At 36.8% G+C, this 72089-nt stretch overlaps 2 protein-coding genes across 5 annotated transcripts; one reads left to right on the top strand and one right to left on the bottom strand.

The window, feature by feature from the left end:
- Nucleotides 1–22061: 22061 nt before the first annotated feature.
- NEIL3 (nei like DNA glycosylase 3) lies at nucleotides 22062–44235 on the top strand. 3 transcript variants are annotated; one of them, XM_077782902.2, is made up of 10 exons: nucleotides 22062–22218; nucleotides 25421–25536; nucleotides 27514–27648; nucleotides 28901–29114; nucleotides 30890–30964; nucleotides 33803–33969; nucleotides 36977–37146; nucleotides 39352–39754; nucleotides 41604–41778; nucleotides 42552–44235. In XM_077782902.2, exons 1-10 carry the CDS (start codon nucleotides 22123–22125, stop codon nucleotides 42726–42728), a joined length of 1728 nt encoding a protein of 575 aa, XP_077639028.1. In that variant the 5' UTR covers nucleotides 22062–22122; the 3' UTR covers nucleotides 42729–44235. The 3 variants fall into 3 exon arrangements, with proteins under 3 accessions (XP_077639028.1, XP_085434946.1, XP_085434948.1); XM_085578820.1 differs by having other exon boundaries at nucleotides 22114–22240; XM_085578822.1 differs by having other exon boundaries at nucleotides 22201–22251.
- A 10812-nt stretch (nucleotides 44236–55047) lies between these two features.
- Nucleotides 55048–71608, bottom strand: AGA (aspartylglucosaminidase). 2 transcript variants are annotated; one of them, XM_021549178.3, is made up of 9 exons: nucleotides 71439–71608; nucleotides 69450–69603; nucleotides 68193–68305; nucleotides 65516–65628; nucleotides 64641–64755; nucleotides 62871–62946; nucleotides 62044–62151; nucleotides 60028–60161; nucleotides 55048–59202 (listed from the first exon to the last, which is right to left on the bottom strand). In XM_021549178.3, the coding sequence occupies exons 1-9, from the start codon at nucleotides 71581–71583 to the stop codon at nucleotides 59102–59104; spliced, it is 1059 nt and encodes a 352-aa protein (XP_021404853.1). In that variant the 5' UTR covers nucleotides 71584–71608; the 3' UTR covers nucleotides 55048–59101. The 2 variants fall into 2 exon arrangements, with proteins under 2 accessions (XP_021404853.1, XP_085434953.1); XM_085578827.1 differs by lacking the exon at nucleotides 71439–71608 and adding an exon at nucleotides 70277–71380.
- Between the last annotated feature and the right edge of the window lie 481 nt (nucleotides 71609–72089).

Here is a 72089-nt window from a genome sequence, read left to right as displayed (position 1 = left end):
ACTACATTAGTTGTTAGGAAGGTACAAGACTGGGATTTCAGATGAAGCACAAGAACACTTCTGCTCGAAAGTAAGTTAAACCACACTAATAAGAAACATCTCAGGAAACTTATTATTGCTACAGTCAGATAAAAGTAGAATTTACCATTCTCAGCTGTTTTCCCTACCTCTCTGTTGAAAGCTTCTGCTCCCACATCAGGAACAACTCCTGAAGTATCACAGATGGTTCACTATCTCACCCAGTGTCATGGTTTGACACTGGCACAATGCCAGTGCCCCCCATGAAAATGCAGTCTCTCAATTGAATGCTGTGAAATGCAATTGAGAACAGAGCAAAGCAGGCCCAAGCTTAATAACAGGAAAAAAACTTTATTAAGTTACTACTGTAAAAGAAAAAAGAAAGGAAAAAAACACACACAAAGATCAAAATGAAAACCTTTCAAAACATTCCTCTTCCCACCACCCAACTCCAACAAATCACAGCAAGACACAATCTGGACCCCAATCAGGTTTCCACCCTCCAGACTCAGTCCATCGATACTCAGTCCATCGAGGGAACAGTCTCTCCTGTGCCACAGACCCCCCAAGAAAACACAGCTCCACATCCTGTGTTTCCATGTCACACATGGCACCGCCCGGAGAAAAGTTTGCCATGGTGACCCTTCTCCTTTCCATGCACAGTGCTCTCACCACCAATGCATGGACGGACAGACTGCTTTTAGGATTTTTCCTTTCAAGGATGCCCTGCCAAGAGGGGCAAAGAACCCAACAGTTCAGTTTTTCATTTTTTGGGACCACAGTCCCCCCCATTTTCCCCTGGGGCCGAGAGTCCAAGAACAGAGATCTTCTTTTCTTCTTCTTTGAGGACAGTGGGCACCACCACAAACCCCCTAACTTTTCTCTGTTCACTTCACTTCTGTCTTTTCCCAGCTGAAGCAGGTCTCTTGGCTCACTGGCATCCTCCTAAAATACAGTCTCTCTTGGAGGAGAAAAACTGGTTCAGTCTGTGGTCAACAAGGAAAGGTCCAGCAAAAAAACACTCCATCATCTCCTCCCACCTAGAATTTCTCCTTCTAACATCCCAGGGTCCAAGCTTTCTCTTCCTCTCTTTCAAACTCTGGAGAAAAATTTCACAAAGCTTTCATTTCTCAAGGAAGGGTTAAAAGTCCTGACTCCCAGGATGGCTCGATGCCCAGACTCCGGCTCCCACAGGCAGCTGGGCACCTTGCGGCCCCCCCGCTCTTCTCCTTCCCCGCGGTGGAATTGCTGACAAAAACGGCTGCTGTCTCTTTCTTTCTCTCTCTCTCTCTCTCTCTCGACTCTGGTGGGGGGGAACGGAGGCATCCCAGATTTCTCCACCCTTCCGTCTGCAGGAGGTTCCAGTCCCTCCACGCTTTGGCCCACCTCAGTCAGGCCATGGGCCTTCCCCTCCCCACCCAGCCATGGCCGGGCAGGGGAGAGGCTGCACTGCGGCTGAGCGGAACCAAAGAGAGCGAGTTCCCCTGGGAATTCTGCTTTTAATCCCTCTGTGTTATCAGAGGCGTGTCCACCTTCAGTTGGTCAATATCCAAATTGACCTCTTCCTTCTGGAAAAACTCTTTTTCCATGTCAAACCACGACACCCAGATCACCACAACAAATTATATTGGCGCTGCTTGGGATTACTTTAATATCCTGTGTACTAAGCAGCAGCAGTTCAGAACTTGTTTTGTGTGTGGTTGCTCCTGCTACAGAAGCAGTAATGTTCAAGAGAATTAATACCAGGCAGACAAACAATAATTGCTTCATCCAAATGAACTGTAAACACTTGTGTTTGCAAATTAAATTTCTGAACACAAAGGTGATTCTTTAATGATGTAATGCTGAAATGGGAATTGTTGCAACATTTCCAGGCTATCTTTGCAAGCATTCTTCTGCCTTACACAAACAATTCTTAGAGCTAATTGTAATTTTTCACAGAACTTTGGCAAATAACCCTGCAACCAAGCAGAAAAAAAAAGAATTTTTTCATGAAAAATAATCAATAATGCATGATGGTAATGAGTACTGTTAACATATAGTTGCTGTAGACGTTACTTACTGCCTTGAAGCTGTATAAAATGATTCTGAATGTCATTGCACTTTCTGTAATAAGAAAAAGCCATTCCTTGCTCATCTTGCCCTTTCAGAAACAAAATATTTGCCAGCATGCTTCAAATTTAAGTTGGAAAATTACTTTCTGTCCTGAAGTTAGTGACAGTTTTATTTTAAATTTAATGTGCTCTGAGATAGATATGATTAATGTAAAGGTAACTAAGGTGTTAAAATCATGAAAGTCTTATTGCTCATTTTGAGGTTTCCTCCTCTTCTCCTAAGTGGTTAGGCTGACAAGTATTTTGCACAGAGAAAGGAGAGCAATGAGTGCTGGTAGCATACTGACTTCACAAATTCTTTTCTCATACCCTGAGGAAAGAACAAATTTTCTTTAACTTCCGAATCACTTGTGATCTGGCAGAAATACTTACTGCCTATCTGTCAAAACTTCCATCAGAATGTGTCACTTTGACCAGAGCACTCTTTTCTTGTCAACTATACTGTTGAGACAATTGCAACCTAATTGCTGAAAACATCAACCAAGACTACTCTAAGAATTTTCAGACACAGGCCAGCCTAAGAAAGCTTCTTCAGGAGTCTTTCAATTTATTCTTAAGAAAGATGGTAACTAGCCAGAATAATATGATTAGAGATTTCTGCCAGGGTTATATTTTGTACAGTACATTCCTCTCCCAAAGAAGGAGAGGCTTGGTGCTTCTAGAATTAACAAATAACTTATTCAGATCTTCACAGCATAAGTTTACTGCTGAGGTGTTAATGAGCCTCTAATTTATTCTCTGGCTTTGTGGAACTCTTTATGTTGATGTGCCCACAGCATTGCCCATCTGAATAACCTACTGGAAAATACCACTGGAGCGGGGTTTCTGGACAATTAGAAATGTGTCAGAAGAATTCAGACTTTATGGCATGGAAGGTAGTCCTCTAGACATTACTAATGATTCCAGAGCTCTAATACCAATAAATTAGATTTGAAATATACATGTAATCATCTGGTTATGATTATAGGAGAGGCAGGCCTACTTCTGATAACTCAAATCTGCCCAGCATTACTGATTTGCTGGAAATCAGAGACAATTGGCAATTTTTTGTATGTTTTCTGGCTTCTTGAGCCCATGCAGTAGTATTTTCACTGCCTCTGTGAGATTAATTACACTAAATTTACTTGTGATGTGATCACACAGTTATTTGGGCTGACAGGCGTAGCAAAATAATACCAATCTTCCAAACCAATAGCAGAAGCAGCATGAAGAGGGACAGCCAGCATAGTTGAAACTTTCTTGGCTGCCAGAATGGTGGGAGGTAGACCACCGGCACCTGCTGTCTGTTAGAGGAAGTAGCTTTCAATTTTGAGTAAAAGAATAACAATTTACTCTAGGATCTAAAAGTGTATACTGAGAAATTCTATTCAATAATGAAACTTTTGGAAGAAGTCTATTGTGGTGATTCATCTCTTCTGATAAAGGACATCTTAATACTGAATTGTATCTTTTGTTAATATTTAATGTGAGTCAGGCAACACCAGTGTGAATTTGCATTCATAATTCCTTTCTGAAAAGATAATTTGACATGCCCTCCTTTTTCACTTTGCTATGTATTCAGCTTTAGTTGCAAAGATCATTTACTGTGCTAATGCCTTTCCCCTTCAAAACTGTCTGTGCTTGCCATGTCTCATGATGAATACCCATTTGTAAACAAAGTAGTGATGCATTATTATAGCTGAAGGGCATTGTTTTACCTGGATGTAAATTCATCATTTTTTAATGCATCACAGCTTGATGCTTGATATCTCATCAAGCACTCTGAAAGCTTTGTTGACACAGATTGATGATCCAAACAATTAACTTAATAATGGCATCAGCAACTGGAGGTTAGTATTAGCCAGAGAAAGAGCAGACCAAGTTCTTCCCCAGTGTATGCCTAATAAAGTCAAAGGAGGTATGTTTGGGAGCTATTTATTGCAAACAATTTATTTGATCCCTTTTTTCATTTTCTGAGCTAATTTTAAGTGTTTAGCTATGCTGCATTAAGTACTCTGTGGACAACAAGTGGAAGGTTTTTTTAAACAGTTTATGTTCTAACAGTATATGTTACACTTTATAAATAATTCTCCTTTATCAGAGTAGTCTCAGAAAAGCTAATAATTTGTGAATATTCTGTTAGAGCTCAATTGGAGATAGCTACTTCCCAGCTGTTAGCTACTACACCTCAACTGAAACATGGTGTATATATGGAGATGTGGTAACTACCATGTACATACCTCTTTGTTTGCACTAATGTATAGTAAAATGACATTCAGTAAAACAATTGTTCTTTACTGTTTTTGTAACTTGTCTGACTAGAAAAGCTTTTCCATGCTAGCATTATCTATCTCAATGCATCTCTGTGTGGACCTGGGAATCCACTGATGAATATATGACATAATTTAAATTCAGACTGAACAAGTAATAATTGTCTTAAGGAAGATCTGCTGCTGTGGATTTGATGGATTCTAGAAGACTGCAACCTCATTATTAAATCCTTTGTTATCAATCTTTCTGATATCAACCCATCAGAAAACTCAGCAGCCAACAGAATTCAAAGTAATAACTCTTTAAAACTAGGGAACTTAGTTCTGTGATAGTTTACCAGGGAGTCTAATGTCTTGTGCCAACTGATGTAATTGTACCTGGCAAACAGTGCATGGGAACTGCCAGTTTCAAGCTGGAGACTGACAGATGAGTAGCTTTTCTTTCTGAAGTGAGCCAGGTGCTTGGAGTTAGATGTAAAGGGCTTAGGTATTGCCTTGAAGCTAAGCTGTTTCATCCTCTCTTTGATAGTAATAAATGAGAGAAATTCATGAGTCAGATGACTATAAAAGTAACCTGGATCCAAAGATGACACCTGCCACCATCTGTCTGCCTTTTTTTTTTCTTTTTTTTGAAGTTTTTGTCATTTTTTATATTACAGATAATTCCTACATCCTCATCATTCCCTTCCCCTACCAGAGTTTTTTTTCAGCTCAGATTTTGAACAAATTCTTCAGATATTTCACAGCATTTGATATGTCTTTATGGTACAGTTAGTGTTCCCATGTTAACAGAAATCCTTTTCCACTTGTACATCTGGCACCACACAAAAAGTGTGAGTGCTTAGCTAAATAATCTTCCTACCTGTAAGCTATGACTACACACAGACAACTACTTATATTTGCCAAGTCTGTTGCATGTATCAGTGATCTTGCAGTTGTAATTTACTTGCAGGAGCAAAAAAACCTTGTATGTTAGATGTCAAGGTACTTTTCACTACCTTAGGAATACTAATATTAATACAGTTGTTAACAAAGTAAAACAAGCACTGGTACCATTTCTTGTATTAAGATGCTGGGTATGCTCAATATAGGCTTGTTTTTGAGAGGAGCAAAAATCAGATTAAAGTAATTCTAAAGAAACAGACTGTTAGAGTTGATACAACATGCAAATAAAGATAATACTCCTTATAGTGCACATTTATTTGCTTAAATCTAATGCATTAAAAAAAAAAAAAAAAAAAAAAACCCTGAGAAATGGAGGATGGTGATCGGTAGACATCAGGGCTAAAAGAAGAGGAGCTACCAGGTAAAATTGGAGGGTGAATAGTACTCCTAAAGTATAATAAGCTGTAGGGAAAACAAGAATGCATACACAAGCTTGTATTTTATATTAAATTTTCTGAAATCTTTCAGTTCTAGATTAAATTATTTTCTACTGCTTATGACTTCTGAAAAGCAGTGAATCTAAGTTGAATCTTAAGAAGTAAATGGGAACACATCTTTATTGTCTTTTGTAATCTAAGAGTAAGGAGTCATTCAAGAAAACGGGCTTGATGTTAAAAGAGAATATCTTTATTAAGCACGTAATTAATGTCTGGAACTCCTCACCACAAGATACCAATGTTGTAATAGCAGCAGACAGAAAAGGCCTGTAATTTAATGAATGTTGTTACACTAGACAGAATATTAAAATTTTCATGGATGTAAAGCAATTAGAGAATTGCTAGTCATATCAGATTTTTTGACAAAGTAAAAAAAAAAAAAGCATGGAAATGAAAGTGAAATAATACTAAATCCCCTTATTCAAACATCATGGTTATTACAACACACACCATACACCACAACTCAGCTTCTGAAGGCTTGAACTATTATTGTGAATCTCTTAGTTAAGATCTCTCCCTCCCTTCAAACTATTAATTTTCTAAGTAAAATGTGTATATCTTGGATTTTTTCCAGTCAGTTCTTCTGAGTATAGTGGTCTGGTGAAGATTTGTAAATAGTGAATGAATAAGATAAAGTGGTGTCTTTGACAGGCAAAATTAATGTTGTGATGCATGGTCTGGAATACACAGCCGTTCTAAGCATCAAAAAAGCATTTTTTTCAAACATTGCTCAAATTGAACTAATTAACAGAAGTAGAACATTTTGTACATTAGCCAAATAATTTTTCACATATAAGCCTTTTCCTTTAGTTTGGTGAAAATGCATTGTCCCTTTTAAAGAAGGTTAAGTGTGTACATAAGTGTGTGCCCAGTCCTCATTCAGCAGATTGCTGCAGCCCAAGCACTGCCAGTTGGGAGGGTATGTTTTACAGTCTGGGCTGTAAATAATCTCCTTGTCCCATGAGATTTGTGTTGAAAAATGTAGATTATCTTAAAATATCCTACAAGTATGGTGATGTCAAAGTCACAAAAAAAAAAAAAAAATCAGTTTGTTAAAGTTCTTAAGTATGACTACCATTGTCAAAGAGATATCAGGCAATGTGAAAAGTTAGTTTCAAGCTCAGCTTAACTGAAAAATCTTTGATTTTTTTTTTTTTTAATGGATGCCACCCCTGTGCAATTTGTTTCAACTTTGCTGGAGTATTTGATGTTGGCTGCCATCAGTTCCTTTAGACTAATAGATAAATAGGGTTTGGCATACCGATTCCTGTGACAGACTAGCCTATTTACTCCTGTAGCTTGCTGTTCTAAGATTAGTGCAGGTGTGTTGATAAGCTTCTCAGTAGATGCTCATTAGGAAACCTATCTTTTCTGTGTACAGAATCAAGAAAAGAAAGTATATGTAATGAATGGTACATCTGCTTTTAGGCTAACACACTTAAGGACAAAGTTACTTCTTCATTTGAAATGTACCTAGGTCTAAACAAAGCTAGATGTGTCAATCATAAATTATATATAGGTTATTTTCATGCTTAGTGATTTCTATTAGCACAGAAATTCAAATTTTCAATATAAGACTATGCTGATGAAAAGCACTATATTTTTTATGCAATATATTGTAACAACTTTAAAAAAAAAGTTGGAATTAAAACATCTGCTACTAGTTTACACTGAGAAGACACCAGTAGTACAAAACATATTATGCCATTTTATAGACAGAGCTAAAGCAATGAGACTTGCCAGCTACTGATGAGACTCAGGAGAAATTCTTTAACAGATGTTTCTCACATCAAACAGATACTTATCCCTCTCTGATTATCATGATTTTGAAAATTCATTACTTGATTCAACGATCAATACCTCTTCATCAGTCCCATTTAAAAAAAAAAAAAATCATTATTTCAATAGGTTTTTCCTTCTACACAGCAGCTAATAAAATATATTATGGCCTTAAGTTCCTTACAGTGAAGTTGTATTACAGCATTGTTGTGTTCATGGCATAATTAGGATCCAGTCAGCACATCAGTCATACACTGGTGAATACACATCTCATTTACTTTCCCATTTTAAAACCCACTATCCTCATAGTGACTAGTGACTACTGTACTACAAGCTGACATGACTGCGTGCATAATTCTTTAAAATTTCAACTGCTGTCCTCTGAATTACATCTGGATAGCCTCTTTCTTTAGCTGGAAGTTTCACCATTAAACATTGTGTAGTTACCTATCAAGTAGAGATATCAAACCCTATCTAGAGTAGGTAGTCATCACCTAAAGAAAAAACCTTGATCAGCTTATACTCTGACTGCAATTAGCAAGAAAATAAGTTTGAGATACTAAACAAACCTGGAAATATGGAGGGTCAAATGAACACTTTTTGAACAAAATTCCCATTTCTTTTTGTTTCATCTTCTTTAATTTATAAAAATCTTCAAACCTAGGTCACACTAATAATATTTTTATATCTATATACTTCATTTCTAAAATAACTTGCTCAGCTCACAAAACATACATTCCACATGTAACGCCACTGTACAGTGAAGTGCACTCATTTTTACACACAAAATACCTTGAAATGAGCTGCAGCAAATAGACACTGAAAAGAAATTCTTGCCAAGGAAATGTGAGAAGCCCCTTGATTTTTCACATTATTAGAAATGTTTAGAATTATGTTTTACCTTTTTGTCAAATTTTATACCTTTTCAGTTTTCACTGATTTTCATGAGGAAAATAAAACAGCTCAATTTAAGTGTTCTGCTACTTTTCATTTCCTTTAATATTTATCCTGTTAGCATGAATTATAACTCACGTACCTCAAATGGCATAACTATTTTTACTATACAGCCCATGCTATAGTTTTTTATGAGTGGGATGAAAGTAACAGGCATCTCAGGACAAGAAAAATGACTTCTTAACAGAAAGAAATCTTTAAAAAGGTATTTTTAATTCAATTAAAGTTTTTTGCTACTTTTCATAGGTGAGTCAGGAGCAATAATTCAATTGAAATAAAATTTTTCAGCATAGGTGTGGCATAAAAACCAAACCTCTTGATATTTCTTTATAGTAAGTAATCTAATTTAGTCTGGAATACAAAACCAAATCACCGAATAAACAAATAATTCTAGCAAAACTGCTTTTAAAATTATATCCTGGGAAACATTGAAATTGAATGTCTGAACTTAGCCTAGCAGCTTAAAACCTACACTTCAAAAAATATCACCTTGCCTACCTCTTGCACATAAATCATAGAGTGCCACCTTGCCTGTGCAGCCCTTACTTTCTCAACTGCTAAAAATTGCTGGCATCATTAACTCACTTCATATTATGCTATTTCTCTTTCTGCCGAACCTGTCATCACCTCATTTTCTCCTGCATCCCCAGGTTTGACAGATGCACTTGCAGTAACACTTTTCTAGTTTTTGACTTATTCAGATTCTGCTATATTGCCAGCTTCCTCCTGAGAGCGCTGCTGGATCAGGAGCCTGCTTCCTATGCTTGCACGTAGAACTAAAGCAGAGCTCCAAGCACCACAAGAACTGCAGTATTGTGTCCTACAGTTAGGCTGCTTATTTCCAACTCAACACATGCCGTGCAGATTTGTCCATGATTACAGAAACAAGGGACTTTTCCAAGGGAAATGCATACAGCCCACATTACTGTGGTCTAGACATCTCTGTCTCATTGACAGGGAGAGGGAACATGTCTTACCTATACACACTCCACACAGATTATACATGAAGTACATTCACAGCTTCTGAAAAACAAAGCAGAATTTTATTCTATGTTGCTTGTATGTGCCAGATTTTTAGAGCTGGTGATTATAGCTATTCTTTTGTGTAATTTACAAGACACTGTAGAAAATTGGCATATAACAAATAATGAGTTTCATTTTTCTTTTAAAAATAATTTTTAAACAGGAAAATATAGTGGTGATTGAAGCATGGATAGATTGATAAGGAACCCTATAAAAATCATGAAACTACTGATACAAGATTATTTCAGTATGGAATTTAAGGAGATTTAATTAAAAAAACCCATCACTGTTTCTAGGAAAACTTAAGTTTTGTGACATTGTTAGACCATATGCAATTTTGTCTAAAAGCTACACACAAAAATATGAAGTAAACTAATCCACCTGAAAAATTTTAAAAAGTAGTTACCAATATCAAGTTGGGGTGCCTGTAGAGGAGTCTGTCAAATTCTAGTCTTCTTCTTTCACTTCAATACTTTAAAATTGGTCAAAATTACTATACTGATAAAAGGTATACTGATATTGACAGGTAAATGTAAAGGGTAGACTTTGTCTCTGAAGAGTACTGTAGTTTACTCTTTTCCTCAAGAACCAAAACATACTTTCTACTACCGTGCAGCCTCACCCCTGTTAAAAAGGAAATCTGTATCTTATGTAGCTGTTACTTCTCTCAAGCGGCTGAGCGTTTCATCGCATCTAAACAGTGTTTCAATGTGTGGCTCATACAAAAATATAGGCAATCACAACCTGTAAAATAACCCAAACGTGGCTGCAGAAAAAGAGAAACTGTATTCATAAATTGCTCTTATCTTCTTAATATTCATCTTTGTTTTTAGTCTGCATTTATTTCTAGTCTAGCTAGATCTAGCTAGGATCTTACAATTATTTCTGTGCAATATTCGCCAATTCAATTAACAGTCTGTTTACTCCCTCTTCCAGATCTTTAATGAATATGTTAAATAAAATCAGTTCTAACACTAATCCCAGGGTGCCTTGGCAGACATTGCTCCTCACAACATAATTCATCATACGCTTTGTTTGGAGATTGCTTGGATGATACAGCTGATGTAAAAGAATGCTGCCCACCTGCTTGGATATGTTATCCACAGGGAACATATTACACCAATTACAGGAGAAATTCACTGACTTTCTTTTCTTCTTGCTGCAAGCCAGAAAATAAAGAGTGTTGACAAGGTTCTAGAGAAGAGGTCTCAACTTTTTGATTCCTGATACCTGAGAGACAGTTCAGCAGCCAGATCACTGGAAATGCTCTTCATAGAAGCACGTTTCTACTTTTTCAAAAGAAGGCATATTAATTGAGGTAGACAGATGCAAATTCCCACGTTAAAGAAAAAAAAATAAAAAACAAGACTCAAAACCATCAACTCCTAAAAGAAACCAACGCATTTTATGAAAATGCTCCCAAACCAGAGCATCCTAAGCTGAAATTCAGTTTCCTTTGAATCTTTGATAGCAGATGCTATTTAGCTGAAGCTGAACTAACTGTATTTAAATTACTTTGTACAGAGATTTCTACAGATGCAGAATTCTCTGGATAATTTTCCACCCCAGGTAGTGATCTATGCAACATTGCTACTTACGTGGTATCACTAGCTGCTTTTCAGTGGTTGAATCTCCTGGTGTCAACTTCCTTGCTGGCAAGTCAGCATTCAGGTGGTTAAAGCAAGGTCTTTCCCCCTCTGAAAAAAAAAAAAAAAAAAAAAATTAAGATATTTAGTGGTCATGGTGAGTTTCAACACATTTTATTCTATTTGTATAAATAATCTCAATAATTAGTGTTACATAATCTCGATAGTGGAAGCCATAGTGGAAATTTCACACTATTACAAAAAGAGTCCAGGGGCCCTACATTTTAAAAGAGAAGTCTGCTTAAACCCAAGACTACTGCAGTTGATATTCTTACTGTGTAATTTCATGACTCATTACATATTATTTATGTTATTTATGGATATAAATCCTATAAATCTGTTTCTGTAGTCCAGTAAAAGGCTTTGTTTTACTTTATTCTTTCAGTTTTCTTCATCAGATTCTATTTAGTATTAGCCAACGTTATTCTTTCCCTAGTTGCTTCAGTGTCTAAAACATTTTACAGTGATGGCATTTTTATTCACTGATTTATACAGCCTCTTTTTTTATTTTTCATTAGATCTGACATAAAAATGGGCAATAGAACAGGTACAGTCCACAACTACTTATCAATGACCCTCCTATCTGTGATGGGCCACACTAAAGAAAAATCGCACCATTATCACCATAAATTTGCATGAGGGAACTAAAACCAAAGGCTGAAATACAGAGAGAGTTCAAAATACCTGAAAGCAAAGGGAATAAATCATTCATAGTATTGCAATGTTGCCAACTCTTACACTGAAAAAGTGCATCCTAAAGAAAGTTCAAAAAGGACAAAACCTTTCTGCTACTCCTGTCAAACCTCTTCTTCCTCATTCTGTCAGGTTATACTCAGCCAAATAACCTTGTTGCCAGAGCAACCCTCTCCCCACTTCACAAAACATCAGAAATTTATTTGCACAGAAGCCCACCTCTTACTGCTGTAGTAGTTTAACCAAAATTGCTTTTGACAGTCCTCTGCCAGCAGCTCTTACATACACTATTCCATTATTAGGAGGGAAAAAAATACAGTAAGTCTGAGTTGGCAGCATGTGCATGATATGATTTGCAAGTTGTTTGAGTAACAAAGAATTTCACACAGAATTCAAAACCACAGCAAGAGCGATCTGGCTGATGAAGAATGTAGATCTTAAACTCACAGGAAACAAGCAGATTGGAGGGAGACTCTGCCCAGTTAGTCCCACTCAAAGCAAGACAATATTCAAAGTGACATCAGCTTCCATTGGGTTTTACCCCAAGAGTACTCTCTTAATACAGAAATTTCACATGCACTCTGAACAATCTACTCCTGTTCTTAACCTCTTTTCACTAATTCTTTAATATAAAAAAGTATTTCCATTCCTGAATGTGTTGCATTGCCACTTATCCTTTTGCTGTGAGCCTCTTAAGAAGAGCCTCTGACATCCTTAACAACTTTCCTTTTTCTTAAGCAGAAGACAGAAATCAGAGAAACGTGGAAAGCCTTGCCACCCTTTTCTGCTAAGCAAACACTACTCTCTCAGCTTCTTGCCATCCAGCTTCTAAATATACTGATGGAGCTCAGCTGGATTCACTTTAGTTCGTCAAAGCCTTCTCCGTGCTGAGAAATCCAAAGCTACACACTGGAGCCCAGGTATGGCTTCCTGTGATATAACTAAGCAGAGCCCATCGCTCCCTGTGATGGAACCTAGCAGAACCCCCGGTTCCCCGTGACACGAGAAAGCAGAACCCGCGGCGCCGGGCGCCGCTGTCCCGCAGGGCCGCACGGGCGCGCTGCCGGCCGCGCTCCCCGTGCCCGCGGGCCGCCGCCAGCCCCGTCCTGCCGCGCCGCCGCACAGAGCCCCGGCCAGCACTTGCTGCGTGGGGTTATTCCACCCCAGGAGCTGGACTTTGAAAAAGAGGCGTCCTCTCGCTTCTGTGCAAGTCCAGGCATCTTTGTTTCTGACTTTCCTTACTAGAAAATACACTACATCTATTCACTTTTAAACCCTGTAAGCCATTTACCAATTCTCCTCCTTGAGGCCCACATTTGTTTTCTTTTTTTGCTTCCTTCGAAGCCCTTGAGGAAAAAAAAAAAAAAAAAAAAAAAAAAAAATATATATATATATATATATACATATATATATATATCTTGGTTGGCCCTTCTCTGCTTTCCTGGCTTGAAAGCCAGGAATGAAATGAAAACCTCAGCTTCAGTAATGATATGCTGCCTCCTTCCAGCCAGGAGGAAAAATCTTTTTCGAATCTCCACAAGGACAGACAGAAATTCATAAAGAGCTAAAGCTTTTTATCCTACATCAAAACTGTCTATAGCCTTTACCAAACTCAGCAAGATCTATCCTTTCCTTCCAGATTGTTACCCTTGACTAAGGCTCAAGAATAAAGTAGTGATTGTGAGTTCTTTGGGACAGGCAGGAAGCTGGACATCACTTTTGGGTAAAATGAGTATTTTGGATGACAAAAATAGAAATAAAGTTCATAAAATGGGACATTCACATTACTTGCGTTAGCCAATCTGAGTTCTGTTTTCCATTCTTTCCTGATGATAGGGTTGCAAGTAATAAATATATGTATGGAAGGCATCCAGTTTTGTTTAATTCACTGGCATTGTCTGAGAAGCAATGAATCATGTCAGAGATTTAAAGGGATTACTGATAGAGAAGAGTGTAACCTTTCTTCCAATACAACAGCTGTTCTGAAAAATTTCCATAATAACAGTTGCTTTTAATTATATAAAGAATTGCAAAGCCTTTTTAGCTTCATATCAATAATGCAGCTTTGATCCAAAAGTTGCTAAAGAGATAATCCTCAGCCTTTTTTGTCAGGGCTAGTTTGTGAATAGTAATGATTTAAATCCCAATGTCTTTTTTTTTTTTTTTTTTTTCAAAAGAAGGAAATAATGGTCTTTATTTTCTTAGAACTTGGACTGAAAAATTACAAACAATGCTTGGAAAATATTATTCTCATAAGAGTCCTTCAAGAAATGCTACTGATGCCTAAACAGACATATATAAAATAAAAAGATCAGAAGTATGGTACAGATATGAGGAAAAAATATTCTAAAATATCTAGTCAAATATTACTGATAAGAATAAATCATAAATCTCTGTATCTAGAATTGGTGCGTTTTACTAAAGAAGGGTTATTTTTAGTAATTTTCAGGGCTCTGCCAAATCAGTAAAAATTGGATTTCTTTATCTTCTACTCTTCCTGCTTCTCTCTGTGATTAAATACTGGCCTCTGACTGCTTAATGCTTATTCATTCCTCATTTTCTGGGCAGATCACTAGTTTGTGAAGATAATTAGAGACCCCTGCTATTCCTTCTAAGCCTTGAATCTTCAGACTAATTAAAATGGAGTGCTGCATATACACATGCAGCTGATAAAGGCTTATAGCATGAAGAACCTAGTACTAAGAATCAAACTATTTGTGTCACAAAAAAAGTAAACACTTATTGCATCTGCTAGGATAGAGCAACATTTTTGCTATGGTCCTCTTTCATGGTTTAAGAATAGTGTCCTCTAATTTAGTACTCTCACTGAGACACTCCAAACTATGCACTACTCCCTTGCTTTCCCTTGCCCTCCCTTCCTACTTTGCAGAGAGCTGGAGAGGAGAACTGGAGGCACAGAAGGCAAAGATCATGCATGGATTGGGATAGCAATTTACTGGAAACAGCAATGAGATTAAAATGAAAAGCAACAATATTAAAAATAAAAGAGAGAAGGTGATTCACAAGCAAAAATGCTTGCTGTGGTGCTCAACCAACTTAAGCCATGTCACCCCCAACACTCCCTCCAACTCCAGACTATAGCTCCCAACTGCTCCCTCCAGGAGGGACTGGCACCACACTTACCCAAGCAGCAAGGGCCCTTCTCCCTGGAAGAGTCCTTTTCTCCCACTCTTAGCAATGATCTGAGGTGGTACAGAATGACCTCTGGTCCTAGCCATGCCACCTTCCAGCTACTGGAAAAATTAACCCTGTCCTGGCCAGAACGAGGACACTCTCACTGTATTTTACCCAGCCACTTACTTATTTTGTTTTGTTATTACAGCTTCACCAAACCTTCTGATGAGTCAAGGGGTTAAGTTAGAAATGTAGTTAGCAAAGATCATATACTCTGATTAGATCTTAACAAGGAAATCAGTTGATATCAGGTGGGGATAACTGAAACAAGGCTGGAAATGACAGGTGATAATATGAATTATTGTAAGAGTGCAGGAGCCATAAATACCACTGACTTCTAAGAATGAGAAGGGATTTGGGCTGTGACCTGCAAGTCAAGGAGCCCTGCCAACTTGACACGGATGAAGAGTTTACCATGAAGAAGACATCCTACTTCCTCCCCAGAAGCCCACTGAAGAACAATTTTGCAGGTATAATGAATATTCAGCTAATTATAATACCAGGCGAGAGTTAATGTTTATGCACTAAGCATCATAGAAACTGTATTGGAAACCATCTGAATATGTAAAATCTTTTTGGATAAATAGAGAGCAGGAATTTATGACTTTTTTGCACATGCTTTTGGAAATAATTCTGCTTGTGTCTGGTACTGTAATAAATATACCACTTTTCAACTTTAATTACTTGAAGAGTCCTCTGTCCATGTTTCACTAATATCACCTATGTTTTTGAACAAGTATTATCCTACTATTTTCCAATATGGCATTAAAGTATAACATTTAACATTAAAGAAAATACGGTAAATTCTCCATCAGGATCATATTCTCCTAACTTCTTTAATTTTTCCTTGAGGTGTTATGAATACACCTCAGAGCAGTGCACATAAAAATGCAATATAGGCAAGAAGGCTACAAAGAATTTTTCTGCCTCTCTCCAGGTACCAATTTTCTCCTTTCATCTGTTTTAGCATGTAGATAGCCTACAGGCACTGCTGAACACTTTGTCCTAAAGATCTTAAAGACTTTACCATTTGAATAAACTACTGCAAGTTCTAAATGTTTCTTTTTTCTCCTCCAGACAAGTAAAGTAACTTTTATTTAATTTGGGACAACCAATATCCATCAACAAAACAAGGGAAACTACTGGCCCTGAACTGTGTCTCAAGATGCAGTAAAGTTATGAGCAGCATTCATAAATTGCCAAGAAGGTTGTGTGTACTCATCCCATGAATATCCAGCTCCAGTAAGACCTGCTGTGCCCACCCTGAGGCAGTTGCAAATTGTTGTCATATTGTTTCTTCAAATGAAGTTAAACTTATAACTGTAAATTGGATTATACAATTCTGAATGGGTAGAGGCATCTATGCTGACAGACTTGAGTATCTAAAAGCAACAAGAGTATGTTTCTGGGAGTAAGAGCCTTTAAGGAGTTATAGCTTTCAACACAAACTTATAAAGTAACTTTTTTCTTTTCAATTTTTTCCCAAACATTTTATTTCTAAATTTAAGTAGGATCTAAGTCAATTCTACTCCAATATTAATTTATAATTTAAGAATTGTAAAATATCTTTTCTCCTTTAGGTATACTATTTTGAGAAGAAACATTCAGGAAAGAAATTTGAAAGGCATCATTTGTGTACTACAGTAAACATTCTAAACAAATTAATATATTTTTGGATATTTCTTTTTTTTCAGTTTTGCTTTTTAACACAAAAAACCCTCATTTAACTAAACTCCCAGCTTCATATCATCAGTGAACTTGCTGAGGAGACATCCTGATTCTTCTGCCAAGTCTTTTCCTAGGAAGCTAACTGTGCTGTAGCCAATTATCTCCACCTAGAATGTGCTCACAAATCAAGAGTTGATACCATTTTGTCTATACCTGATAGAGAGGTGGAATTGTTTAACTACCTCTACATATCTTGTTTTTGGAGTGTGCTCCAAGAGATGTAGTTTCCTGTAATGGTCACATGGCTGGCTCAAATGAAAACATGGTGAGGAGTGTAGTCTCACTTGGAGTGGTCTCTGCAAGTCTCTCTTCTGCTGGCTTAAAACAGTCACATAACAAGGAATATATCCAGGTTCAAAGTACTTCATATTATTTGAAGCAGCATATGGACTGTTGATCTGGTGTCAACAAAGGAATTGTCATTTTCACTGGATTACTAGGTACACTGATGGAGAAAATAAGAAGAATATTTATTGTAAAACATTTTAATTAAAAATATAAAAAAGTAGATGAATACTGAATACTTAAGAATATAACTTATTAATAACACCATTAAGACACAGATTCACTTCAAACAGGCCAAAATTAAATTCATAATCTCAAAAGCATCTGTCACAAATAATGGCAAGATCACAGCCTTAGATCAGACTATCTTTCCAGAGGTAATTCTATTACCAAACATGAAGTGTGAGGTGGCTATGTTCAGAAGTCATAGTTTGAAAATTATATTTGGTAACTCCAGGATAAGGTAAATGATTAAATTAAATCTATATCACCTTGGTGATAGTCATAGATCTAGTAAAAAACAGAGCATGTTATGCAAAGAAAAAGCATTCTGATAAAAGGAATAGCTCAGAACAGTGTCTTTTCTAGTCTACTGCATACTTTCTCAGGAAAGCTCTAGGATCAATTTTCTCCACTTCCCAGGGGAAGGAGCCACCACTGATTGGATTGCTCCAGCATCTTGAAGAAGCTGTCACATTCTCTTTTTTGAAAAAAAAAAATTGCTTTCCTGGGATTTCTAACCAAAGGAGCTGTTTCACTGCTGTGAATCCAGACTGCAGAGGCATCTAGGAAATTCCATTGGCACTTCCTGGCTCAGCATACAACCGAGTCATATTCTCTGATATAACTCTCCCCTTACACTCCATAAAGGAAATAGGTGACTGCTTGAAGGTTCACAGCAGGGTATCCAATAGAAGGAACTGCTATTATTCCCTGTGTGGCTAATGGAGAGAGAGACCTAATGAAGCCCCTGCTCTAAATCACTGTCTGGTGAGGTGCCTGCCTATTGCCACTGATTACTTGGAGAGTTCACACTTTCCATTACCTTAGATATATAGTATAGGTGATGGACCTCGATTATTATTGAAGTTTAGGGAGTGTGAATACCTTGTCTGTTTCTTTTTAATCCTAACTTCCTCTAGTGTATTTAACCCTTTGGTCTGAACAGCAGAAAGATTCAAATTTAAGAGAGATTATTTCCGCTCCTGGGCCCCCACTCAAGCAAAGTCCATGAAATTAATACAGTATGAAGATCTCTTTGGAAAGAAGCACGATCTTCAGTGCTTGAAAGCAGTCCATATCTAGTTTTTGACTGAAAATGGCAAAATTACTCTGCTGAAAAGCAGCATGTCAAACTAGCCCAGATTTTCAAAGGTGCTGCATTTTTTATCTCTAGGAAAATCAAGGATTGCTATAGAGATAAAAAGCTATCATTTCTAAAAGAGTGGTGCCTTGTTTACAGCCAACTAGTCATTGACACATAAACCTGTCATACTCTTAATCACTACCCAGCGAAATTTTTTTAGTGTTTTTTGCATCCTCTATCTGTCTAATTTGAAAACATGTCCTCTCTGAAACTTTCGAGTTCTTTAGTATATTAGTTGGAACCCTAAGAATATGCTTATCTCTGACCAGTTTTCAATAGGTAGAAATTACGACAGAACTACTAAGTCTCAACTATCCCTTTTATTTCCAAACCATTAATCCATTAATTACTCCATTTTGAACACATATCCCATGTTTAGTGAAAATGGTATGTACACTGTAGCATTTTAGTATGGCTGCAACAACGAAATAAATGTAAGAAACTCTCATAATAAAGTTGATATTCACAATTTGTTTAATAATTTTATATTGATATTTCACTGCAGTTCCCAAAGAACCTCCTTGATCTCTATCTTTACAATAACTGCAGCTGTAAAAACAAAGCTACAATAGTGTAGGTTTTTTTGTAAAGGAAAGTAAGACCTCTCTACTAATAAAAGAATCCAAACACTCAAGGCATTATTTATTTTCAGATAACTGACAAAAATTAATTTGACTATGTGTCTGTACCAACTATGTGTGACCCTTAAAAATCACTGGCAGACCAGGAATTTATAACCAGAACACATTCCCTGGACAGTGCAACTATTTGGATTAATTGCATTAAGAGACTTAATTTTGAAGGATTTGGGAATGTTTTTACAAGGTTTAGGAAGGATTTCATTGGGATTACATGATGAGCAATTTTGAATGTGCTTAACTGTTCACATTAACTCTCTAAGCAACCATGAAACAGATCAGTCATCACTGATTAATAATTCTTATCCAAGATTTTGTCACCATAAAGGGAGTATCTTTGTAGTTCAGTGTATACTTCAACCAGTCAGTAGGAAAAATAACCCTATGCTTTGGCAAGGATCTTGGTGCTGATGTTCTTCATGCTGCTGGATTTGAAGAGAGTGTCCTTTTACTCCACATATTTCTGTTTTCTTGTTTTGCCTTCAGACAAATGTAATTTTACTATTTGATCTAAAATTATATAAAAGTTGGCCTTTCTTTAAATTGATCTATATTTGGCATATGATAATATTACTTGCCAACACCACTTTCAAAGCTCAATTAATTGCAAATTTAACTTAGTTACTGAAACTGAGCACCAATGTCCTAAGATTAAGATACTAATTCAAGGGAGAAAATATGCATAAACTAAAAAGTTTTAGCAGTTGGATGTTGGTAGCTCTACTTGCAACAATTAGCCACATCAATTTTATGCCAAATGTCCTGTTACATGAACTGGGACAATAAGGCAGAGAATTAGGAGTTCTATATAAATACTGCAAAACTGAATTTAAAAAAAGAATTGCATTCTTTTCATATTTCTGGGAAATCAGAAGTTTTAGAAATAAAGGCACTTCTCTGAGTTTATTTTTTTTCTAATGAAATCACAACTGCATTAATATACCAAAATGTGAGTGTCCAATGCTGAGCACACTGTTCTGTTGTATGCTATTATCTGATGGTAAATATGCAAATGCACAAATAAACCAAGAAATTATGCCTGCAGACCTCATTGGGAAAAATAGCAGAGGCAGCTGTGCATAGAGCTCCAAGAACACAGGTCAAATTTATGAGCATATGTAGATTTACTCAATTTTTGTTTTAAAAATAGATTTTACCTTTCACTGCAGATAATTTGTGTTACTAGCTATATCAATTATTGTACAGTAGAACAGACTGATTTTGTTTGATGCAAAGGCAGTCAGGAAATAAAAAAAAAGTCAAATGTTAAACTTACACTTGAGTGAGATTTATTTGCTTGCTTGTTTGTTTGTAATTTGCACATTTAATTACCTGTGGGAGAGATTCTTGTGGACATTGGATTTTTCAAAATCATAAGGTGTGAACTATTGATAGAATTACCTGCCAAGAAATGTTAAATTCTAATACAGAACTCTGGAATAAATTTAATGAAGTTTCTATTTAAAACTTGCCTTATAGCCTGGGAATTTCATTGTTGAAACGGAATGGCAGCAACTGAGATTTCCTGACTCAAGGAAATACTTTCACAAAAGCAACTAAGATTATTCATATATGTATTGCTGTAAATACTGTAAAGCACAAACAGCTGTATATTTCTCATTTGGCTACACTATTAGATCACTAAGAAATTATATGAGCACTAATATAGCCCAACAACTGTTCTTCATTCAGCTTTGTCATTTAGGTACTTTTACCCATAAACTATCCTGATTTAGAATTCAGCACTGGTCATTTGCTACAGAATACAGAACAGTCAGACTGGTATATTACAGTGCTATTACCTCTCTTCCCTTTGTTTTAAAAATATTATTAAATGTGTTTATTATAGCAAAGAAATTCCCAAATGTTTGTCACCACCAAACACTTTAATATGAATCTCACCAACAACAGATTGTGCATACTTGCAATTTAGCTTTTAGTGGAATAAAAGTGCATGAAAAAGGTGAGTTAATGCAGAATCTCTGGTTAAAATTCATGTACATAAGTGAAAAATGGCTAGAGAACCTAATTAATGGTTACTATTGGAACTTCTGATTAATCTGCAGAATTAGATGTGGAATTGAAAACCCAATCTGCTGTAACATACTGCAGAAACCATTGACTGAAAAATATGCAGCTATGAAATGAAATCCCTTATTCTGAAAAACATTATGTTTGACTGCCAAATGACAGGAAATATTGTCTGTGCTTTTAAAGTACTTCAAACATTAATATAGAAACCTGAGTTATGTATAAATTTCTAATTGCTTGAAAGAACAGTAAGGCAAAATTCTAGAGCAGCAGAAAAATCACTTTTGCATGCCATTTTTTAACATTGCCGATTTCTGACTCATGAGCTTAATTCTCTGACTAAAAATTGCCGTGTTGTCTTGATATTAAAAGATCACAGCAAAAACACCACTGAGAAAAAAAGGCAACAAGGGTAGCACACCCTAGCTTCAGCCGAAAATGTGAGTTATATTTTATTTCAACAAACATAATTTAGCCTGATTTATCCACTTCCCTTCATGTAAAAAAAAAAAAAAAAAAAAAAAAAAATTTTTTTTTTTTTTTATTGAACCCAGATAGAAGAGTGGATATGGACTGTGTATGTAAGAAATGGCACTGAGAGTTTTTAACCAGTGTGAGCATTGCCTCACGAGCTGGGCACTGGGAAACGGTGTCCAATGTTCTACCTTGCAATGCAAATTCCCCCAATTTCTTAGAACTCGCAGTTTATTGCGCCTGATCGTACTTCAAATGTGGCGGGTAAAGGAGCATTTTACTTCTGTAAACCTAGACTGACTGCGGAAACCTATTAAAAATCGACTTTTTAAAACTGACATTAATTTCTGATTGTGCATTAAGTCTTGAAGGAAGATGCACTTCCGCGTGTTTCAGAAAATACCGCAGCGCTACCAGGAGCCAGCGAGGAAGCTGGGAGCAGCTGCAGCGGCCACTGCGGAGGAGACACGCGGGAAGTAGCGGGGCGGTGCTGCCGCGGCCGCGCCGCCCTCACCGAGCGGGACGTTCGAAAGGCGGCGGCGCGGCCATGGTGGAGGGCCCGGGCTGCGCGCTCTGCGCCGAGCGCCTGCGGGCGCGCCTGCGCCGGGGGCAGCGCGTGCGGGCCGCGCGGGGCGGCGGCGCGGTGAGGGCGCGGTGAGGGCGCGGTGAGGGCGCGGTGAGGGCGCGGGGACGGGCACGGGGACGGGCACGGGGACGGGCTCAGGGACGGGCTCGGGGACGGGGAGCGGCGCTGGCGGCCCGGCCACCGGCACAGGGCGCGGCGGCTGCCTCGGGCAGCGCGGCCCAGCGGTTTTGCTCGTGGGCGCCCGCGGTGGTGAAAGCCGCCAGGCGTGGGTGAGAGCCGGGCGGGAGCCGCGGGGCCGGCCCCCTCGGGGCTCCGGGCGGGCGGTTGGTGCCCCCGTGCCGCGGCTGATGGTGGTGTCATCCGCAAATACTGTCTCTGTTCTTCCTTGAAGTTGTGAAATGTTTTCAGCAGCGTAACAGGTCTCGGCAGGTCAGATGTGTAAAGGCGATGCTGAAGCTGTAGATATAGGAGATTTGAGGAATAATGAGGGAAAGCTTTTAGAATCGCTTGTGTTCACTTAAGATGAATTTCAAAATACCATGTTGCTCGAGGAAACAGTAAATAAAATGGAAATTATTACTGATCTTCCTTCTCCATAATCTTCTCAGTCTAGGCATATCCTAGATGCTCTTCAAGGTCCCTTCGAAACCAAACCATGCTATGATTCTAATCTGTATGAAACATGAGAAAGGTACACGTAGACCTTCAGAAAGGGGGCTTTTACTTCTATAATTTTTAAAGCAATTTTAATTAGACCAAGTATTTAAATAAAGAGTGTGACATTTCAGCTTTCAGTGTACACAGTATGTAATTTCTCTACTAGTTTGTATGCTTTCATTGACAGCATAGCTCACTAGTGTAAAGCTGCTGGGACTCGTGAGACCTTGTAGGAGATGTGTCAGTAAGCAGCCTTGGCTGATGAGTGTGTAGGTTCTGGCCTTTCTGGTTTTGATTACAGAGCTAGCTAAGGTATCTTTTTTCCATGCCTCGTTTTTGCTCATCTTTAGGAGATTGTATGTTGCTTGTTTCACAAGTAAGTATATTGGATGCCTCCAGGCAGAAAGTTGGGGAATTTTTACCCACTTTTAGTGTGTATAAAGCCGTGTAGGAGTTCGTGATTAAGGCACAGCGAGATAGTACTTCAATGAAACAATTTAGGAAAGAACGTGGTTGAAAATACTTCTAAGATATGTCTTAAGACTAGTCTTTTTAGGTTAATATCTTTCAGGACAGATTTTTGAAGAAAGGATTTATTCTCCTAAGGTTTCAAAAAGAAATCTCACTCCCTCAAATAGATTTGTTATCATCATTTTGTGCAGTAAAAGGAACCTCAGGGCAGCCTCTATTCATTGGAGAATGACTAGCCTATGGGTCTTGAACTTTTTAGATTTCATAGGCTGCTAACCATGGCCAGAGCCTTGCCCACTGCTGATTACAGTGTTTATGAGAGTTTCTACTATGATGACTGTAAGAGTTTGCCTCAGACCAAAGAGGTATGAATTTAGCTTCAAATATTTGAAAAGACAAGTTAGTTTTCCATCTCAGTCATTTCTTATTCTGGTTTATTTTAAATAAACCTGAGTGGCTTAAAGTTAAAATACACTATTGCACAGCAGCAGACTCCAATATTTTTTATTGGAAAGTGTGAACTGCTTACATGGGAGCAAAATTTTGCTTCATATTTTGATAGTAGACAAAGTAAGTGATGTTAGGCAAGAAATGTTTTCGTTTTCTTGCTTGACAGAATAATAACCATAAAACTCTCAAAATGTATATAATTTCAAGATAATAATGCAGTGAGAGATTGCATAGAGAGTAGCTCTGAAATGTCACTAACTAGCAGAAGTCTGGCTGATTTGCCAGAGTTGCTTTCATACATATTTGCATTGAAATTGAATGCTGCAGCTGAAGCACTGATATGTGTATCTGCCTTGCAGTCAGGGCTATGAGGACAATGAATCTGCTGCTCACAGATTCTGGTGCTAGTCAGGCTGAGAAAAATGGGCTGGTAGAAAGTCAAGTTCTGCATTTGGAAAACTTGCAGAATCCTGCACTTGGAACAGAAGAGTGTCATGGAACAGCACAGTCTTGGCTGCTGCTCAGGTGCGAAATGGCTCTGCATCAAAAACGGATCTTAGGGTCCTGTAAAAGCTGAGTCCATAGTCTAAGAAGAGGGACAGCCCCATGCTGGGCTCTGCAGGTTGAGGAGAGTGATGCTTACCTCTGAGCAGCAATAATTGCAAGACTGCACCCGAGTTTCCAACTCCCCAGCAATAATAAGATACTAACGTACTAGAGTGAGTCCTCTGGTATGATTAGCAGGGTGAAGCACATGGTGCTCAAGGAGAAGTTGACAGAACTGGGGTTTTATTTATTGCTCTCCTCAGGTACACGTAAGGAGGATATGGAGGAGACAGAGCTAGTCTCCTGTTGGCTGTGCACAGCAGGCACGGTATTAGGTATTAAAATTTTCTCATTAGGTGAAAAAATTTTCCACCACAACAACAGTCAAGCCATGGAACAAGGGCCCAAAGAGGCTGGAGTGTCCATCCCTGGAGCTGCTCTGAATCTGACTGAGCAAGGCCCTGAGCTCCCTGTCCTAAGTGTATTCTGCTTTGACCAGGCATTTAGACTAGATAACCTGTAGACATTCCTTATAATTTCAATGTATTTTCATGTGCCAAGCAAGAAAACATGACTGCTTTAATATCACATTTATCTTGTCCTCTAGTAGTGTCCTACCTGCTGCTCACCTGCTTCTGAGATTAGACTTCAGACTAATAGGAAGAGAGGTATCTCTGTGCGCTCAGTGGAGGCTTTTCTGCAATACACAATGCACTATGCAAAATACTGCACTATGCAAAATACTGAAATCAATATATGAGGAAGGATATAGATCTGCAAATGGCAGAATTGACACTGACATGTTTTTAATATTCAAACTGTACCTGTTTATTTACACCAGTCTGAAACTTTTATTATGAATTCATGAGTTGAAGCAAAAGGCATAAAATTCTCTGATAAAAAAAGATGTGTTGTTTCAGTTAGGAAAAAATTGAGGTAAATTAGGATAGCATTAACAATAGTGACTGCTTCCTGCTTTAATAGTTCCATTGTTTTTGGTGGAATGCTTAAGGAGAAAATAGTTAATGTTGTCCAAGCTGGAAAATTAGTTTGTACAGCTCCTTGCTGAATGTGTACTGGTGCTAGAATTTAAGCAGTATAAATTCTCTTTAATCTTTGTGTACTCATTTTTCAGACTGCTGCAAGTAAAGAGAGAATCTCTGGTCATGATTTCCTTGTTGGACATGTTTACAGGGGTGTGGAGACATTGGGAAAGGAACTTTTTATGTATTTTGATCAGAAAGCTTTGAGGTAAGTGAGAAGAAGGCTTTCTATGCATTCTATGCATATTTGGGGGGGTCATCTTGATCTTGCTAATGGCACTTTCAGAAATTTGAAAGTGTTAGAAACTTCTCATCAGCCTCCCTGCAGTACAGGTGTACTGGATATAGTCGCATGTTTAGATAATTTGCTGCTTTACTCCAAGATTCAATGTAAAGGTATCTGAAAAGGACAGTTATTTATTGACATACTTTGTTTCAAACAGGAAGTTGCATTTTCTGAAGACAAAAATAAGTCAATAATAAGTCAAAAATAAGTCAAATAATACATGCAGTACATTCAGATCCCTGCAATATTGTGTATTGTAATAATTCTAAAGTCTCACCTTTTTACTTTAAAACAAATAATCAACTCATTACTACTAGTTCTCATTGAATAACATTTCCTAGGTTTAATTAGCTTGCCTTTTATATCTGTAATTAAAAAGATTTATATTTTGTCCTATTTCAGGACATCAAAGGTAATGAAACACTTTAGAATTAAATTTTAGAAGTTTCTTAATGCTTTTGAGTGTAAACATGTAGTGACGATTCAATTTTTTTTTCCTAGTCATGATCTGAGAAGGCACTAGAATAACTAATAGTGATTTTTAAAGTTTCTTACAAACAGTATACTGGAGCTAGGTAAATGAAACCATTCATTATTAAATTGAATGAAAAATAATTTTCTGGAAGCATTTAGTGCATCACCATTTCTTAGCAAGTTGCAAGAGTTTGATTTAAAAATAACTTTGCCTAGGTTTAAAAATAAGTTTGGCTAGTTAAGCCTGTGCAGTACTACTCATGATATTTGAGAATTGAAAATGGCTTTTGAAGATAGAAGTGATTGAAACAACTTCATCACTTGATCTGACTTGTAAGAAGAGTTTTGGAAAGATACAGGTTTTTAAGTAACTCATGGCATTAATTTTTTCATGTTTTAAAGAGTTAACTTTAAGAATAGGCTTAATGACATGTTGTCTTAAGCCATCTGTAAATATTTAAAATGCCTGTCCTTCCTGAAATGTAAGAAGGCTAGGTTACTGGAAATAGAGATATTGCATTTCTTTGGTCATTTGTGAAGCTTAATCTGTTAAATCTTCTTGTAACTACAAAATATCCACTTTTTCTGATATACACTGTATAGTAATAGACATTCCTGCTTATCTGATGGTTTTTAGGACTTGATTGTACCAGGTGAATTTGTAATAAATGAAATGACGAGATAATAGTCAGCCTTGTCCTTTGCTCAAGCATGGCTCCTCGTAGAATATTTTATATAACTTAAGACCTCTTTAAGCATAACTAATCTCTAAAATGAACACTTGAAAGGGTCTGTTCTTCTACTTTGCCATCTGTGCATTTTTCAGCTTATTTCTTTTATTAATTTTTAATTGACATGTAGGTTTTGCTGTCTTTGTAGGCTAAGAAAAGCAGAAAACAACATATGGCAAATACTAATTATGTTGTTTGTGACGTTACTGGATTTAGCTGCAATGTGATAACAGTGGTGGGAATATGGGGACTAAATTATTTCTTTTCATACCAGGTAATTTCTGCCTGAGTTAATAGAAAAATTTCTGGTCATGTGGCCTCATTTCTTTCAGCCTTCCTGAAAATATAAGAATATGTGTTGGAAGATTAGCGTGTCAAGTGAAAAAAAAATTCTAAGTGCACCAGAAAATGGTGCTTCTAAATGGTCAGGTTTGATTTCTATATAATGTGTTATGAAGACTATGCAACCAGCTATGTGTTGGAGGGGTTTTTACTTGGGGAGCTTGCTTTCTTCTTTGGGAATTGAGTATTCTGTAAGCTAAGTTTGTTGCTGTGTTACTGGTAATGACTAGAATTTATGTACATACATACTGAATTGCTTAGGTAAGGTTCACAGCTCTAAAAATAGACTGGTGTTGTGCTTGGAAATGATAGTGAACTTAAAATACCTATAAAATCTCTCTTTCTTTCCAAGGATTCACTTTGGCATGAATGGTTCCATGCACATTAATCCTGATGGAAGCAAAGACAGAAATGGAGCACAACCAATTTTGGAGATACAGCTTATGGAAGATACTGTTTGTTTTTGGGATGTGACAGTAGAATATAGGTAAAGCAGAAACTAATGAAACAGTTTATTTCTTTTTATAACATTCTTGTAAGCTAAATGAAAATTCATGTACAAATTGTTAAATGCTTGGATTTTATCAAGACAAAATTTTTTAAACATCATATTTATGGGTATGGTAATTTGAGTTTATTACTTTTTTATCAGCACTTCCATACGGTTGAAGTAGTTCTATGTCGTAGTGTCAAGACTGGGAATGGAAGTTGGATTTAATTCTATACTTAGATCTGTATGCATAAACCTATTGCTCTGTTAATTTCTATCCAAGTCTCATTTCTTAACAAGAGTAACAAATGACCTGTCACGATTACTGGTTTCAAGTTTTTATGCTCCGAGGTTGGATTTTTATTTTTTTCTTTTTGGAAGCAAATTTTTATAATTGTTCTAATTTCCATTAAGCAGATGTTTATGCCCATTAGCACTGTACTTCACACTCCTAAAAAACCACCAGAAAGCTTGATTTTAAAGTGATTGAGGCTCTTGAGTGGAAATGGGCATGTAAATTCATGCAACATCCATAAGTGTATATAAAATTACAAACCACAAAATCTCATGTAAGCCAAGACTTCTTGTATGGTATTATTTTCAAATGAGTATGCTTATCCTAATAATATATATCTTAAAATATGAATATATATTTTTAAAATTTTGTAACTACTAATAATAATCTACTACTGCATATATCTATTACATAATTATAATTTGGTCGGTTGATTAGAGCACAGTGCTAATAATGCCAAGATTGTGGGTTTGATCCCCATTTAGGGCCATTAACTTAAGAGCTGGACTTCATGATCCTTGTGGGAGCCTTCCAACTCAGAATATTCTGTAATTCTTTGAAATATATATTTTACATACGTGTACACACACACACATAAATGTCATGTTGTAACTAGTGGACCTACAGTTAGGTATGTTTGAGGGTCCAAACATAGGGGCTTTCCATCTTGGAAGTAGTTTTAAAGCAAGGAGCTGGCAAATATTTTTCAAGCTCATAGGAACAAAATGAAATGGTTTCTTATATGTTGGACTAGATGCATGTTCCATGCACCTGTCATTGACCTGTTTTTGGAAGAGGTGTTTAATGGAATTTCTGTGCTGCTTCTTGTCACTGGTGTTATCATGGTTTCTATTCCCTGCATATAATGTTCTACTTCGTGTTGTTTTTAAAACCACACTGCAATATTAGAATATATTTAAAATAAAAATTAATCTGTGTATTTTTCTCTTCCAGAAGTGCAGCTGAGTGTGAGCAGAAAGTGAGGATGATGGAAAGTTTGGATGTCTGTTCTCCAAAGTTTAGCTTTTCAAGAGCAGAACATGAGATTAAGCAGCAGAGCACCCGTATGCTGTGTGATGTGTTACTGGATCAAGCAGTATTACCTGGAGTAGGAAATATCATAAAGAATGAAGCACTGTTTGATAGTGGTCTTCATCCAGCTCTTAAGGTGGGTGAATGTCTCAAGATGGTTTTTAAGGACACCAAAATATTAAGAATTTAAATACATGTTTATTTAATATTTTGTTTTCTTTTTACCTTTGCTTTGTCATCTGTAATTTCTTGAGTTATTGTTAGACACTAAATTAATGTTTTATCATTATAACTGGAGATTTTTGTGTTGGTGCTCCTTGGAACTGATTAACTACCATATTTTAAGTCTGGCATCCTGTTATGCTACCATTAAACTGACAATCTATAAATAAGGGAAAATGAGAAATGCTCTTTTTTTTTTTTTTTTTTTTTTTTTTTTTTAATTTACTACCCAAAATACTTTGTGGTAGAGTTGATAATTTTTGCAGCTGCTTCTTCCACTTCTTATCCTGCTAGCTGGCAGCAGTTGTTTTTTCTACCATTGTTTATCATGCTTTTTCTGTTTTAAGATCCTCAAGCATGTGTTTTCAAACTTTGGTTGAGAAGATGATATTTGCAAAACAGAGATTACATAGGATGTAAATGGAAAGATTAGTAACTGAAAAGTTTTTTAAACACAGTATTTTGAAAATTGTTCATAGGATCAATCTGAATTCTAATTTTATTAGTGATATGACATAGAAAAAGAAAAATGTGATTTAAAATTTTGGATTTTTAAGAAAAATAAATTTGGTTGATACATCTAATTGTGATGCTTTTGACTCGCATATTCTTCCTGACTATCTCTCAGAGGGAACAGCCTCAGATGATAGGTCCTATTATGTTCCATGAGGAAATTAGGAAGGATATGAGACTTGATAACTCTATTATTCATGTGATTATGAAATCTTTGGTCAATATAGAGCGAGACAACTGAATTTTCTACGACGTTTTGCATGGTTGAGGCAAAGCATGTTGTTTAGTATGCAAGCAGTGAGTTTTTCTATTATAGAATGTAAATGAAATGTAAATTTTAAGGAATTTAGAGATTTTAGAGGAGCTAAGATTTTAGTTAGAAATAAGCCTTACTAGAGTTAATTAAAATAATAATAATAAATGAGTAGGCCTAGATGAAGTAAGGAGTTAGTAGTTAACTAATAATTGATTGCTTGTCAGCACAATGTTTAGTTAGCTGGGTTTATAATGAAGAATATAGAAACTGATAAATAGCTTTTAGGAACATAAGACAATTGTGTGCTTCCTCTGTTCTGAAACCAATTGAAGACAAGGAATGGGAGTTCTACCAATGGTTCATTTGTCATATTTGCATTGAAAAGGTAGAAAGGTCAGAACGAGGTCCTCATTTTGGGACCCCTCCCCATGAAAGGGACCACCAACCCATTTCAAGGAACAAACTACGCATGCTTAATAGCTTCTGGAGTAATTAGCATATGAAGCGGGGAATGGGATGTACCAAAAGTATGAATATGTATTTGTATTTTGTGTATTCAATACTTGTATGGATAAAAAGACTCTGTAATCACCTGGAAGGCATGGTGTGTATTTGGGATCTATCCCACACGCTGCCCAGCGTTGAATAAAAATACACTTTCTAACTTTAAACTGTTAGAGAGTTTTTGTCCGTCACAGTTGGATATCAGTATTACATCAATATCCATATGTTTTCAATAAATCATAAACGTATGCTATTTTACTGAGATGATACATATAACATGGAGTCAGGGAATTACTACAATATGGAGAAGAGCAACTCCACATCAGTATTCAAAGTGCACCTACCTCATAGGTCTTTTTTTGCCATTGTCCCTTAGCATCGTAATATTCTAAAAATCATTCTTGTCTTTCTTACAGGTTTGCCAGCTGAGAGATGAACATATACGCCACTTGGTGAAAATGACACGTGATTTTACCCTGCTTTTTTATAAGGTATTGGCACATATTTCTGGAAAACTTCCAAAATGTTACTGTGGCATGTTTAGCTGTGTGTGATCATCTGGTGAAAATGATATAAAGATCCAACAAAGTAAGTGTTTCCATGAATAGGAATGTTGGCTTGTGTGCTCTTTATTAATTGTGAATTGTCAGATGATAGAAAGGTAGGGAGAGTCAAGATTGTCAAAATACGCAGTTTGGCCTAAAAGACTTGCACAGATGCTGCCTGAGGGCCAGTTCAGTCTTTCTGTTCATGTGCTGTTGTGCCAGTCTGAACATGTCAGAATTGATGTAGGCTATATGCACAAAGTTGCATATAAAGTAACATAAAGATTACTCTTCAGAATGGGAACTAGAGATTGTCCCAGGGAAGTACAAATGTATTTTATGTGGCTTCCTATATAAATCTTGAAATAGCAATCACATTTATTTGTCTAAATAGTTTGCAACTTCTAACAACTTTTTTTTCCTAACTGAAATGATGGATTTTGTTGATAAAGTGAAATAAAGTACAATTTCTCCCTACTGCTGTAAGTTCAGTAGGACTTAATTTCTTCCTGTATAAACTCCATAATTCATGGTGTTCTTTAACTTTCCACAATAGAAAAAGATAGAATTTGACCTAGTTCTTCTATGTTTTGTTTCTTTAAGCTGAATACAAAAATAATGACCAGCAGTAGTGACATTTTTGTCTTTCTCTTGATATTCATGAAAGGCAAGGAGCTAGCAGTGCTAAAAAAACTTTTTTGGTGAGTGAGGACACCTAACATGTCTAAAATCATAAAGGCTAAAACTAATTTGTTTAATAGTCTGCTTAAATGTCTACCTTCCCTCAACCCACTAAAGTGTACTTTGGTTTGTTGGTAGGGAAATGTTTTCATTTCTCTGAACTTCATAGTGAAGTCTGCCAGTAAAGAGACACCTTCTAGTTCTGCAAGAATGCTAATACTCAGAAACTTAAAGGCTTTTGGACTGTAAACAAGTTACACTTTGTTTAGCCAATTTGAACACTTCTGTAGTCCACACTTAGCAAGTACTCACCAGTCAAGTACTTTTAAGAGGGCTAGCCTCTCCTTCTATCTTAAAGAGACATAATGAAAATATGTTAATGAGGGATAGTGCTTGAATTTTTTAATAGACTGTTATAGATTGTTTGCCATCATCATAGATGTATATCATTGCAGATGCAAAGATGAAGAATCTTGTTTGTGTAAAAAGCTGTTGCTTTTGTTTGTTTTTTGCATAACTGAATGGGAAAAAAGCTACTTACAAGAAACTGACTGAAAGCCTTGAGGAGGCAGCTGTGAATATTCATGCAAATATATATTAGTAATTCCTCCTGATTTAATTACTAGTTTGCACGGGCACAAGAATTCTCTTTCAGCAAGACTGATGAATAAGAGCACAGTAGAAGCAATATACTGTGCTCAAAGACACCTGTGTTTTGGGAGAACTCCAAGGGTTTTCATAAGTTATGGAGCTAGAGCTAGTGAACTCTGCCAGAGCTGTGCTAGTATTACTTGGCCAGCTGTGGTGTCGTTTGAACTGAGCCCAAGGATTTGCAACTGTAGGGCAGAAACTTGTGTGGCTTTGCACAGTTGGCTGGATCTCTACTGGGCACTTCTTGTTTGGATTTGTTTTTTGCCACTTCTAGCTATAGTGTGTATATGTTGACTTCATGGGTGTTTTGGGAATTGTATCATGAAATGTGCCTGCCAGCTGTCTGGAGGCTTTTCAGGTCACTGCCCTTGGGCTTGTACTATACTTAATTTAATACCGCTTTCTGCCAGAATCTGGGGAGCTCACCATAGTGCCAAGTAGCTTTTCACAAGCCAGGTTGTCTGGCATAGCCAGGGCCACAATGAAGCTGAGCAGCTTTACTGGGCACTATCCAACATTTATAGAATCTTGGGAATATTTCCGCATTGCACAATTCTTTAAGTTTTGGGAAGGCTTATTAACCCAGATTGTAGCATCACATCTGAGCTGTGTGATGTTTTTGGCTCTTTTGGGGGTGAGAGAAGGCAGTGTTTGTTTTGTGGCTTGTTTTGTTTTCTATGCTGCATTGATTGGAGCTCATTAGCTCTTCAAGAAGACTCCTGCAGGGATCAGGTCAAGTATCAGAAATCAGGCGACCCTGGCTCAGGGAAGAAATTATGATGTCTAGCTCCAGATAAAAGGCTGAATAATCTGCTTTATTAAAACTATACTATATTATATTAATATACTATTTAAAGAGATGCTATTCTACATACTTCTTACTTACTTAACAAACTTGTGACTTCTCTGCTGAGAGTCTGAGACACAGCTGGATCCAATTAGTCATTGTACCCAAACAACCTTCACCAGAATCCAATCAAGCAATCACTTCAGATAAACAATCTCAATTCCAAATTCCACATGGGGAAAACAAAGGAGCAGAGATAAAGATTGTTTTCTCTTCTTCTCTCTGTGCTTCTCCTAAGAGACAGAATTATGTCTCTCTGTCCAGAGAATGTGAATGTCATAAAGACTACTGGTGGTGAATCAGAGCTAGCTGGTCCAGCTGAACTCAGAGTTTCTAGCTTGCATTTGCTTGCAATCTTGCTAGTATGCTTTTTTTTTCCTGTCTTTTATTTCATTATGTGGAGAATTACAGACACGGTTATACCTGATTTGTCAATTCTTTACATAAAACAACGTGAAATACAGGGATAGCCTTTATTAGTGTCTCTCTTAAAGTATCTTCACCTAGTCATTGAGTTGACAGTTTATGTAGGACTTTTTATTTTCAGTCTCATGTAAAATTGATCCTGAGTCTTTAACTTGGGTTTTAAACACGTTCTGTTTTAGTGCCGCAAAACGGGGTCTGTGCTATACCGACACTACAAAGTGTACAAGCGCCCAGCCTGCAGGGAGTGCAGCGGCAGCATCACCGTGTGTCGCTTGGGAGACCACAACAGGATGACTTACTTCTGCTCTCGATGTCAAAAGGCAGATCCCCAGCTTGTCAATCTTAGGTATGATGGTAACATGGTGGCATTTCTAAGCATCTCAAAGGTCTGTTACAGTAAGAGGGCACTCCCTTTGAAATAGACTGGGTCTCTATGCATTTTATAGCTAAATTAACTATGCCAAACAAAACCAGATCTTTCAAAAAAAACAGTTGTGGCTATTGGTGTTTAAAAATGGTGAGAAGCTTTGATTCTTCGCGACTATTCTTTTCAGAGGTGTCATTTATTATGAAGCAGCTATTATTCTAATCAAATGTAGGAATTACAGAACAATTCAGTGTACTGAGATTTGTTCACTGAAACTTAAGTCACTAGAAAAGTTGCGCTTTGTTGTTGGTATTATCAATATGAAAGGCATGGATGTTTCCACACAACTGAGTTGACTATCATGAAGTAGGAATTCGTCTTTCTTTTTGCAGGATAGCCCCATCAGTCCTGGCATATTTAGATAGCTGTGCATCTGTGCAATTTTCTTCTGGGTATAGACTTACACTGAGGATGAGTAAAACTTCAGTAAATTCAGAGTGCAGCAAATATTTTAGGGGCTTAGTACTCTTTCTTCCTCCTCATTGGATTTTGAAAGCTTTTACTATAGGTGTGCTACACAGTCACTCTCAGTTCCACATAAATTGTGCTAGCAGCAGCTTTCCTCCTTTTATTTCAGGAAAGCAGAAAGTGCATTTGATATCACAAAGGGTCAAAAGGTAAAAGTTCCAAAAGTACCTTATTCGGACTTAGGCATCTGTTATTCTTGAAAATTTTCATCTGAGGCTTCAGAATTCTGCCTTTATACTCTCTCTCAGTCTAATGTAAGATGCTGTTTCACTTTGCAACTTTGCCTCATTAGTGTGTGTATATATATGTTTTAGATAAGATTTAAGAACACATGAATCCTCTCCTACCTCCAAGCTTCTTTCAAGACTCAGATGGCTGAAAGGATTTTTGCTTAAAGCTTAAAAAATTGCCTTTGAGTACAGCTCAAATATCGAAATTTCCAGCATGGAAGATAAATATTTCTCAAGCTGATAACTGAAATCTGCTCTATTTTCAGAAAATGAGAAATATTTTTTAAAAGCGTAGGAAGTCAGCATTCTTCTGTTGAGTCAGATAATGAGAAAGCAATGCCAGGAAAAAAAAATCTTTGTTTTCTAGAACAAGTAGTAATTTAGTGTTTGTTGTTTTTTTTTTTTGGGTTGTATTTCTAAATAAACAATTAAAGAGTGCTGTATTTAAGTGAAAAACTTGGTAGTGGTAGCTATAAAATAGAAAGATGGCTTCTTGTTTTGTTCTTATCCTAATGGTCAGTTCTTTGTTTTCTACTGCTCTCTTTTCAATTTTACAGTAACTGTTACCATATAAAATTATGTATAGCTCAAATAATTTGTTTGCCATTCCAGGCTTTTCACATTTAAAGACTGGAAGGGGCCCATGTGCTTATACTGACTTTCTACAGACCAAAGACTGTAGATCATAAACCCAGTGGTTCTTGGGTCAAGTCAAATAGCTTATGATTTTGCTCAACTGAAAAAAAAAATTAGAAAATACCCATTATAAAATTAGCCCATCAAATTCAAATGTATCTCAAATTTAAAAAATAGACCTTTCCTCACATATTTCATAAATTGGGAAAGGGCGTGGGGGGTATAATGACAGGAAAGATGACCTGGGGGAACAACATAGAATTAAATTTTCAAACATGATACACTGAATGTATTCCCTAGTAATGCATTTTTTGATAACTAAGTAGAACAATTGATCTAATAATGTGAAAATACCCATTTTAACACTCGCAGTTTGGCTGTTTTGTTTGCTAGCCACAGTATTTTGGTGAATGGTGCTGTAACATCTGTTATACCTCTTAACAGCACAGACTCTTTGGTGTGTCAGCAGTTCTCATTATCCTCCTTAGTTTTCCTGTTGTGGAACATGTGGTAGGTAGTGGATATCTCTACCATTATCTTAGTACTCTATCTAGCCTCTTACAGAAAGTGATCATTACGGAAAAAGTGAAGGGTCAAAGGTGTGTCACAACAGTGCCCAACTACAGCATTTGCATTATTGTTTGAAGTGCTTAAATTCTTAGGCTTAATAAAAGTCTCAAAAAGCCCACAGTTCCACAACAACTATAAAATAAATAACCACTTGACAACTTATCAACCATAAGTTGGATAATATAGCATTAGAAATGTTCATACACAACTTACTGAACAGGTAAGTTCAAGTTATATTTAACATGCTGTCAGAGTTTGGATACTATGACGGAGTAGCCCCTGGTAACAGGAAGCTGTAAAAGAAGTAACTATGATTCTAAATCAGTCTATCAACATATGAGGTTATAATTTGCAGGAAAATAAATAAAACTAAGTCTTTAGTGGTATCTGGAGTAGCTTTGTCTCAGAAGTCACAGCTAGGTTCCTTGATTCTGACCAGGTTCCTACATTTTAAAAGGCTTTCCAGCAAATGGTGACTTTCTAACTTCTAAAGCTTTCAGCACTTTTGGATGTTACGATAAAAATTTGACTTGGGTGTAGCATTCAAACGAGAACAAAAAAAATTATTTGTTATTCTGTGTGATTTCTGCAGTTCATCTTCTGAACAGTTCTTCATCCAGTAATGCATTTGTTAGCAAGTGTTGTGTACAAGAGATGGGGGAAAGCCTTGAAACAGTCTTCCTTTCACACCACGCTTTTTGCTTCGGTAGTTGGCAATAATAGGGGATCTGAGAGACTGGGGCATTGTCCTGGACAGTACATCAGTTAATAATTAACTTTCTGTCAATTTTCTGTTTAAATATTTTTATTTGTTTTACTTCTGCAGCATCTGGAAAGATTTGCCCTTGAGGTAAAGAAAAGAAAATTCAAACTTGAACAGTGACATGCTGTCCAAGCTGTGATAGGAGGCTTAACACTGCATACGGCTTGTTCTCTAGCCCCTGCCTCCCTACACAGAGTGGTGTAAGGCAATTTGTAGAGGGAACCTCACAAAACACTAACATCATTCTTTTGTTTCACAGCAAACTGCCATCTAGAAACAGCCTAATTGGCTGGGCATATGGCAGGGGGTCATGTTCTAATGAACATGTAGCTCGGAAATCTGAAGAGGAGTGGACATGTATGTGCTGCACCCTAATAAACAAGCCTTCTGCTGAAATTTGTGATGCCTGTTTGACTTCAAGACCTGAAGGTACTGAAGGGCTGTCTGGCATCTGTATTGGGAATGAGGGGAGGTCTATGATTTTGATGTAGTTTTTACGTAGAAGTGTCTCATTGTGAATCATATACATTAAACCCTATAAGTGTCATCTTCCAAGCTGGTGTGCAGGTGGGATTCTATAGATAAGTGTCTTCAGTGACCCTTTGTTTTTACTGGGGCAAGGAGTGAGAAAAATTTTCATTCTTTCAACTCTCCTTAAAATCCTTCAAAGTTTGCAATTTAACTCTGAATTAGAAATCATCAAAGGTCATAAAATGAACTGTTATTCTTTCATGTGAACAAAATCAGTATATTTTAGTACCCTTTTCTAAAAGGATGCCAGATTTCTCTGGGGCTGCTTTTTTTACCTTATAGTTCAGAGTAAAAATGATTCTGAACTTCTTGCCTCAATTTGTTGTTTGTCTCTTGTTGGAGCTTTTAATGCTGCTATCTACATGAAATATTGCTTCATTGCTTAATCATTTTATGACTGGAGTGATGTGAGGAAAACCCTTATTTGGCACTAGGTATACTTCATTTTCTCAGGTCAGGAATCAATAAAAGTATATCTTCATGCCTTGCATGACTATTGTTGGCAACACAGGCTAATCTTGCATAATTCTTCTGCCAAATCAGCACCAGAAACCTGAAAATTTTAATCTGCTCACAGAATAAGATTTACCAACCAACATTTATCCTGGAATTAATCCTGTCAGCTGGCCTTTATAATATTATAAAGGCCAGCTGACAGTATGTGTACAAATGCTTTAAGCTTTGAAACAAAATCAAGTTCCTTCTCCTGTAATTCTGAGTTTTACTTGTTTAGTTCTATTCAATTACTGAAATCAGGTGTGGAATTTGAAGCTTTCTTGATGGAATACTGTTGGGAAATATTTTTTTAAAAAATAAGACTTTATCTTTGCATAGGAGTGGTATTTGAGATTTTTTTTTTTTCAAATATAGGTTTGCTTACCTCTTTTTTTTAATCCTTAAGAGTCTTTCTCCTCTCACTTGGTTCAGTGTTTGTTTTTTATGTTGTTTCTAAAATTACCTACTGTCAGCAGAAAAGTTTGATTTTTTTGAGGACAGAATACTTTGTCTGTAAAATTTGATTTTGGCTGTAAAGCCAACAGCTTTCAGTCTGTATAAAGATAATTATTTACCATTACATTGCAATTTCCATGCTCCTTTGCTAAGTACAAGGCCAAGCTACTACTATTCTTTCTTAAAAAGTCTGAATGAAACAAGTATGTTTCACTGTGCAGTAGTGGCAAAATGGAAGGTGCTTGGAAATAAGTAATGTTCCAAGTCAAATGTATAGATTCATATTTTGTTTCTGAGTGAGAATGCCTTTGGAGAGAGTGTGCCCTTGTGCATGTCTCATCTACGCATGTTCTGCTTAATTCCCTCTTTGTATGGAGTACCCTGGATATGGTAGAAAAGGAAGGACTCTGTGGTTTCACAGCTACCTAAAAAGATTGCACATAGGATGCCATTAGGTTTTCACCCTTTTCTCAGGAAAGGGATTACCTACAGACTGCTTATGTATTAAATTGGGATTAATAAACTATTTCCATTCTTTTGAAATGGTCGCTGCCCACTAGGAGGGCCTCTGAATCTGTGGAGAAACTGTCATTTATACCACAAAGCAAATGTCTGAACTGCTTCCTTCTGAAAAGCCTCTTGCAGTAACTAAGTTTGTATGAACACAAAGTTGGGAAAGGATGGGAACTTTGAAAACAATAGGAACCCCAAATTCTGAATATTCCTTTTTGTGTCAATACTTCAAAAATGGATAATATATCGCTGCTTGGAGGTACTATACTCTGTGATCTCCCATTAATGGGGTTATGAAAAGTTATTTTGAAAATTTTAAATACTTTAATGCTTGTGTTTGGGCCAAATTAAATTTTTATAGTTAATTGTCCAATAGCTTTCATTTACATAGTATTATTAATTGATCCTACTCGAGCAATAGTAATGCTATCTTGAAACACGTTTTACATGATTCTAAGAGTGCATGATTATTTTTTTTATTGTAAGAAATTTTGTACTCTTGTCTAATTTGTCACAGTTTTGAGATGGTGCTGTAAATTTACTCTTTCATTCTCCACATGACAACTTACAAATACAGATCAGAAATATAATGTAGCATTCTATGCAGATGGAGTATAACTAAAAACTTTTTTTCCTTAGTTCCAAAGATGGAGAGTTTTGAAGATTCTGCAGCCTTTAACACAAACTTAATGAAGTACCCTTGTAATGATTTCAGAAAACCAAGCACAGAAATAAAGATCAATAGGAAAACTGCATTTGGAACTACAACTCTTGTCTTAACAGATCTTGGTAACAAAACTGTTTTGAGAAATGATATCCAGGTATCTGGTGGACATTCTCAGTGTGTTTTTCCAAAAAGCAATTATAAACAGATCCAAAGCAATGCCTGCCAGTCAGGGGGAAGAAAAGACAAGGACTACTCAAGACCTGTAACTGCCCTGCCTTTGTCCTCCTGTCAGCAGTCTGTCTCTTTCAAACACATACAGAAGAAACAGAAAACTGATCATGTACCTTCAGTTCACCCATATAATACAGCAATCAGGTATGTATTCTAAAATGAAAGCAAGTCTTTATAATCCCATAAACCAACTTTATCCTTAAAGATTAATTGAATACTGTGCTGCTTGGTTCAGACAATGTTGTCTTTGGATTTCTGCTAGAGGGTGACTTATTCTAGGCTAACTGTAATTTAATTCAGATTTCAAAATCACTGAATTACCTAGGCTGTCACTAGAAAAGTCCTGATATTGGCATTTAGCCAGTGCTCTGTAAGCTAAACAGCTGTTCATAGCTCAGCTATTCCTGTTGAATAGGCCAGTCTAGTTTTAATAGGTCAAGCACATTTCTACCTAAGGAGTTGTCTGATCTTAACACTGTAGTTGCTGTTTGCTTAGAGAGATCTTGAAATCAGTGTGAAAGATTACAAAAGGAAGCTATCTGGATGAATATATTCTAATTAAAGTTATTTGTCAACTATCAGGTTTCTGCATTCTTCCATGAGAGGACGCTCTGTATAGTTAGTTACCTTGATGAGCTTCCCATCACTGTTTTTGTTCTTCTCCTCATTCTGTATATAACCACTTAAATGCTCTACCCATACTTTTATTTACAGAGCCCTGTTCAGACACATCCGTTGCCTAGTTAGGAGAAATGTGAGAATCTCTGAGGGTTGTCACAGAAAAGTTGGGCAGATAGTAACAACAGTAATGGGAGTGCAAGGTAGATGTCACTTACAGTGGTAAATTATGCAGGCTGAATGTGAAATATTGATGATGTGTTGCAAAATCCTTCGTCATGTGTCTGTTCTGAAATACAGAAATTACTTCTTACATTGCTGAAGCACCAGTTTTGAAATGATCTCGCTGACTAGCCAGGCTAGACAGAATGAATACAATTCCTCCTCATGCTCTCAGAACAGACTGAGGAACTGAGGCTGTAGGCAGAATAATTGAGAATACAGAGGACTGTAAACAAGAAATGAGATAGTATCAATCATGACAACAGGTTGTTGTAGCAAGTCATCAACTGAAATGCTTTTTTATAGTATTTTCTTAAACAGCCAAAAACAACAACAACAACAAAATCTGTTGGTTATTTTTATCTTGTGTTTTAATGAGGTGTTGAAATAAATCTGCTGGTGTCTGCAGGACTGCAATTTTCCAGACACAGAAGACAACATAAAATTCCTAAGCTGCTAACTTGACCAGAATGAATTAATATTTTCTTTTTTCATTAAGGTTCCATTACTGCTTTTCTGCTCTATAAATATATTGGAAAGACAGATTTCAGAGGATTAATATTTTTCATGTTACTATTTTTAAATGAAACCTTGTGTATTTTAGATAGTCATAAATTGTCTCAATCATGAGGAAGCAGGAAACATTATCCCATTTAGAGAATTCTGTTCTATCCCATCATCTGGATTATTTCTTGTCCAAATGTGATTTGGAGCATTACTATGATTTTTCAGTAAAGAGGGTTGGGAGTCTTTTCTGTGAAACATACAAATATCTTCAGACTGGAGTAATTAGTGGTATTGGTCTTTTTCCCACCGAGAGCAGAATACTATTTTAGAACATGTCAGAATTTGAGGTGGGCAGTATAACATCGGTAGTAATATTTTGTTTCATACATGAATTTGAGTACTTCAAATTAATTTAAAACATGGTGGGGAAAACTGGTATTATACCTCAAGGAAAGCACACAGTTGTCTACTCACAACTTGCAATTGTTCAGCTTTAAAGGCAAAATAGGGTGCACTAGAGAAGCAAGTCCTTTGTCACTGTGTGCAAAAGTACACTGGGTGAGCTATTGTAATGGTAGAAGAGAGTTCTTTGGCTGGTAATTCCTTTTAAATTATGCAGAAGTCATTTTGTAACCTGTCATTACAGCGCACCTCAAAGTAATGTGACAGATGATACTCGGATGTTGAGCATGGGACATCCTCGGTGCAGTAAACACAGCCGTCTCTGCAGCCTCAGAGTTGTGAGAAAGGATGGAGAAAACAAGGGAAGGCAGTTTTACTGCTGCTCTCTCTCCAGGGAAACTCGGTGTGAATACTTTCAAGTATGTATAAGACTTTAGGACCTGTTTTTATAATCAGTGCTTGTTCCTGCAATCTCCTTGGCCCAGTGACCTGTCAATCATGGGCAGATATATTCCATTTAAAGTTTTACCTAAATACTCTTGCACACTGAATTGAAACTAAGAACATAATAATAGTTATTGAACTTAACAGTTTTAGTTACTTCTCTTAGTGTTGAGATGGCACCTGCTTGTGCAAATGCTCTTAATCTACTTCTGAGTGGTGTGAAACGGATGTATAAGAGAAATACTGGTTTGAGGGGACATGTACAAGTTCAGATCAGCTTCTTCCTGAAAGGACTATAAGAAACTAGCTCTAATTGTCAGCAATGTTTCTGGCTAACCAAAATCCTGAGCCTTTTAGGATGATAATTCTGTAATGTGCCTGGACAAACCCCTCTCACTGCTGCACTAATACCTAACAGGACCTTCCTAAGTCCAATTGGTGGCCTCTGCTCCTTGCTATGGATGTAGGTGTCTTATCAGGTGGTTAATAGATGAACTCAAGACAGTAATGCATAAATTTTAAAAAAAAGTATATGCTAACATAACTTCAAGTTACACCAGTCAAAGTGCATGCAGTTGCAGTTGATGTCAAAGAAAAATCTAAAAAGTGTTCACAAAAAAGATAAAATTAATCTAAGTACTAGGAAGGATTTCTTTCATGGCACCCTCTGTAGATCTTTTTCTATTGTCAATTTTAAAATAAGGAATTCATAGCCATCACATGTGCCTGAAACCTGTTTCTTTGGCAGTGGGCTGACTTGGATTTTCCATTTTGTAACCATGGCAAGCGATGTGTTATGAAGACTGTGTTGAAGATTGGTCCCAATAATGGAAAGAACTTTTTTGTGTGCCCTCTTGGAAAGGAAAAACAGTGTGGCTTCTTCCAATGGGCAGAAAATGGGCCAGGTATGCAGATTCTTCCATGATGCTCATGTTACAATTACCTGTTCTTCAGGATATCTTAAGTGCACAGAACATTCGTAGCAAATTCAGTTTTGTTCTTTTTCCCTGTTCGCTCATTAACTAGTAAAAGATCTCCAATGTAAAGAACATATCTAGAAAGAGTAATTTTACATAGTACTATAAAAATCAAACACTGCTTCTGTGCAGTTTACAATTTTGAAATAAACATTTAGCTTGCAACATACTGTGATGTATTATTGTATTTCAAATAAAAAATTGCACTGTTTCTTGTCTTGTGTATTGTTTTAAGTTTTCATGTATTGTTTCAAATATTCATGTATTGTTTTAAATTTTCTTAAGTGTAAACTTTTATTTAACAAAAGTGATTAAAAAGAATATACTTTATTAAATACCACTTTGAGCTTAAGATGCAACAGCAACGAACTGTACAATTCAAATGCTACAACAGTTGACTGACCTTGCTTAGATTTGGAAAATGACAAAAAACTTCCCTAAAACAAATAACCTGACTTTCTAAATTACATATTCTAAATCCACATCTTAATGTTCTAGTTGCTACTGAACATTTTTCACCCACTCCATATGTAATAGATAATAAAATCTTACCTCCAAGATACTTAAAACTCAGTTTGTGTTTGTTGATTTTACCAAAATTTGCTGAAGCAAGGGGTAAATAGAATACGCTAAGCTATCAAATCAGAAGCAGAAATCTTGTAATCTTCAGAAAGTGTACTATAGATACTGAGGAAAATGACACTAATGAAATGGTCATACATCATTCAGCTTCATACGTCATTCAATTGCAACCAGTTTTTAATTAAAAATAAGGGGAAATAGTATTGCAGAAAAATATGTGGGATGAAGCACATTTAAAGGCACCTTACAAATGGTTCTTTCATCTGTGCAAATACTTGTGGTGTTTTGTTTTATGGAGAACTTCTTGATTTTCTTGAGAACATTGTATAACTTTATGCCAGTTAAATCTTCCAATTAAATCATGATTCAAGGAAAACTTTTAATTCTTTTCCTAAGCAGCACAAATTCAGAGGCTTTTTTTTCTTCCTCTTTTCAGTAGCCTTAGATACCTATGGCATCTTTCAAAACTTTCCGTACATGAAGGAAATCTTTTTTAATCAGATTGTAGAAAATATAATCTTTATGTTGCTCAGTGGCCTCTTTCCAAATAACATCTCTTTTCATGAGGTACAGAACTCCACCTGAGAACAAAACAAGCTACTTCACATGGTGAAGACTTATTTTTCCATTGACGTCTCTTTCTGTGATGCTTCTTGTTGCAATGATATGTTGCTTCTTGCTTGTGCTTATACATCTAAATCTTTAAAACTCACTGGTTTAAATCTCACTGGTTCCTCACTTGTATTTGTACAATTCATTATGGTGATAAAGTGTTTGATTATTTTTAAATTGTACATGCTTTTGGATGTCTGGCACAGGGATTAATCTTCAGCAGTTCAGTTAAAGTTGAAAAATAAAAAAGAAATACAACCATTTCTGATTACTTGCCTTCTATGAATGTTAAGATTTCTCTGAAGCTGGAAGTTAAATTAATTTTTCAAACTTTAACACATGAAAAATAAGAGTTGGGCTTTTACATTTTTTTTCTTTTTTGCTTAATAGCAAGACAAGAAGTGAATATCTGTTTAAATAAAATATATAAAAGTTTTAAAGGATTAAGTGCTTTTATTAGCTACTACAATCACTTTACTTTTTCTGTTCTTGTATTTCTTGAATATGTTGTATATGGTATATTTGTACCAGCCTAATTTTGCTATATACACTAGCTGTGTAATGTCACAAGGTGAGGAACAGCAGACAGGGTAATCAAAGGGCAAGGACACTCTGAGCTCACCACAGTGAACTAGCATATGAAGAAATCTCACATGTTTACACTTAAAGTAGGAAACGAAACAAGAGACAGTGAATTCTAATTCATTAGATTCCTCTGCAAACCTTACTGCTTTTGCTGGCACTGCTTTTTAAATTCTTTTTTTTCCCCTGTTTTTTTTTTGTCCCTTGGAGACAATGGCACTTTGTAGCTTGTTTAACAAGGTCTGGCTGATAGCTGGCTATAACAAATTTTGCCCAAAAAAAACCTGGCAACAAAACTTATCTTGGAATATATCCACACTCAACCTTTCAAAAAGAAACTGCAACCAAGGGTGCAAAACCAGATAAAAGTCCTGATTTTCGGCTTTTATTCTAGTAGTTTACAAATGTGTTTTTATTTTTTCACATTGATTCATCTATCACAGTGCAAGTGATGGAACCCACTTCTTTTAGATCTGGCTTACACATTTTAATGGCTTGTATAGCACACAATGAACTGTGAAGGCTAAAAAGAGTAACAAGATCCAAGTTAAAAGAGGGAGCTGTTTTTCACAAAGATTTTCTGTAATTTATATTCCTAATGAAAGCAAATGTAAATTTTTTAGAAAAGAAATGTAAAGCTTTTAGAAAAAATACAGCTCTTTCTAAAGGTCTTAGGGTTCTGACACATTTTTGTTACTTTGGCCTTTACCCAAACACAACCAAGAAAAATGGGAGTATTACCTAACAGCCTACAGGAGGCTGTTAGGAATGACAGGCTCACATAGGCTCCTTTGACTGGATGATTTCTAAAATGAGGTGCTGATGACAGTTCTGTAATAAAAAGGAGACTTCCAGTAAAACTGACTTCTAAGTACTCTTGTGTATAACTTTGAGAGAGCTTTTTTTAGACGTTAACACTACATGGTGATAGCATGACTCATAATAGAAACTGCCTTTTACCTTAAGCTGAAAATGCTATACAAAACAGGTTTAAGAGGATCAAATCAAGGTTACACACGTTATGGAGTAAAAATTTTAAACTTGGAAAATACTAATGCCAAATGTCATAAGCAGTTTCTGCTTTATAAGTAGCACTTTCATTACTATTACAGTTTAAGTAAGTTTAGGCAGAGCATTCCCTTCAGACTGAAATTAATATTTATTTTCCAATAGGTCCCATTTGGTTTAGAATCAACAGATTTTATGCCTGGTTTCATGCCTTTAAATCCTTATTTTAAATAGTTTTTTAACCAGGTACTTGTTAAAGACAGGCATGGCATTTGATGTCAATACAAATTCAGCAAATAAATTACTAGAATACTACTTATTAATTCACTGAGGTACAACTAAATTTACACTAAAAATATGCACTCAAGTTTTAGGACATGACTATATCACAGCTGTAACTACAGACCTTTACAATTATACACCTATTCTGTATCCACCTTCCTACATAAAAAGGTGTTAGTTCTTACTTGTTTTTCTGGAATGGAAACTTACATAAGAGTAATTTACCTCAATGATGCAAAGAGACTTTCAAAGAAGCAGAGGATACCTTCCTTAATATCTGTATGAATGATGATCATTAGTGGCTAAGCATCTTTCACATGAAATCAAAAGGTATTGTAAAGTCTTTAACAGACTTCACAGCAAACTGAACATTCTAGGAGATTTAAAATTCTTTTCAGTGCCTCTTCTTGTACCTTTTGCAATTTCTGCAATTCAGCTTGCTGATGATAGGCAGAGTTTATCATCCAGTGTAACTTAATATTCTGCATGTCTGTTTTTATTTCTCTGATACCTGAAAGATTGTTTATGTCAAATTTTTACTTGACTATTCAAAACATACATTCAAAATTAATTTAGAAGTGTATAGCAATGCACTATAATTTATATTAGTGGAACGACAAAAGCCAATCTAAGGAGAGAACCCAACAAATTATTTTCCATATGAAAGCTTATTAAAAATGCATCAAGCACATTTGCAGGTGAGCAAAATTCAGAGTGTACACAGTATTGTCTAAACACAGTGCTTTAGTTATTTAACTTACTAAATTGCCACTGCTGTAGGAAGTGCAAGTCCCTGCAGAGTTTGTATGCTTTATCATTTTTTATTATAAAATCAACTTCAAACAACATGACTGTCTTTCAGCAATTAGCCATGTGATATGTTCATACTATGAAAAGGTGCTAACACTACTCATCTTTTAATACTAAGGTTTTAGGTGTGTCTTCTTAACAGGGAGATGGCAGAGTAAAGAGCAGTCTCGACTCTGAGCAGCTGAGCCTGATTTAAAGGTGGTATGAACTGTGTAGTTAGGAACACTGAAGGAGAAATTGAAGCAAGAATTCCTCTGTTTTGGCAGAGGAGAAAGTCCATTTGACTGGTTCAGCTACTTACGGAGCTGAAATCTAAGTCAGACACTAAAAAAGCCTATGTGGTCTAAATAATCATCTACCATACACTTCTGTAGCAAACGTGAATTTAGATTTTTCTTCTGTCTGTTTTCTTTAAACATAACTTCTTTTGTTCTATCACAGTACTCATGATGACAGTGACAGTATTATTTGATGTGCAAAAAATCCTTCATCATTTATTAGAGACAAGGACACTGCAGTATGGAAGAGACCACCTGCAATGGGGTAAACTGAGAAATGCATTTTAAGCTTTATTCAAAAAACAATGCACAGGGATCATCAGCTTTGTGCCCCATCCCCAGTTAAGCAGCATTTGCAAAGTGTTTTTGCTCCAGCTAGCTGACTTTTGAAAAGTACAATATTAGCTTAGGCTAACATTATTTTAAACCTAAGGCAATGGCAATATCCATTAAGAACAACTAGAGAAAAAAATAATGCATAACCTCTCATATAAATAATTCAGACTACATTTCTCAACTATAAATAATTCTATACCAGCAAAACTACAAAGGTTTTAACAAAAAAGAAACAAAATCCAAGCATTTTTAAATGTATTAAATGTGTTCTAGAACTTCAGGATGACCTAAACAAGAAAATGAAAATTTTGAAATGTCTTTAGAAAAACACTGAAGTTACAAGATTTCTATAAACAAACTAAAATTTTAACTTCAATTTTAAATCTAGACTACATTTGAAAAGCAACTCTGCAATATAAAAGTTAAACTCATTACTACAGTAATACTGCTGAGCCTGTGGAAGTGAAAAATACATTTAACCAAAGTTCCACTCAAGGCAAAGATGGTGGACTGTTGGGAAATTTCTTAAGGATGGTCCTTTCACGTGAAGTGGTCTTGAATGTAACTGTGTAACTTTGATTATAACTGAGAAATAACATTTAAGTCAATGCTTGGCCTTGTAGAGGATAAAAGTAAAAAATACACTCAACACTAAAATGCACAAACAAGCTTAAAATCCATTTGTATGAACAAGCAATTAGAAAAATAATGCACTTGCTTTTTTATTACTGCACACATGGAATATATAATTTATCCTTTGCTTCTCAGGCAGCTCATGTTATTTGCACTGTATTTGCCACTTCTCAGCTTCCTTCCAAGGTTCAGTCATCACCTAGTATTTCAACACTGTACAGTTTCATCTAGAAATCCAAGCAATGTCTCATGCTACACTTCACTAGAAAAACAGAATATACTTATTTTTAGTCAGTCCAAAGTCATTCAATGGGACAAGGCTTTACAATTAAAAAAAACCACAAAACAAAAAACAAACAACAAAAAAACCCAAAACCCAAAAACTAAAAAAAAAAACAAAAACCAACCCTTCCATAAAAGTGGGCTTTCAGCAAATGCATTTCTTAAGTATACCAGAAGAAATATATCTAATATTATCTTATCCCATTCTTTTATCAGAAATTACTCAGGATTGTGGAAAGTAATTTAAACCAGTGTCAGATGCTAAAAGTAGCAACAATGTTACACAAGTTCACAATAAGGACTGAAGGTTTCAGAAAGTTACCTTTGAAACTGTTATATCTTTGCAAGACCCACCGAAAAGGAATTAAAAGTCAAGAAAACCCCACCACACATAAACACACCAGAAAATATGTTTTCCTTTTGCAGGGGAAATGCACTAAACATTTAGCTACTAAAGGTTCTTGGATTCCCACAGAGCCAAATCCTGACAAAGATCAGGTAATCAAAGCAAGGTGTAACCACACAAAATATCCCTCTACAGCCTGGCTTTGGTATTTTTGGACACAGCAATGTAGAATGAGACATAAACATAGAAAAAAAATTTGCCATAAAACTATTCAGATATGCAGATATTACAGCACATACAGATGTTTCAACTATTTATATTTTGCTAATTATAATTTGTTTTGATAAACTAGAACATAAATTATTCAGCTATGGATTGAAACAGAAGGAGAAAAGTAGTTATGGGACAAACTAGAAGGTGGAATTCAGGTGAGGGGAATAAAACCCTGGAGCTATAGTGCAGAAAAGGAGGTTCCTCCCTCCGCCAGCCCCCAAAAAACTGGCATGACTACTAACATAAAACTTTATTTAGCAGATCTCAGGTGGTGCTAGTTTGAATGTAATACATTAGGTACTACTGAACTCAGTCCCTGATAACGATTACCAGCTGCAATTCAAACAACTCTTGTTTCCTCCTCATTGCTCTGCACAAGCTACATTTGGGTGCTGCCTAGAACACTTTACTTTCAAATTCAGTTTAAAGCCTTATTGATTGCACATGGTGGATTAACTTAATTTAATTTATTGTTATACCAACACATGAAGCACATGGAAAAATTCAAGCACTTCACCTTTGTTCCTAAAGTCTCTATATGCCATATAAAGCCTATTTTTCATGTATCCATTTAGCTGTATCTATTGTGAAATCTTAAAATATGGTATGCAGGACTGACAGCTTTAATGGCAATAAATAAAAAAGAAACAACATTCCTGAGATAGCACTATTAATCAAGTTGCACTTTTTTATTTTGCCAAAAATACTAGTGTTAATTGCAAGGCTTCAGGTGACAATCAGCTAACAGGCTCTGCTGATTGAGAGGCGTCTTTTAATGACAGTTTAGGCAATTAGATTCATGCTATATTTAGAGCTTGTTTGGGCTGCTGGATTGAAAAAAGTAACAGAAAAAAACCCTTGCAACTGAGGTTGGGATTGTTTCCTAGGAGCAGGAATGACTGGGGGACACACAAAATCCGCAGCTCTTGGATTCTACTCCTTTAGTAGCTGAACTGCAGGCTCAGCCACCAACTGGCAGCAGGCTGCATTTGCTCATGGTGAGTCAAGAACCAGCCATACTCAAGTGTTTTGTGCTAAACAAAGCACAACTACATCAACTTTGAAAATGAAAGTATACCCAACTTAAACTATTTATTTAAAATCAAGTGTATGTGTCATTACTTTGCTTTATTGAAAGCTGCTAAGTTAGAGAATAGTGTACATATCCACTGAAAATATTATTTCCTAGCTATTGCAAATAATAAAAAGATTTTGCAGTGCAAACACACAGTAAGGTCAAAAGAAATGATCTTCAATTTTTCATTACATCCATTCACATATAATTTTACCACCATGGTAAATACTTTATAGTAATGGTAATTTGTTCTATAATTTCTTTGCAGGCCTGCCAGATGATCGTACTCTCTTCTCTGGTACAAATGCAAGTCCAGAAATTTGTTTGGTCAACTAGAACTATAATTTTTCCAGAAGTTTTGGAAGACTTAATAGAGATGTGAGTTTGAGGCAGTCAAGATGCAGGAAAATATATATTCAGATTGCAGAATAAAATAAAACAATTCCCACTTATTCCCTGCAATAAAAATGAATGAATGTAGCTGTTTCAGTTACAAAATATCCTGAAACATAAATTTAAGGTGCTTAGCCGTATGATTAAGACAGATGGCACTCACAATCTCTCACCTAAATCCGTGTGCACTTTTCAGCCTGTAACACTGCTTTACCAGATAGCTCACCCTGAAGCATCGTTTCCGAACACGTTTCCATAACCCTGTTAAGTAAGGCTGAAGTAAACATTCTTGGATGTAAGAAAGATATAGTGATCATTAATTAATTACTGAGATTACAAAGATATCTGCTAAATTGTTATCCTGTGGACAGGCTGCTAACATTGCCAGAATATCATTACAAATACTGAAATTTGTTACCTATAAATTCCACATACGGGATGGCAGACCTGAAACTGTGACTGTATAACGAAAAGGGTTGTGCTTAGGCTGGTAGTCTCCCATATTTGGTTTGAGAATAAAATATACTCATTCTGGGAGAAAAGACACCTAGCTTGTCATTCTGAGGCACAAGATATGTATGCTGTTAGTTGTTCACTATTAAGTCATAACATTATTGGAAACAGACACTTGTTAAAATCAAAATGTCGTAAGTGGGAAGTTAAAAGAACCACACTGATAGCAAATTCTTGTAGTCAGAAGTTTTGCCAGAAAGTTCCTTAATGCCTTATTAGTGAACCATTCAGGAATTTGGTCTGTTTTCTGAGTTCTGCAGGAATTCAAGGAATGCTTACCAGGTGCTTACCACATACTGGTAAGAACCAGAGGAAAGGGTTAAAACCAGAAGATGTGGTGAGGAGGAGGGAATAGTTTTGCTCCAGGTGACCTTGCAGCTGGGATTGCTAAAAATGTCAGTGTAGGAAAAACTATTTCCATTTATTATGCCTAGTGTGGTTTATCTTCTGCCTGTTTTAAGTGGAATTCCTGTGAACATAACACACTCTCACAGACATGCACAAAGCCTTCTGTAGTATTAAGGCAGGCAGAGACCCCCCTGGTGCCCATTAGGGTGAGCTAAGCCCAAGGAGCCTGTGTCCCTGTGTGTCTCTCCTCCCCTGGGTTGTAAACAATGTTCACAATTAAATAAATCTACTCTGCATTTTAGATGTGGCTTGGTGGTTGCCTTCATTACCTGTATGTGTTGACTCACACATTACCTAACCAGCACTGACAAGAACAGACATGGGTCAGGATGTGTACCCTTAAGGAATCACATGCTGTCTTCCTCATCTCATATTTCTTAATGAGGCTGTTCCGCCTAGTATAAATGAATTGCTACTTATTAAAGGAAAATGAGGAGAAAAAGATTGTTTGGCCTCAGCGTTCTAGGATAATTAGGCAGGTTATTATTTGAACATGGATTTTCATGTTCCACACATAACAGCACAGTCATTAGGAAAAAATGCAAGCCAGAGATGCATGAACTGCCTGCCTGCTGAGCAGCACTCAGTGTGGTGGATCAGCAGGTCCATCCAACAAGGCCCTGGGGTTGAGCTTTGGCACTGTTATCTTAGTAGCAGTGGGGGCTACCACCTTTATGCAATCTCACTAACAAAATCACATACAGATGTGGGATACTTACAAAGCCAGAAAGCAGCAGATGCTACAAAGTACTAAGGTCTCCACAGAGTTTAAAATGTTGGACTCTGGTGTCTAGGTCTCTTTTGGAATTTCCCAAGAAAAGAAAACCTTTCCCTCTTTGGGGCACTCTTAATGAATACTGAGACTAAAGGCTTCAGTAGTACTGTATTATCCAGGGATTTTGATATTTGTTGTGAGAAATACTTCATATATGTGAGAAATACTTTAGAGGCACTTACATAAGATAGTCTATTGGATGACCACATTACCTGAACTTCTAGTATGCATTTCAATTTTTTCCCAAATGCCAAACCTGGAAAAAATATAGGTACAAAGTAGAACATAATGGTTAAGTTCAACACTGACTGGCATATTGTGAATAGCTGCCTGACCAACGTGCAAAAATTGTAATTATAAATGACATTTGGAATATTTATCTGGCATTAGCACTTGTATTTCTCACAGTAAGGCACTACATTATTGTTATAAAAGTACAACTTTATGCAAGATCAAACTTCTATTCCCAAGTCTGAAAGAGTCTTGATTTTTCAAATTAAGTTACAGGGTTATGGCTCTATTCTTGAGTGTGCCTGCAGATGTTATCATAGCTCCACTGAGCATACTGGTGATTGTCTCTTCCCTAAAACTCTTTGTGATTCAGTAACCAGACATCCCCGTGACAGAACTCCCCAAGAATCCAATCTCACAGTCTGTCCAAACACAGCAGTGTTAACACAAAGCACATCTCACAGTGACTTTCAATTAAATAGCCAGTCAAGGAGACTGAATTCAATAGTGCTCACATTTTCATAAAGCATTGTAGTAGCAGCAGCTGTTCTGAAGTCGTAAAGCCTCCTCAGTCAGCAGAAATTCAAATTCACATTTTAACAAAGAGAAGGTGATCCGAAAGTGATATGGGACTCTGCACTTTCCCATCCTGAAAATGGGAAACCTATGGTAGATAATTAAGTATTTACATGACAGAAGATAGAATAAGGAAAACATGACAATAACCTGTTGATAAAAAAAAAAGAATAAAACAACAGTAGATGCCCATCCAGATTTTTCATATCTTTTACTAAATTGTACTGGGGGGAAAAAGAGCAGATAGGCCTCTAGCATGAGGATTGAATCATGAAACCTGCAGAGACAGGCATCTTACTTCAATCTGCAGGAAAATTTAAGAGAGTCTTCTTTTGCCAAACTAAGAATGTGCTGTCACCAGCTGGATAGTTTCCTGTGCTCCTCAGTGTCTACACATTCCTGCATTCGACCTTTTGTTAGTATTAGCAACTGTGTGGCCCTAAAGTAAAATGGAACAGCTCGCTTACATTCTGAAAAAGAAAAAAATACTTTTTTTTAGCCAGGCAGCAAGCTGATCCATTTTCTGGAGCTGCACAATAACCAACCAACTGCACAACTGAAGAGAGAACACATACTATACTCCCACATGTGGGTAATAACCTGCTCCTTTTGAGTAGCAAATCTTTCTTCAGCTGAAACCATCCTGAGAGATGGACAAATATAACCTTGTCTTCAGCCCTTCATTATTAATTGTTAATTGTTATCAACAGTTAATTCTTCCTTGTCCAATACAGCTGCTTTTGGTGGATTTTATTAGCACTGCTGTAAGTATGATTCCTGGAACTCAAAACAGGAATGATGATGGTATGATATACATACTTGATGTATGCTCCCCCGACAAGCCCTGCAGCCCTTCCTTGCAGCTCCTAGATGGGAATTTAGAGTCGATGAAATGGGGTGCAGGCAACTGCTATTCTCAGTGCAAAGTGCAGAGGGAGGTCAGAGAGGCTAAACTGTTGGATCTGGAATGAAACATCCACCAGTCTGCCAGTCCTGGTATACAAACAGTAACCTCCAGTGAAGAGACACAGCAGGCAGGGAGAAGTAGCACTGCAGAAACCTGTTACTGCTCGTAACATTCTTAAGCTCACATAGCAAAGTGATGTTACCCCCAAAGACCAATTTTTGGGGCTAGGACTTTCACCAAGCACTAACAAGATCTGTCAAAACTCTAGCTGAGAAGTGAGATCACAGGACTTTTCATGTTGGCAGATTTTTAAGAATGGGTGCAGATGGAACGTCAAAAGCTACATTTCATTAACACTGTACTCCAATGTGATTTATTTTATACTCTATAACATACAAATTAATCTTCAGTAACAACTAGATTAACAAAACACACTAGACTATGAACTAAACTTATTTATAATATTTTACATCCACCCCTTTAAACTATAATATTTTGCTCCATCTATTACCATAAATCCTTCAGAAAAAAACCCACATATCTAAAGAAATGATTACACAAGGAAAGTAGGAAATCATCAGTTCTACTTTCCTATCCAATGCTCAGGAAAAATGCTACAGATAAAAATATTAATTTATTAGAAGTTTCAGTTCCTTTGTACTTCTCTATGTATCAGCCTGCCAACGCAACCACAAATCTCACAGATGATCCATGATAATTTGTCTTGGAAATTTTCTTGTTACAATGTCTATCCAGGAGCAGCATTAAGATAGCAGCATAACTGTTTTTGTTTTCAAAAAGCCTGTCACACTGCTTTTAATAAATAACCACATATGCCATCAAGCATCTACTTATGAACAATAAGCATTCATGATCTCGCTAAGTATAATTCTAAACTTGTACTGCTGCAATACTGTAATCTACTGCTTCAGGAATTATGCCACCTTTAAAAGGTCATATCATATAGAACTGAATTCTCCCTGCCAAATACTGCATGACAAAATTATACTACAACACAGTCTACATCATGCATGAAATACACTTCAAAAAGCAAACTGAGCAACAGTTGAACCTAGATGGGTATAGCCAGAATGTGTCAAGAAAGCTGTTATGACAGGTCTGCTGGCAGCAAAGAAAGCAAAATTAATATAGAGAAAACTGACAGATCTGAAGAAACTATAAGTACCATTAATGGCAGATCAGGAAAAACATCACCGGGATTCTTCTGATTATAGGAGAAAAAGCCTTTCTCCTGTTTGGGAGGGTTAGGTCTATAACAATCTTTCTATACCTGTATTGAAAAGGTAACAAGTTTAGGTCTTCCCATCCGTACATAAGAATATTCAAATAAACAATGACAGAGGATTTCTTGCTTAATCAAATTTATTATTTCTCCATATCTTTGAATGATAAATGTTTAGAAATTAGAAATATAAAATGCAACCCAACTTTCCAACTACATTCAAGTGGCAAAGCCCACTGCTTTCTATGTAATTACACAACACCAGCAATCAAAATCATAACAGAGCAACAAACCAAATTAGGGTCAAAATGTATTTCAGAGTCCAGCTGGCAAGTATCCAAAGGGTGAAAATATGAAACTTCTTGTTAATCTAACACAACAGTTTCTTTTTCTGTGCAGTGCACCAAAATCACCATTTCTGACCAATAAATCCCCCTGACATTTACAATACAATTTACAATTCTTGTAAAACTTTTTCTCTATCTTATTATGAAAAAGGGAAAAAAAAAGGTCATCAGTAGCAGGGATTCCCTGAACTGGCACCCTTTGAAGTTGCTATTGCTTTTACTTCACAGACCACCCCATGTGTCACTCGGTAAAGGTATGAGCTAATCACACCAAGACAGCACTGTACCAGCAGCTGTATTTACTTACAGTAATTACAACTGTCAGGGGAAAAAAAAGAAAATAAAAACACAGCTAAGGTCGTTAAATGCACAAACATAAATGTTCGCTGCTGACTCAGCAGCTTAAACAATATTAGTCACAAAATCCTGAGATTCGTTCATTTCTGCTCCATGAACATTTGAGTTTTTGCTGTAAATTTAATGGAATTTAGGCAGAGGAATGAACAGACCCTCCAGTGAAAACGTTTATACTTCAGTGCTTAATATATAACATACCTGCTGTATATTAGAGCTAGAGTAAATTTAACAGTCTAACTGATGTTTCTTCATGCACAGACTACAGATAATAGCACAGAAATCCTGCACACATTCAGTGATTCAAAACAAGAATGAACAACACTGTTAATGAGTTACAACAATCACGTGATAAACTGAACTTAAACAACAAATGCTGATAGATTCACTTCCGTTTATATAGCATTGTAGATTCCATCTAAAAATCAATCTTGAATTCCCTAAAACTCTGAATTACTACTGACTGAGGCAGTTACAAATGAAAGAATATGTTTCAGTGGTAACCTACAAATGGTGAAATGACAGGGAAGCTTTCTTCAGTAAATGCATATAAAACATTGCCAGAGTACACAGAGATTGCTTTATTAACAATTTGATACCATGCAAAAACAGAGCATAGTTCACTTTTAGCGAGACCGTTGGGCAAAGATTCTTTTTCTGTCCTTAGAAAGAGAAAAAAATGGCTAAAAAGAAGCTAATGAACTTAAGAACCCACCTCTACAGACAGATTCATTCAAATGAACCATTAAATCGCAAACCCTCATATTCTCTGTTGTAAAAGCTGGATAGTAAAAACTGAAATCAAAAATAGTAAAATACTTTTTTGCAACCCTGACAAAAGATTGTCATTGCTTTTGCTTACTTTTGACAGGAGGCTGTACTTGATATCTTACCTAAAAGAATTTGTGTGTCTGCTAAGCATAACAGAACATCATTATCAACCTTTAAAGAAATATTTTAAGACAAAATATCAAGCATATTATTTTTCCAATTCTCAATTCGGTCCACAATATCAGAATGTATCATTCTTAACATTATGAGTTAATATATTGTCAAGTTAATGATATATCAAAATAATTTACACAAACTAACTTTTTTATTTATAACTAATGCAATTCATATTATAACAAAGCAACTCATATTATCAAACCACATGTATTGTCTCATGGAGACAAGTAGTTTTCACAGAATAACAGAATCAGTAAGGCTGGAAAAGATCTCCAGGATCACCAAGTCCAACCTTTCACCAAACATCACCATGACAACAAATCCATATTACAAAGTGCTATGTCCAGTCTTTTATGGAATACTTCCAGAGACAGTGATTTCACCATCTCCCTGGGCAGCCCATTCCTATGCTTGACTACCCTTCCAGTGAATAAATTCCTTCTGATAGCCAGCCTGAACTTCCCTTGGCACAGCTTGAGGCCATTTCCCCTTGTCCTGTCACTGGTAGTCTGGGTAAAAAGGCTGCTTCCCACCTTGCTACACCCTCCTTTCAGGCAGGTGTAAAGAGCAATAAGGTCTGAGCCTCCTTTTCTCCAGTCTGAACAACCCCACTCTCTCACCTACTCCTAGGATTTACCCTCTAGACCCTTCAATAGCCCCATTGCCCTTCTCTGGACTCACCCCAGCCCCTCAATGTCCCTTGTATTGTGAGGGGCCCAGAACTGGACACAGGACTCAAAAGTGTGGTTTCACCAGTGCTGAGCACAGAGGGACAAGCCCTGCCTTGGTCTCCCTGACCACACTATTGCTGATACAGGCCAGGATGCCACTGCTGTCTTGGCCCCCTGGACACAGCTGACTCACGTGCAGCTGCTGTCAGCCAGCACAGGTAAGATGACTGTGTAGGAGTTAGCACTGTGACAGTGACTTCAAGATACACTGTTATAGGGCACTCATAACCTTTACTGGCATAGACTAGCTAGTACAGAGTGACATAAGCACTCTAGAAAGCAAGCTATGGATGTTCCCAAACCTCTTTCAGAAATGAATCCTGGAGGATTCAGCTGCAGCAATTTGAGACATTACTGCTCAGCTCCCAGTACTGAACCTTCTACATTCATAAACCCTAATGCAATCTTCAAAGTAGCAATCACTAGGTTTTTATTAATCTATTTGTACTTGACTGCCTGAGTTACCTGAAGACAGAGCAGCCATGGAAGAAGGATTGTAGGTAGCACAGATAAAAAACTTATCTAAATCCATTACAGATGTATTCACTAGGAGCTTCTCTGACAAAAGCTTTCTGTGGCCTGCAGTGAATACAGGCCACAGAAACAGGCTCTGAGGATCCAGTGACAGAAGTGAGTAAATCACTTTGTTGATGAAATTCAATAGTAGGTAATTAAGCATAGCCATTCTAGTTTGAATGGTTTATTTCCAGCTTTTAAAGACACCAACTTGAAACAGAAAGCAACAATTAATCTAAGGCACAGTACACAAACATCTAAACAACTTTACTAATACATTAATGTGTGCCTTTATTACCCAATGATTTTACTACCCAATGATTTTATTTAATTAAAGTAGACAGAGGATAATCAAAGTGACAGGACACTCTTTTTACTCACTTCCCCTTCTGCCATTTCCTAGCTCAAGTTTAGCAGAGATTCCATCAGATCAGCAAGCCAATAATTTAAGAGAATGATCAAACACATCATCAAATACCTGTGGAATAATCCTCATGATGCTAAAGATCCATTACAAATGAATCCTGGTGTCTCTAGACACAGAAAGTGCCAAAACCCAAAACTGTAGGTAACTGTCACACTCTAGGCATTCAACTGCTCCTCTGCAGAGGTTAATGTGCTGTAGGGCAGGGTGAATGCACAGCGTATTACTGACAAGGAAATCATCATGGTTATGGTTCATAACTTAACTTTCATTACAAAAAACAGGTGACAGGATGATTTCCAATTGTTTTCACATCCAGTCAGTCAACCAAAATTTTTTGAAGGTTTGTACCACCAGGGATGCTTGCATGTAATCTCTATTCAAATGTATTCTCAGCTGTGGTAGAAAAAGTTAGAATGGTCCATGAGGACTTCTTATCTCTTCATTAAATCTTTGAAATAGTCTCCACTACTCTTCAAGGCCCTTTCCTTGCATGCCAATATTTTCATGCAATTTTCTTTTCAGAGAAAAGAAAGAGAAAAGAAAGCCTGGACTAAATTTTAGAAAGACAAATATTCTCAATGTAAGTTTTATGGAACTATGACTCTACAACTATTTGTAGAGTCATAGTTCCACTTCCAGCCTCTTATTCCAGATGTCTGACAAATATATTTTTAAGTGGCAAGGCAGAGGGCCTGTTCAATGGCTACTATTCATCACTTCTGGCTACCCAGTTCTTAGGAAAACAAGCAGACCATAATAGCCATTAAATGATAGAAACAACCATTTTTAAGACTAACTGGGGGAACCTAGCACCGTCCTCTTCTAAGTTGAGATGCTAATAGGACAAAATAAATTAAATGCAGTCTACTACTTGCTCAGTTGGTCGACTTAGCAAGGGGGTGGAAACCATGAAATGAAACTGAGTGAATCCTGGAATTTTATTACATGCAGCACCTAGGAAAAAAAGAAAAATATTCTAATTTACTACATTTGGGATTAATGCCTCTGTCATTGTATTTTATCATCTAAAGATACAGTTACTAATTCTACTACAGTGGTATAATTATTCTTTTACAATCTGCTTAACCCAACACATCTTGAAAGTATTTAATTTTTAAGTTAAAATACAATACTACTGGCTGTTGTAGTCCAACTAATGCCCTTATAGTACAATTCAAAACACTAGCAGAAGTCAGGAAAATCTCTCTCTATTTCAGTCCTGATTAATTTAATGAGTTCCTTCAATACTAATCTCTTAAACACAGAACTATAGGAAGTAAGAGATCAAAGAATATGCAAAGCAGACTAACTAAATAATCCACATTGATTAGCAAATTGTACTTCCTACTGATCTAAGAGTTCACTAATGAGATGCCTGGCACAATGACTACTCTTAGATCACTTTGAAGCTATGCTTAACATTTCTATTCTCCCTTCCTTATGCCATATCTAGGGAAGGCAAAGCAGTCTTTTTTAAAAGCCTTCAAATTAATCATATACAGTCCAGGAAAACAAATGAAGGTTGTAAATATTTTCGGGTTTTGCTAAAACTTCCATAAATTTTGTGAAAGTCTAAGACATCAAGAAGCAAAATTAAATTATCTCCAATCTGCACTAGGACACAGCTGCCCTGCTACCCAGCATTCCATACTGTGAATGGCCAGTACTGCTGCACTCTCCAAAGAATAATTAAAGACTTATTTAAAATCTATGTTCAGTTTTGTAAATCTCTGACCTAGTTAGGGTCAAGGAACTTTGTCTGCAAAACAAAATACATACCATAACTTCCAGTTATATTGGCACAAATGATAGCACCAAAGAACTTTGGAGCGTACTTCTGGATTCTGGAAATAACTTTTTGACAGGCTACTGTTGGGTCTGTTCCCATCCTCATATATTCCACAGCTTGATAACTAAAAAAAACCAAACCACATTCCCAGAAAATTAGCCATATTTAGGTTATATAATTTAAAATACCACAGAAGAGACCCTGGTTTCTTTGAATAATGGGAACACTTGATAATCTTTTTGACCAACTTCATATTGGCAATTATTACTCAAATTGTACACAAAAAGCAATTAAAAACAAGACTAAAAGGGACTACAACATGACATCTATACCATGACAAAAAGCAATTAAAAACAAGACTAAAAGGGACTACAACATGACATCTATACCATGGATCATTCTATGGCAGGCCAAACCAAGACAGAACTCTGATCATTTGCAGTAGAAGAGGCTAAGCAAAAGATCAGTTAAAGAACTGCAGGGAGCAGTGGCTTAGAAGACTTAGTGGCTTCTACTTTCAAACCTTTTGCAAAGTGATTTAAAAAAAACTCTTATTCTAAGAGTAATCAAAATGAATTTCCTTTATATTGAAAGAAATTGCCTGAGATGAACCAGTTGCATTTCCAAAATGTCCTGAGGAAAAAAATTACTTATGTTGCCGTTTTCTTTCAGAACCTGAAGATTAAATGATAACTCATGACATAACTTACAAGCAAACAACATTTTATCGCTTTGATGAAAGATGCATATACCAAGACAAACTTGTTACACCAAGACATCTACAGATTGCATTAATTACAGATGTAATCAAAGTAACACAGAAAAGAAAAACTTTTGCATTTTGAGACTCCCTATTATCTTTGATTTATTCTAAAAATCAAATAGATTCAAGTTATCTAAAGATAACTATCTGAAAAATAAAGCTGTATTTCACTCTTCACTAATCAAAAACTCAACAAGAAGCTACCACCTCAACAAAGGCATATGGAAATTATTAACAATTTTGCCCTTTATTTGACACTTCTTTCACTTCTGGAGGTCAATTCTTGACTTTGTTTTCATGTGGGAATAGCTAAATACCATGGAATAAGTAAAAATCTTTATCTATAAGGAACCGGTAATTAATCACCTAGTCTGATGATTAACCCACTGGTACCAACATTAAATGTTTTAGGCATTACAGGCAAACACTTCAGGCTGCTTAAATGCAATTTAAGCTTTTACTGATTAACCTTATAGCGGAGATCAACTCACTACTCATCTTGGTATATTATATGAAAAGACAGATAATTCAGTAAGTCGTCAACTGCCTTGCATTTGAAAGACTGACTCAGAACAACTTGAAATTCACTGACAACATCTGTAAATATGCAACAGCTAGCATTTCTTGGCTGCCAGCTTCAGAAAAGTTGCCTGAGCAATTATGAAGGCCACTTCTGTATTATCCTTCAAGCATCAGTGCCCATTATGTTCAGCATGGACTTCCATAATTGATTCCAGCTGAGTCCAACCCACGAGGATGCTCACGAAGAGAGCCATTTCTTACACAGTTTATGCAACCACTGTGACAACACTAAAACACCTCTTTCAGTTTCAAATTAGATGCAATTACAAAGAACTGCTGCAGTGATACCTCCTGAGTGAGCTGAGACCCGCAGCTCATCCTTTCTACAATTTATGATACTTTCCCACACAACAAAATGCTTTGGAGAAGAAAGCTAATCAGTTCTGCTAAAAAGCATACAGGTTGGAAATATTACCTGCTGCCTGTTTGCTCACAGCTTGGAAGTATTAAGGGATCTGTCACCAAGATATTTAAGTCTCTTCTTTTAAGACAGATAATAAGATAATAAGGGTAACTTGGTTCTGCTACTATTCTTTCCCCTTCTACTCCTTTACTCCCACTTCAGCAGCCACTAAGTAGTTCAAATTTTTAATCAATTTCTTCATTTGCTGAGTCCACATTTTGCTGCAGAAATCTAGCGAAGTCTGCCCTAAGGACAAACCTGGGTAAGAAGCGCATCATGATGTCACCATCCCCAGTGGCTGCAGCTCCTCCGGCTGTACTATCCGCATAAGATCCTGCTCCAGCTATCGGAGAATCTCCCACACGGCTGTAGTGAACAATGGAAAATAAAAACCAAACTTTGTCAGCCTTACTGCCTCCAGCTGACTTAGCATTAAACCCACAGGAGAACAGAACAGGTAAAGAGGTCAATCCACTGCAGTCAAAAGATTTGTCTTAAAACTACCTGTAAAAATGATCTGTGATAACCTGACTGACCTGAGGCTTAATCCACGACCAATGCATAACTATCTGTTTTTATACTGACTATAGTTAAGCCAGTGAGCTTTAGCCTGTGGGCAACAGTAAGCAGCTGGGGACATTAATATGTTCAATAACTTGTTGTAAATCCAGAAATTGTCTGACTTGGTTGACAGACAATAATCCTAACTGTGTAGAAAAAGTATCTCAAAGACAAAACACAAGCCTGAGGCTCTGATTTTATGTACATTTCTTAGGAGACTGTGCACATCTCCAAAATGCTTATTTGTCCCTGGTGCCTTGCCTTACAAGTTGTCTCACAACTGTGCCAGTTGTTTGTGTCTATGGTGAATTAAGCAAGTTGAAAAACAAGCATTCCCTCAAATGCAACATGTAATTTTGAACCTGAACCAGTTTCTCAATATTAGGATTTATGACAAATGCACAAAAAAAAGCAAAGCCATTTTGTGATCTACAGGTTAACATTTTAAGCCCCAATGACAAGTTTAACATAGGAAATAAGATGGGGAAAAAAGAAAGCTTTTTTGTAAAATCAGAGATACTAACCCTGGAAGTTTGTGGATTGCACCATTAGTAGATGTCCCAGAAGCAACGGTTCCACTCACACCAATTACAACCATACCTAAGATTTTCAACAAGGACAAAACTTATTCAGGAACACTACTAGCATATTTATTTAGTTGGCACTACCCTTATCAAACAGAATCACAAATGCCAGACTATTCAAATTACTGATATCCTGAAATATAAGAGTTGTACTCTTTAGGAAAACAAGTTATTTTTAAAAGATATTTGAAAATTTTTATGATCTATTACAAGAGCTCAAAAAGGAATGTGAAAGTTGAGTGCCACACTGTTCAGAGCCATATGTTACTGCTGCCTAAGTAGCCATTGCCTCCTGATACACACCTTTGTTAACTAGTAGAGAACAAATACCTGGTGTCACCACATCAAGCACCAATACCATCAGAGCGACAAGTTTATAAATTATAAGAGGTACTTGAAAGCAATTAAAAAAAAAGTCAGAAGCATGAGCTTGAATTTGCCAGAAGATGACATATTGCCTACCAAAGTAACTAGAACTAAATGATGAACAACCAAATGTATGGACAAGCCTACCCCTTGCTAATTTTGGCCTCTGCAAAAAGACCCAATGGCCTCTGCAAAAAGACTGGAAAGGCATCAGTTCCTACCGATGTTCTAAATGCATGCTGAATCAAGATTCTTCTCAAAATGTGCTACTCACAGAATTATTTCATATGTAAAACAATGGGGTGGGAGAACTTGAAATACTAATACAAAATACCATCATTTACTACAAAACAGCTTAGGACTACTTAATGATAGATCAATTCTTGAATTGTATTTAGCAGATTCCTCTCTCCTGACAGTCCATAACTTCTTACTTTTCCAGCACTTACTGAATTACCCCAGTAAGTAAGATAGTTATCAACTTAACAATTTGGTAAGTCACGTAACTTACGTAGAAAATTAATTGATTGAGATGAACTAGAAACAAAGAAGAAAGATTAACACTTGAAACCACTTGTTAATTCTTGATATTGTGAAGACCATCAGACAAAAAGTTACTGTTAAACTGAGAAAAATCCAAACTAAACCAAAAAGTGCAAGTTTCAAGACTACAAAGTATAGATATGAAAGACATGAACCTGTAACTGCTCTAGTCCTTTGTCTGATCTGCTCATTAATAAACTTACAGTCTTAGCAATTAACAATCCTCAATCAGTAAACTCTTAGAAGCTTTTGGGACTACTACTGCTAACTTGTTTTAATGTTAGCTTCTGTAGAAATTTACTGATTTAGAAAAAAGCTACAATAAAAGAAAAATGAAAGCAAACTTTATTTTATAAGCTTAAAGAGCATAAAAAAACTGCTTTTAGTTGGCAACAGGACTAATAGTATATTAGTTTCTTCTACCACTGCAAGGCCTTTTAAGTTGGTCTGACAGGGCACTATAATCAAGACAAACATAATTATTTTTAACTTAGTCAGTTTCCTAAGCATCCACAGCTGTCCAAACAATTATGCCAACGTATTTGTGGGAGAAGCAGCAAGGTAATAAACAAGAGTTAATGGCAAAAAATGAAGTGCTTGTGCAGCCAGTGAACTTGAAAAAAACCAAAACCAAATCCTACTTTTAGGCACTCCATCCTAACACATTAGTAACAGAATCTTTAAAACACTATAAACAGGAAATAATTCCTATATGAAATACTCCTCTTAACTAAGTATGTTTTAATTGTTATAGGAACGAGAAACAAAAAGCTCAGCATCAGAGTTACCAAAAGTTATTACCAATAGTATCATGGTTATGAACACTTCTCTGTGAGCTGGTGTGTTCTTCTCTGTAAGTTACTTCTTCACGCCGTTTATACGGTCCACAGGATTTTGAAGAGTCTGGCACCACGTTCTGTAATCAGTTTGTGATTTGCATGAATAATATAGCAAATTCAACACACCTAAATTAAAAAACACTCTAATCAATACCTATAATCTACCATAAAAACATTAGATGCCCAGTACTTAAACCACAGAGATGTACTGAGATCCCATAAATTGTTTTGCTTAATGAATAAAGATTAATTTCTGTATTATACAGTAAAAAGAAAGTTACATTGTTCAAATTAAAGATTCTCTTCTGCTCAACTGTCTGGTCAAAAAAGACCCCAAACCAGTGTACAAACATGTAGAAATCTGTACACACAAAGCAAAAAAAAAGCCACATTCAAACAACAAGCCAAGCTCACCAAAACAGGCAAGTTTAATGGACATCTGCACTAACCTGATGTACTCACAGGTCTGCATAAAGTCTCTCAACTATTTAAAGACCTTAATTACAACTGTAAGATTTTCTTTCAGAAATTTATACATGCATCAAAAATACATAGTTTTATGTTTATTTTGGTAGGTCCTGTCCTAGTTAAGAACTAAAGAATAACTCCCACACCAAAGCACTACTGCAGCAACGTCAAAAGCAGCAGTATCTAAGAAATAATAACTAGAGACATACACTCCCAAGTCTAGCAAGTGCTTAGTAATACCAAGGTTTTTTCTGTCTTATAAGCAAAACTTTTTTCTTCAAATGTAAAGCATAACTTCAATATAAGCTGAAAGGAAGAAGCACTATTGACTTTCTAAATCCCCCCTTCACTGCCATCACTTCACTGTACCTTCCAGTAGTTTGGCTGACAGTTTTGATTAAGCCACTCTGAATACAGTGAAAGGGATTTCTGGGTAGTTAAATCTTCATATGGAAACCCCATTCTTACAGCAAACAGGGAGGCTTGAAAAGCAAGAACAAAATAAAAAAGAAACATTGATTTCTTCACAGTTTTATGGTTTTTATGATAATGTATTCATATTTTGTTTTTTTAGAAATGAAGAAGTTCTACATCCTTTTGGTGGATGAGAAATACATCCTCAGGGAGCAGTATCAGCAGTATCAGCCATTAGAGTGATGTACTCCCGTAGCCAACTCTTCACAGGCAGTGACATAAAAGTTTTCCCATTGAAAGAGAAACAAATTCAACTCTGTTAATCAACTGGACACAATTAAGACTGTGACGCAAGAATGGCCTAGCCTTTGTGCATCACAGAAATAAATAAATCCTACAAATATAAGTGTATTTTCCTTAAAAAGAAAGTTTTTATCAAATATAAATAACATAACAATACGTTTGCCATTAAAACTAATACCTGAAGAAAGCAATCCACTTCGTCCTTGCAGCTTGACAAGTGACTACTTTCTTGTTTTGAAAATTAATATAGTATGTGGCAAGAGAGCAAAAGAAATACCGACACAAGCAATGAAAGAATGTTACAATTCTAAGGATGACTTATCATTAGGCAAAGGGAAAAGAAAAAATATCAACTCTTCTATCATCTTTTAGCTGTAGATACCTTTGATATTACCCAGTAACAGATACGATTGCTAGGTTCAGATGCTTGAATTTATATTATCAATCCTTGATAATAATATCACTACAGTATACAGCTGAAAAAACTTATCCAATCCAAGAATTAAGAGAAGCCTTCAATTATTTCTGCACTGCTTTTTTTAGTTTTTCATAAAAACTGACACAAGTATCAGCACTTAGAGAAAAAGAAAACTGACACCTTCAATTAGATATTTTCCCACTTATAGAACAAACAGGCAGAATTTGGGGTTTTTATTTGGTTTGTTTTGTTTTTTTTTTTAAGATAAAATTGTGCTTGTGCATGTCTGTTAGGAATTATTTCATAGTTTTTGAAACATTGTTTCTATTCCAGGAAGCAGAGTTCCTAATTTTGCATCTTGAATAAAAAATGCCTGAAGAGATTACATGCATTTATATGAAACTATATTACTGTTCTAGCCAACTTTTCTGTAATACAATTATTTCTATTTAAAAATACAAGTATTTCTATTAGTTCTCTCACATCCAGTTTGAAGGTTCATATAGATTTTCTTTTTATTCACCTTTATCTGGTAAAGACAACCAAAGTTTCTCTTATCCAAGTTCCAGTTTTCACAAAAATACATTTCTTCAAAAGAAATAGTCTTTCTCAATTTCTTCACTGCTTTAATTAATTTATTAACATTAAATACCATCTCAAATTTTTACTCAGATAAATCTTTAGCTTTCACATCTTTCTTTTGCCATTACTGCTAGATATTTTCTTCTGAGCAATCTATCACTGATGGTAAACATTCAGCATAATAAACTTGTCCACATGCCTCCATTAGGCAAACAGGTATCTTCTTAGGTTAAATCAACACTTGAATCCTTCTGTTTCTTCATTTTCCTCATCCTTTCTGTTCATTCTCCTGATTAAAATTTAAAAATACTATGGTAACTAGCAGTGAGGGGCAAATGAGTATTAGGAGTATTTCTCCCTCCACTATTCAACACCTGACCAATTTCTTTTTCTGCACTACGTGTGACATTTCTTTTAGAAAAGTCACTCATCATCATGGTCAATTGCCTTAAATTAAATAGAATCTACAGGTTTCTCTATTCAGACCTTCAGTCTATTCTCACCTCCCAGAATTGTTCCACTTTACTCCATCAAAAAATTGCTTGTGCACTTTTGCACATGCTAATTACTTCAAGAATATTTTATCTTTTCTTATCAATTTCGAAGCACTTGAATCACCATTAATGCTCAGATGTCATTTTCCACACTTATCTGTGTATTTCTTTCTGAGCAGCTACAGGTTCAGAGCAGGCTCCTTAAAAGTCAAGAAACCTGTTCACCACTCAACACTCCTCTGGGGAATGAACAGCTCTTTTTGAAACTGGTACTATTTTAGCAACAGGAGCCTGTATTTAAAATGCTCAACTAATCCTCCAACTTGCTACTGCTCTTTTGTTGTGCCTGGGATTACAGCCTCTAATGAGCTTTTTTCACATTTAAGCACTCATACTCACTAATACTTTTAGCTATGAAATACTCTAATCACACTTAATATATACCAAAATAGTAGAATTTAACTCAATGTCTATAAATTCTGTCATTCCTTAGAAAAAGTTTCTTAATGGTTCTAAATGCAACATTTACATTCTAACAGTTTCTATAGTGTTTTTTAATAAATCATCTTTGGTAACTTGGATATCAGTGATATTAGCCTTGGGATTACAATATTTGCAGTTAAGCTGATGGAAAAAAAAACATACAACTATTTTTTATGTCTAAAAATAAACCTATTTCATGGACATAGAATGAAAGAATATATACCTTTGAACTATTTGAGTAGATTGATTTGATTGTCAAGGAATTCTTCCACCAAGATGAAAACATGGCAATTTTATTATGAAGTATTTTAAAATGAGGGTTTAACTTGGAAATAGTTAAAGCAATAATTACCTGACTCTCCCACTAGTAATGTATGCTTAGTGTATTCAATGACCTTTCGTGCTACACCAATTGCATTTTTCACACGCCTGAGATCCGCAACAGCCCCAACTTCCATAGTGTTGCTAGAAACAAGGAATATTTAAAACTTATTATAACAACAAGAATAATTGCACATTTTTTACTAGACAAAATGTGTTCTCATCTAAATCAAAAAGCTTGCTCCTTTAACAAAATGCTTTAATTGCTCTATGCCACAGACAAATGTCAATACATTAGTAGGGAAAGACTTCCTACATATATTGTTTCCTTTCACAGGCATGGTGATGCTCAAGAAACAGTACTTCCATTCACAGTAGTATTTTGTTACCTAAACTCATAACGTGAACCACACATTTGCAATTACTTTTTAATCATGAAAGCTTTAAACAGCAAATAAATTATTGAAAACAATTGCTCCGAAAGTGAAATATTTATGGACTGAATGTAAAGGGAAAGCTAACAAGGCTACAAACCATCTGTTTCAACTGATATACCTAGAACTGGATTACTGCACTACAAGTGAAGAGTCATTTCCTACTCTTTCAACAATCAGGTATGTTATTTTTCCTTGTCGCACAAGTTGGCTTGTCCCATAGTCAGCCCCAAAGCACCAAAATCTTGTAACTACCCTTAAGTGTGCTAAAAATGGCAGGTGTGAGAAAAAAGTTAGTGGAAGTTGGCTTTCACTGGGTGTTGTAGGAATTGATATTATTAATTATATTATTGATTAAAAATTATGATGTTGTCAATATTGATATAGTGATACATGCTGTGGAGAGGTTGATGTTGCAGTGGCCTAGCTGAGAGATTGGTTTTTGCAAGGATGGTTTTGTGTGCGGTGGTGAGGGTTGCGAGTTTATACTGGACAGACTGTTGCTGGCCAAACCTTTGAGACACGACCTTAAAAGGAGAACTCATGCTCCTGAGTTGATGGCCCTAAGGACCACAGTGATTAAACTGTGTCGACACCCAGGAGAGTGGCATGGGGCAAGACTATGTAAAATCAAAATAAATATGCAGCAAGCTGATGGAACACCAGCAGTATAAAACACAGAGCTGCCATTTTGTGGATGAGCCTCTGGCATTCGGCCATGCTCCCAGCACTGTTCCTTTTGGCTTGTGAACTTTTTTATTGTTCTCAATAAAACTCATATAATGCATTCCCACTTGGGGTCAGAGTCACTTAAAACAGCAGGGATCATTCTTTTCTCCATACAGTTTCCTTACCCATCCATAATCATTGCATCCAGAGTTGTTTCTCCACTTTCATCTGGGCTTCCTCCGTATCCCACGCTCCCATCGCACTGATCGATCTCACACTGACCGCAGCCTCTCTCGACCGCATCCAGCTCTGAACCTCCAGACTCTAATACTCTCCAAGCTGTAATCAACACAAATAATTAAGTGTCATTAGGGAAAAGAGCTTCCACTGCTGCTTAAAGATAGACATCATGCAGGTGCACTACATAAGTAGATAAAAATAAACTATAAATTACAGATTATGAAGTAAAATTATAACCAAAATAATTGGTAATATTTTCTAAATTCACTATTCACTTTTCTAAATATTCTTTTCCTTGTGTATCTAATTAGTGTTTCTGACTGAGAAACCAAGCTTTTCTTTTGACTAAGGTATTATTTATTAACAATTATCACAAGTTCTCTATATCAATTACCCTCCTCTTTCCAGAACCAATCATTGCTTTACCACTGCTTGTAAAAAGCCTTCTGGGAGAAGCAAGAGGGGAAAAAAAAATCTTCCAACTCAAAAAAACTAAAGAAAAGGCCAAAAAGAAAAGCTGCCCTCAAAAGCTTTGTATGAGAATATTAAGTATCCAACTGCAGAATAAAAAGGTATAAACCTACACCAGTAACTACGTAAACACAAAAGCATAGTGAAAATTATATGTAAGAAATTAAGTCTCCACATTCTCCTGTTCAACCCTTGGTGTTCCTTTCTTCAGGATCTAGATCACGGTGCAGCTTTGTAAGACATTGCAGACCTGTCAAACGACATGACTTGAATACACTGAGCCTGAAGGCATTGCACATACGAGATTCCACAAGGATGGACCTCAGGCAAGATCTTCTAAGGTGTTCGAGCTTGCTCCCACTGACAGTTACAGTCCTGCATACTCCTATTTGTGCTGGCTCTGGTGCTGTCACTTGACAGACCCAGCACAGGGGAGGCAGCATATGCCAGAGCAGCCTAATCATCACAGATGCTTCACGCCTACTACATGAAGTTGCCTGCATAAGGGAAAAAATAAGACTTAATACCATGCATCCAACTCCACATATGCTTGCCTCTACTACAAACTTCAGTATGAGTATGGTCTGATTCCTATTACCTTTACTGCCCTGAGTAGCCTTAGGTTTTCAGAAGCTGCAAAGGGCCTTGCAATTTTCGTAAGTGTATTTCACTTCTGACCATTACAAGGCTTTATTGGTAATTCATTTCACAAGCAAGCATTCTGTAGTAAGGGGCTATTTACAACTTGGCACTAATAAAATAATCTGCAAGTCTTTTAAAATTACTATTCACAGCTAACATATGTATAGGAAAGCCTGCCCTGACTGTCAATAACACATCAGAAAACAACAGAGGTTCAAAGAAATAATACAACTACCTAATTCTTTAGAGGAATAAAAAAACAACCAAACAAAAAAAAACAACCAAACAAAAAAAAACCCAGTAAAACCAAATCAAAACCTTTAAATAACACTGCACAACAGTGCAAACCACATCATTAACAAAAGCATGTCTTAGATCTAGCTTTCCCGCAGCTCATAACACCCCCCTTTAGTTTAAGTGGATTTTGGTAGGGTTTTTTGGCGTTATTTCCCATCGTGGAAAGTGAAACCATTTGCTTGCAGGCTCCCAGCGGCGGCGAGAAGGACAGGCAGCTCCGGCGCGGGGCCCTTCCATAGGGAGGATAACCCTTCCAAGCCGTCCCGGCACCTCCCGCCGCCTGAGCTGCGGCGGGGCAGCGCGGCGAGCAGAGCCCGGCCCTCCGCAGCCTGGCAGCCGGGCCACAGCCCGCTCCCTCGGGCCACCTTCAGCCCGGTCACGGCTCAGAGACTCGTGTTTCCTTAGCCAGCACCAACACGCAGGCCGCCCACGGCCCCTCAGCGGCGGGCGCTCCCGAATGGCACCGAGCACAGCACAGCACCGCCGCACCCGCCCCGCCGCAGCCCGGGCCCCCGCCGGGACACCTGTCTCTGCGGCCGTCCTGAACGCCCACGTGTTGATGACTACAGGCAGAGCGGCAGCTGAGGCGGCGCCCGCCGGCGTCAGCGCAGCGAGCAAGAGAAGCGCGACCGTCACTCCGCGCCGGCCGCCGCCGCGTCCCGCCGCCATGGCCCGGCCCTGCCCGCTCCGCTCCGCCGCCTTCCGAGCGGGCGGCGCAGGCGCGCACGGCCCGGCCCTGATGCGCTGCCCGCGGGCGCTGCGGGCGTGGCGGGCCCGGCCGCGCTGCCCGCCGCCCGGCGCCGGGCTCTGCAGTCACCGGAACGGTGTCGTGGCGCGGAAAAGCTAAACTCTCAGCTAAGGCCGAGGCCCAGGCCCACGCCCAGAAATACAGTTTGTGTTTCACAGAATCACAGAATGGTTTGGGTGGGATCGCTAGGTGATCCACTCCAACCCCCCTTTCATAGGCAAGGACACCATCCAGTAGACCAAACTGTTCAGAGACCCGCCCAGCCTGGGCTTGAGCTTCCAGGAATGAGACATGGACACCTTCCCTGAATGGGCTGTTCCTCACCACCCTCACAGTAATGAATTCTTTCCTAATATATAGTCTAATCCTACTCTCTTTAAATTTGAACCTCTTCCCCTTGTCTCGTCATTACATGCACTTCTAAATA

Source organism: Lonchura striata, chromosome 4 (genome assembly GCF_050655825.1).
Source record: "Lonchura striata isolate lonStrDom1 chromosome 4, ASM5065582v1, whole genome shotgun sequence".
Classification (NCBI taxonomy): domain Eukaryota; kingdom Metazoa; phylum Chordata; class Aves; order Passeriformes; family Estrildidae; genus Lonchura; species Lonchura striata.
This window is presented reverse-complemented; position numbering and strand designations above follow the sequence as displayed.

Coding starts and splice junctions, on each gene's coding strand:
- NEIL3 (XM_077782902.2), top strand. CDS start 22,123: ATGGTGGAGGGCCCGGGCTGCGCGCTCTGCGCCGAGCGCCTGCGGGCG. Junction 33,970..36,976: donor CCCCAGCTTGTCAATCTTAG/GTATGATGGTAA, acceptor TTTGTTTCACAG/CAAACTGCCATCTAGAAACA. Junction 37,147..39,351: donor TTTGACTTCAAGACCTGAAG/GTACTGAAGGGC, acceptor TTTTTTCCTTAG/TTCCAAAGATGGAGAGTTTT.
- AGA (XM_085578827.1), bottom strand. CDS start 70,505: ATGGTATTAAGTCTTATTTTTTCCCTTATGCAGGCAACTTCATGTAGT. Junction 62,947..64,640: donor TCATAACCATGATACTATTG/GTAATAACTTTT, acceptor TGAAAATCTTAG/GTATGGTTGTAATTGGTGTG. Junction 60,162..62,043: donor ATGATGCGCTTCTTACCCAG/GTTTGTCCTTAG, acceptor GGTTTTTTTTAG/TTATCAAGCTGTGGAATATA.